The sequence below is a fragment of the Triticum aestivum genome, chromosome 2B, assembly GCF_018294505.1.
Source record: "Triticum aestivum cultivar Chinese Spring chromosome 2B, IWGSC CS RefSeq v2.1, whole genome shotgun sequence".
Taxonomy (NCBI): Eukaryota; Viridiplantae; Streptophyta; class Magnoliopsida; order Poales; family Poaceae; genus Triticum; species Triticum aestivum.
In genome coordinates, this window is record NC_057798.1 from 220,945,438 (window position 1) to 221,017,526 (window position 72,089).

At 42.6% G+C, this 72,089-nt stretch overlaps 4 protein-coding genes across 5 annotated transcripts; all 4 read right to left on the reverse strand.

Annotated features, from left to right (window-relative positions):
- Nucleotides 1-35,594: 35,594 nt before the first annotated feature.
- On the reverse strand, nucleotides 35,595-36,504 carry LOC123044467 (uncharacterized). Its single transcript, XM_044467205.1, has one exon. The coding sequence runs from the start codon at nucleotides 36,123-36,125 to the stop codon at nucleotides 35,754-35,756; it is 372 nt and encodes a 123-aa protein (XP_044323140.1). The 5' UTR covers nucleotides 36,126-36,504; the 3' UTR covers nucleotides 35,595-35,753.
- A 481-nt stretch (nucleotides 36,505-36,985) lies between these two features.
- On the reverse strand, nucleotides 36,986-41,296 carry LOC123044466 (adenylyl-sulfate kinase 3). 2 transcript variants are annotated; one of them, XM_044467204.1, is made up of 7 exons: nucleotides 40,883-41,296; nucleotides 40,241-40,387; nucleotides 39,297-39,446; nucleotides 39,026-39,144; nucleotides 38,840-38,924; nucleotides 38,164-38,210; nucleotides 36,986-37,443 (listed from the first exon to the last, which is right to left on the reverse strand). In XM_044467204.1, the coding sequence occupies exons 1-7, from the start codon at nucleotides 41,193-41,195 to the stop codon at nucleotides 37,345-37,347; spliced, it is 960 nt and encodes a 319-aa protein (XP_044323139.1). In that variant the 5' UTR covers nucleotides 41,196-41,296; the 3' UTR covers nucleotides 36,986-37,344. The 2 variants fall into 2 exon arrangements, with proteins under 2 accessions (XP_044323139.1, XP_044323138.1); XM_044467203.1 differs by having other exon boundaries at nucleotides 40,241-40,390; nucleotides 40,883-41,292.
- A 291-nt stretch (nucleotides 41,297-41,587) lies between these two features.
- On the reverse strand, nucleotides 41,588-42,477 carry LOC123044468 (uncharacterized). The gene has a single exon (XM_044467206.1). The coding sequence runs from the start codon at nucleotides 42,319-42,321 to the stop codon at nucleotides 41,980-41,982; it is 342 nt and encodes a 113-aa protein (XP_044323141.1). The 5' UTR covers nucleotides 42,322-42,477; the 3' UTR covers nucleotides 41,588-41,979.
- A 5,880-nt stretch (nucleotides 42,478-48,357) lies between these two features.
- LOC123044469 (40S ribosomal protein S13-1) lies at nucleotides 48,358-49,264 on the reverse strand. Its single transcript, XM_044467207.1, has one exon. The coding sequence runs from the start codon at nucleotides 49,148-49,150 to the stop codon at nucleotides 48,695-48,697; it is 456 nt and encodes a 151-aa protein (XP_044323142.1). The 5' UTR covers nucleotides 49,151-49,264; the 3' UTR covers nucleotides 48,358-48,694.
- Nucleotides 49,265-72,089: the final 22,825 nt, after the last annotated feature.

Consider the following 72,089-nt stretch of genomic DNA (forward strand, 5'->3'; position numbering starts at 1 on the left):
GGGGCTTATGTTTCCCGCATCATGGTGTGATAAGTCCGAACACTTTCACAAGTGCGGCACCCCGAACTTATAGCATTATATGCATCGGCTCCGAATCATGTCTTGGGTCAATAGTTGGGTTTGCCCGGCTCCCATGTTTTGGTACCTTACATTCCGTTGTATCGGCTAAGGTAGCACTGGGAGAACCACTACGATTGCACCCCAGTTGAGCTGGGCGAGCGCCTCAGTGGAGAAAGCTAAAACTGACCATCATGATGAGGTGAGAGTTGGTCGCTATTCGAGAGGTTTTTTGCGAGTCCCTAAAGACTTATGCCGCTTAGAGCGAGGAGCCGGCTTTGTCCGGCCCAGGCGTGGATAGCGCTCCAAATTCGTCCTTCCAAATACTAGGGGCTTCGTAGAAATTTAAAATTATAGAATTCTATGGCTAAGTGAGAGTATTCAAGCATTATAAGTCCAGTTGCCTTGTTTGTTGTGTTGAGCGCCTCCCTAGATGGACCCAAAAATGGGAACAAGAGTGCTCAAATTTATCCCGAACACCCCAGCACTCGTGGCATGGGGGCTGAAGCCGACGACTTGCCATCTCTCAGATTTGATAAACAGCCGCACAGAAGGTAATATTTTGAATTAACAAGCATTGCTTAGCGCATATGAACTAAGTTTTCAGCGCACAGGATAACAAAATGCGAGTCTACTCAAATATTACATCTTTGGAGCACTCACCCGCAATAATGCGGGCACCCTTCAGGACACTCTTATAATACATCTCGGGCGTGCGATGCTCCTTGCCCTGCGGTGGCGTGTCCGTCACAAGCTTCTGAGCATCCGTCTTGCCCCAGTGCACCTTTGCGCGGGCAAGGGCCCGACGGGCACCTTCAATACAGGCGGAGTGCTTGATGACTTCAACCCATGGACACGCATCCACCAGCCGCCGCACCAGGCCGAAGTAGCTCCCAGGCATGGCCTCCTTAGGCCACAGCCGAACTATGAGGCCCTTCATGGCCTGTTCGGCCACCTTGTGGAGCTCGACCAGCTGCTTCAGCTGGTCGCTAAGGGGCACCGGATGTCCGGCCTCAGCATACTGAGACCAGAAGACCTTCTCCGTCGAGCTCCCCTCCTCGGCCCTGTAGAAAGCGGCAGCATCGGACACGCTGCGGGGCAGATCTGCAAACGCTCCTGGAGAGCTCCGAATTCGGGCAAGTGATAGGTAATTCACACTCACATGCTTACTTTGCATGAAAAATGCCTTACCCGCCGCTATTTTCTTCAACGCCTCGACTTCCTGGAGGGCCTTATAGGCTTCTGCCTTAGCGGCTTTGGCACTCTCAAGAGCCGTTGCAAGCTCAGACTCTCGAGTCTTCGAGTCACGCTCCAAACTCTCGTGTTTTTCCACGAGAGCCTAGAGCTCTTGCCGTACCTCCGCCACCCGCGCCTCCTGCCTCTCTCGCTCGGTGCGCTCCGCAGCCGCATTACGTTCGGCCGCGGACACTGCCTCCTTCAGGGTCGCCACCTCGTTAGTGGCCCCTGCAATACCCACGTTATCCTTGTCATTTTTCTTGCAACCAAAATCCTTTTCTGTAAGGTACAATTTTCATAAGGTGTTACTCACCTTCCTTGTCCTCGAGCTGATTCTTGGCACGGCCGAGCTCGTTCTCGGACCGCTCGAGGCTTTGCTTCAAAGTATTGACCTCCGCAGTCAGTGCGGCAGAGGTCAGCAGCGCAGCCTGCAATCCCATATTGACATATTTTTTATGACTCCTGCGTATATCTTTTTAGATCCTCAGTCCGGCTTTTCTTTCCGAACACCGAACCGAGCATCAGGGGCTACTGTCTATGCGGTACTATTCTACATATATCAAAATTCTTACCTCAAAGCCTGTTAGAAGGCTACTGCAGGCTTCGGTTAGCCCGCTCTTGGCGAGCTGAACCTTCTGAATCACCGCACTCATAACAGTGCGGTGTTCCTCTTCGATGGAGGCTCCATTGAGCGCCTCCAGCAAGCTATCCGGCGCCTCCGGTTGGACGGAGGCTGCCGGCGTCACGGTCTTGCCCTTCTTACGAAGGGGCCGCCCGCCGGACTCCGGAGCCGCTATGGGTTCCGGGGCCGAGTCCGGTGCAAAGTCTGGGAGGTTGTTCTACGACACCTCCGGGGCCTCCTCCTCCTGGTGGGTCCCTTCCCGGGATCCCACCTCGGCATCGTCCGCATCACGGGGGGTGGAGGCAGTCGGAAGAGAATCCATATCCGACGCACCTAAGGACCCGCTCGACGAAGCGGGAAGATCATCCTTGGGCGGACTGCAGGGTTGTATGCGGCATTAGAAAGACATTATGTGGCGAAAAGAAACAACATGAAGTTATTCGGGAGTCCAGATACTTACGATCTCGCCAGGGGCTTGGCCCTTGGGGGCCAGTCCTCGTCGTCATCACTGGCGTTGGCAGAGCAGTCCGGGGAAAGAGTTTTTCCCTTCTTGGACCCTTCGGCCTCCCTCGTTGGGGAGGCCTTCCTTTTCCTCCCCCCCCCCCCCCCGCTGGGGGAGAGGCTTTCTTTTTCTCCTCCTCGCCTTTGTGAGAGGAGTCCGCCTCGGAGTCATCATCCGATGACACCTGAAAACGGGAACTCTTCCGAGTGCCCGTGGCCTTCTTCTTGGCCTTCTTCTCCGTCACCACGTGGGGTGTCGGAGCCAGCAGCCCCGTTATGCGGGCGTCCGCTGGGTCCTCTGGCAATGGCGCCGGACAGATAGTCTGTTCGGCCTTCGTCAGCCAGTCCTGTCAACGGAAAGGGAGTTTAGATCCCGCATAGAGTCAAACTATGGAAAACAAGCGTCCCGTAAAGGGAAAAATCGCTTACCTCGTCAGTTGGATGCTGCGAGCTGAATCCGCGATCTTTGGTAGCGGATGCGGGGGCCTCGGCACCCTTAAACAGCACCCTCCAGACATCTTCGTATGTAGTGTCGAAGAGCCCGCTCAAAGTCTGGTGCTGCGCCGGATCGAACTCCCACATATTGAAGCCCCGTCGTTGGCACGGGAGAATCCGGTGGATGAGCATGACCTGGACTACGTTGACAAGCTTGAGCTTCTTGTCCACTAGCTTTTGGATGCAGGCTTGGAGTCCAGTCAGCTCCTCCGAATCACCCCATGTCCGGCCGCTCTCTTTCCAGGAGGTGAGCCATGTGGGGATGCCAGATCTGAATTCGGGGGCCGCTGCCCATTCAGGGTCACGCGGCTCGGTGATGTAGAACCACCCCAATTGCCACCCCTTAATGGTTTCCACGAAAGTGCCCTCAAGCCAAGTGACGTTGGACATCCTACCCACCATGGCGCCTCCGCACTCTGCTTGGCTCCCCTTCACAACCTTCGGCTTGATACTGAAGGTCTTGAGCCACAAGCCAAAGTGGGGCTGGATGCAGAGGAAGGCCTCACACACGACGATGAACGCCGAGATGTTGAGGATGAAATTCGGGGCCACATCATGGAAATCCAGGCCGTAGTAGAACATGAGCCCCCGGACAAAGGGATGGAGTGGGAAGCCCAGTCCGCGAAGGAAATGGGTAAGAAATACTACCCTCTCATGGGGCCTGGGGGTGGGGATGAGCTCTCCCTTGTTGGGGAGCCGGTGCGCGATGTTGCTGGACAGATATCCGGCGCTACGCAGCTTCTGGATGTGCCCCTCCGTGACGGAGGAGGCCATCCACTTGCCTCCCGCTCCGGACATAGTTGGAGGAGGTTGAGGTGAGATGTGCGGACTTGGGCACTGGAGCTCGAGTTCGCGGAGATGGATAAGCCAAGGAGGAAGAAGGTGCAGGTAAAAGGGTTGAATCTTTATCCCCTTATATGGGCGGACGGAAACATGCGTCCCCACTGGCCTGATAAAACTCGCTTATCTCCCAAGCGCCGCAATCAATGGCGCGGTTGGTTTACCCACGTCCGTATTGCTGGTAATCCCGGAATATGGGGAACAGGATCTCTGCTTCAACAAGACGTGCCAAGGAAACCGCTTCGCTAAGCACGCTGAGGTGGTACAATAAAAATGATTCGAGTAAAGGCTTGGAAGTGGTGTGACATCACGCCACCAAAAATGTCAGCAGATTGAACTTGTGTAAATATTATTTTCTCTACAGTGGTATGTTGAATTTATTTTGCAGAGTCGGACACTATCCTGGTGTTCACAATCTTCTATAAATTATTCGGAGAAGGAACCCGCCTTGCAATGCCGAAGACAATATGCGTGCCGGACTCGTCGTCATTGAAGCCTGGTTCAGGGGCTACTGAGGGGGTCCTGGACTAGGGGGTGTCCGGATAGCCGAACTATCATCATCGGCCGGACTCCAAGACTATGAAGATACAAGATTGAAGACTTCGTCCCGTGTCCGGATAGGGACTTTCCTTGGCGTGGAAGGCAAGCTTGGCGATACGGATATGTAGATCTCCTACCATTGTAACCGACTCTATGTAACCCTAGCCCTCTCCGGTGTCTATATAAACCGGATGGCTTTAGTCCGTAGGACGAACAACAATCATACCATAGGCTAGCTTCTAGGGTTTAGCCTCCTTGATCTCGTGGTAGATCTACTCCTGTAACACACATCATCAATATTAATCAAGCAGGACGTAGGGTTTTACCTCCATCAAGAGGGCCCGAACCTGGGTAAAACATCGTGTCCCTTGTCTCCTGTTACCATCCGCCTAGACGCACAGTTCGGGACCCCCTACCCGAGATCCGCCGGTTTTGACACCGACAGAGGGCCCAAGATTAGGCTTTTGGTTATCCTTGAATATCTTTGGGTGCCATGGGAATCCCCAAGCATAGGCTCTTTCCACTCCTTATTCCATATTCCATCGAATCCTTACCCAAAACTTGAAAACTTCAACCACACAAAACTCAAAACAAAACTCGTAAGCTCCGTTAGTATAAGAAAATAAAACCACCACTTAGGTACTGTAATGAACTCATTCTAAATTCATATTGGTGTAATATCCACTATATTCTAACTTCTCTATGGTTCATACCCTACGATACTACTCATAGATTCATCAAAATAAGCAAACAACACATAAAAACAGAATCTGTCAAAAACAGAACAGTCTGTAGTAATCTGTATCAAATGTATACTTTTGGAACTCAAAAAATTCTGAAATAAATTGCTGGGCCTAAGGAATTTGTCTATTAATCATCTGCAAAACGAATCAACCTAAAAGCACTCTCTAGTAAAAAAAATGGCAGCTAATCTTGTGAGCACAAAAGTTTCTGTTTTTTACAGCAAGATCACATAAACTTCACCCAAGTCTTCCCAAAGGTTCTACTTGGCACTTTATTGAAATAAAAGCTATAAAACATGATTACTACAGTATAATAATCATGTGGACACACAAAAACAGTAAGGATAAATATTGGGTTGTCTCCCAACAAGCGCTTTTCTTTAATGCCTTTCTAGCTAGGCATGATGATGGCAATGATGCTCACATAAAAGATAAGAATTGAAACATAACGGGAGCATCATGAAGCATATGACTAGCACATTTAAGTCTAACCCACTTCCTATGCATAGGTATTTTGTGAGCAAACAACTTATGGGGACAATAATCAACTAGCATTGGAAGGTAAAACAAGCATAGCTTCAAAATTTTAAGCACATAGGAAGGAAACTTGATATTATTGCAATTCCTACAAGCATATATTCCTCCCTCATAATAATTTTCAGTAGCATCATGAATGAATTAAACAATATAACCAGCACCTAAAGCATTATTTTCATGATCTACAAGCATAGAGAATTTACTACTCTCCACATAAGCAAATTTCTTCTACTGAATAGTAGTGGGAGCAAACTCAACAAAATAATTATCATGTGAGGCATAATCCAATTGAAACTAAAATCATGATGACAAGTTTCATGGTTATCATTATTCTTTATAGCATACAAGTCATCACAATAATCATCATAGATAGCAACTTTGTTCTCATAATCAATTGGGACCTCTTCCGAAATAGTGGAATCATCACTAAATAAAGTTGACACTCTTCCAAATCCACTTTCATATTCATCACAATAAGATTCAACATCCTCCAAAATAGTGGGATCACTACCTCCTAAAGTTGACACTCTTCCAAACCCACTTTCATCAATATAATCATCATAAGTAGGAGGCATGCTTTCATCATAATAAATTTCCTCATCAAAACTTGGGGGACAAAATATATCATATTCATCAAACGTAGCTTCCCCAAGCTTGTGGCTTTGCATATCATTAGCATCATGGATATTCAAGGAATTCATACTAACAACATTGCAATCATACTCATCATACAAAGATATAGTACCAAACATTCTAATGCATTCTTCTTCTAGCACTTGAGCACAATTTTCCCTTCCATCATTCTCACGAAAGATATTAAAAAGATGAAGCGTATGAGACAAACTTAACTCCATTCTTTTGTAGTTTTCTTTTACAAACGAAACTAGTGATAAAACAAGAAACAAAAACATTCGATTGCAAGATCTAAAGATATACCCTCAAGCACTCACCTCCTCGGCAACAGCTCCAGAAAAGAGCTTGATGTCTACTACACAACCTTCTTCTTGTAGACGTTGTTGGGCCTGTAAGTGCACAGGTTTGTAGGACAGTAGCAAATTTCCCTCAAGTGGATGACCTAAGGTTTATCAATCCGTAGGAGGCGTAAGATGAAGATGGTCTCTCTCAAGCAACCCTGCAACCAAATAACAAAGAGTCTCTTGTGTCCCCAACACACCCAATACAATGGTAAATTGTATAGGTGCACTAGTTCGGCGAAGAGATGGTGATACAAGTGCAATATGGAAAGTAGATAAAGGTATTTGTAATATGAAATTATAAAAACAGAAAGGTAACTAATGATAAAAGTGAGCGTAAACGGTATTGCAATGGTAGGAAACAAGGCCTAAGGTTCATACTTTCACTAGTGCAAGTTCTCTCAACAATAATAATATAGATAGATCATATAACAATGCATCAACATGCAACAAAGAGTCATTCCAAAGCAACTAATAGCGGAGAACAAACGAAGAGATTATGGTAGGGTACGAAACCACCTCAAAGTTATCCTTTCTGTTCTATCTATTCAAGAGTTCATAGTAAAGTAACATAAAGCTATTCTTTCCGCTCAATCCATCATAGAGTTCATACTAGAATAACAACTTAAGACACAAATAAACCAAAACCCTAATGTCACCTAGATACTCCATTGTCACCTCAAGTATCCGTGGGCATGATTATATGATATGCATCACACAATCTCAGATTCATCCAACCAACACAAAGTACTTCAAAGAGTGCCCCAAAGTTTCTACCGGAGAGTCAAGACGAAAACGTGTGCCAACCCCTATGCATAGGTTCATGGGCGGAACCCGCAAGTTGATCACCAAAACATACATCAAGTGGCACATGATATCCCATTGTCACCACAGATAATCATGGCAAGACATACATCAAGTGTTCTCAAATAATTAAAGACTCAATCCGATAAGATAACTTCAAGAGGAAAACTCAATTCATCACAAAAGAGTAGAGGGGGAGAAACATCATAAGATCCAACTATAATAGCAAAGCTCGTGATACATCAAGATCGTGCCATAGAGAGAACACGAGAGAGAGAGAGAGAGATCAAACACATAGCTACGGGTACATACCCTCAGTCCCGAGGGTGAACTACTCCCTCCTCGTCATGGAGAGCACCGGGATGATGAAGATGGCCACCGGTGAGGGATCCCCCCCATCCGGCAGGGCGCCGGAACGGGCTCCCAAGAGGTTTTTGGTGGCTACAGAGGCTTGCGGCGGCGGAACTCCCGATCTACTGTGATATTCGATGGTTTTAGGGTACGTAGGCTTATATAGGCGAAAGAAGTCGGTCGGGAGGTGCTCGAGGGGCCCACGAGACAGGGGGGCACACCTAGTAGGGGGGGCGACCCCCTATCTCCTGGCCTCCTCGAGGATCTTCTGACGTGAACTCCAAGTCTCCAGGATGATAATCTTCCAAAAAATCACGCTACCGAAGGTTTCATTCCGTTTGGACTCCATTTGATATTCGTTTTCTTCGAAATACTGAAACAGGCAATAAAACAGCAATATGGGTTGGGCCTCCGGTTAATAGTTTAGTCCCAAAAGTAATTTAAAAGTGTATAATAAAGCCCATAATCATTCAAAACAGATAATAAAATAGCATGAATGCTTCATAAATTATAGATATGTTGGAGACGTATCACAGCTCTAGCCTCAAATTTAGACAAACGAACACCTTTCTTGAGAATGAAACACTTACACCCGAACACCCGGCAGTACTTGAGGGCTTGTTACCAGTTAGTATTTCATAAGGAGTCTTGTTCAAGCCTTTGCGGAGATAGAGTCGATTGGATGCATGGCATGCAGTGTTAATGGCTTCGGCCCAAAAGGTGTAAGGAGACTTGAACTCCGCCATCATGGTCCTTGCCGCATCCATCAACGTCCGATTCTTCCTCTCCGCGACACCATTTTGTTGTGGGGTGTATGGTGCAGAATATTGATGCTTGATCCCCTCATCACTAAGAAACTCATCCAAGGTGTAGTTCTTGAACTCGGTGCCGTTGTCACTTCTTATTGTCAAGATCTTTGCATCATGTTGACGTTGAGCTTCATTTGCAAAGTCGATGATAGTTTGTTGGGTTTCACTCTTCCTCTTGAAGAAATACACCCAAGTGTACCTTAAGTAATTGTCGACAATCACCAAGCAATACTTTCTACCCCTAAGACTATCAAAGGATGAAGACCCAAAGAGATCCATGTGAAGGAGATCCAAGGGTCTCTTCGAGTAGATGATAGTCGTGGGAGGGTGAGGCTTCTCATGTAACTTTCCTTTGATACAAGCACTGCAAGCATGATCTTTGGAAAAACTAACATTTGTTAGTCCATGGACATGGTCCCCCTTGAGAAGACTTTGCAAAGACCTCATATTGACGTGGGCTAACTGGCGATGCCAAAGCCACCCCACATCAACTTTAGCCATTAGGCATGTGATAACCCACAAGTATAGGGGATCAATTGTAGCCTCTTTTGATAAGTAAGAGTGTCGAACCCAACGAGGAGCTAAAGGTAGAACAAATATTCCCTCAAGTTCTATCGACCACCGATACAACTCTATGCACGCTTAACGTTTGCTTTACCTAAAACAAGTATGAAACTAGAAGGACTTTGTAGGTGTTGTTGGATAGGTTTGCAAGAATATAAAGAGCATGTAAATAAAAACTAGGGACTGTTTAGATAAAGACGCAATAAAGTTACTATAGTGAGTGTGGAAAATTGGTGGTAGGAGTTGCGAAATTGTCCCTAAGCAATTGACTACTTTACTAGACCGATAGCAAGTTTTATGTGGGAGAGGCCACTGCTAGCATGTCATCCTTGACTTGGAATTCTATGCACTTATGATTGGAACTATTAGCAAGCATCCGCAACTACTAACGTTCATTAAGGTAAAACCCAACCATAGCATTAAGATATATTGGTCCCCCTCCAATCCCGTATTCATCAATTTCTATGCTAGGTTGAAGCTTCTGTCACTTTTGCCCTCCAATACATAGTCCTATCAATATACAACTAACCCTATGGTGTGATCCACGCGCGCGCTCATATGATGGGCACCAAAGGACAGCAATGTAACCACAAGCAAATTAAACCAATCATAGCAATTCACCAATTACCGAAAGGACAATGAAAATCTACTCAGACATCATAGGATGGCAACACATCATATAATATGAAGCATAAAGCACCATGTTCAAGTAGAGGGTACAGCGGGTTGCGAGAGAGTGGACCGCTGAATATAGATGGGGGAAGGTGATGACGATGTTGGGGAAGATGACAGAGGTGTTGGTGTAGATCACGGTGATGATGATGGCCCCGGCGGTGTTCCGGCGCCACCGGAAGCGAGGGGGAGAGAGCCCCCCTTCTTGTTCTTCTTCCTTGACCTTCTACCTAGATGGGAGAAGGGTTTCCCCTTTGGTCCATGGTCTCTGTGGTGTGGGAGGGGCGAGAGCCCCTCTGAGATTGGATCTGTCTCTCTGTCTCTCTTTGTTTCTGCCTTCCACATTCTGGTCTTTCACCGTTTCTTATATTCCCGGAGATCCGTAACTCCGATTGGGATGAAATTTTAACACAATTTCTATCCAGATATTAGCTTTCTTGCGGTGAAAGAAGGGCACCAACTGCCTTACAGGGTGGCCACAAGGGCCCAGGGCACGCCTGACCCCCTGGGGCGTGCCCCCTGCCTCGTGGCCCCCTCGGGCATCGTCTCACGTTGATTCTTCTTCCCAAAAATCATAAATATTCCAAAAAAATCTCCGTCAATTTTTATCCCATTTGGACTCCATTTGATATGGGTTTTCTGCGAAACAAAAAACATGCAACAAACAGGAACTGGCACTGGGCACTGGATCAATATGTTAGTCCCAAAAATAGTATAAACTTTTTTCCAAAAGTATGTAGAAGTTGTAGAATATTGTCATGGAACAATCAAAAATTATAACGGAGATGTATCAGCATGTCGCGGTCTTAGTGGGTCGCTCCAAAAAGTTAATCACATAAAGACCATTCTCGACATGCCCAACAAAGGCTACTTTAAGAGTCTTGCTCCACAAGATAGCCATGGTATCAATATCAAAGAATGTGGCAAAGCCCATGATTGCAAGTTGACGAACGAAAAGTAGATTGTATGCAAGGGACTCAACAAGCATGACTTTCTCGATCGTGAGATCATGAGAAATGACAACCTTGCCAAGACCAAATACCTTAGAGGACGAGGCATCACCCCACTCGATGTTGGTGGGCATAGATGGGATCTTGTGCACGTCCACCATCAAGTCCTTGCTTCCGGTCATATGATTTGTGGCTCTACTATCGAGCAACCATGATCCCCCACCGGAAGCAAACACCTACAAGAGATCAATGCTTGGTTTTAAGTACCCATTTTGTGATGGGTCCTTTGATGTTAGTAACAAGGGTCTTAGGAACCCAAATAGACCATTCAATGTGCTCATAAGGAGAACCAACAAATTTAGCATAAACATGCCCATCACTAGCACGACACAACACATAAGAAGGGTTAAAGTCGCCAGCTTTGTTGGAAGGGGTGGCATTGCCCTTTTTGACATCACCACCCTTCACATTGTTCTTCTTCTCCTTTGGAGCACCCTATCCCTCCTTCACAAAAGTTTGCTTGAGAGGAGGAGGTCGTTTGGTCTTGTCGTTCTTCTTCTTGTTCTTGGACTTGGGTGCAAACCCAAATCCCTCCTTGGCCACAACTTCCTTTTGATTGCTCAAAAGGTCATTGAGATTCTTCTCACCTTGTATGCACGACACAAGGCCTTTCTTAAGTTGCTCCTTCAACTTGGCATTCTCCTCCACAAGATGCATATGCTCACAACACGGGTTAGTAGCATTTGCATTATCAATTAATACCATATGAGGAAAAGTGGCTTTGTCCTTGGTTAGCTTCACTTGGAGTTGATCATGAGACTCCTTGAGGCTAGCATGAGCACCCTTCAAGACCGTGTGAGCCTTGTCAAGTATATCAAACTCCTCCTTGAATCTAGCATGGTCAACCCCAAGTTGAGCCTTCTCGGAGTTTAGCACACGATATACAACAAGAGCATGATCAAAATATTTCTTTAATTTAGCATGGTCATCATTGTGTGACTCCTCAAGAGCCAAATGATGAACATGCTCTTCCTCAAGTGCATTAGAGAGATCCGATATCTCATTGGCATAGTCACGATTATGACCTTCCATCTTAGAGATGGTTTCTTCATGAGCCTCGATCATGTCATTGGCTTCACCAAGTTGTTCCAAGAGAGCAACGGAGTGCTTCTTGGATTTGCCCTTGAGCTTACTCATAAAAGACTCAAATTCATTTACTTCCTCATTAGACCCCTCACTTTCATCAATGCAATCCATCAAGGAGGGATTAGTAATGATGGTGGTTTTGATGTTGGGGGTTACCTTGTTGGTGGCTTTAGCCATGAGGCACTTGGCGGTGATGTTCTCGTTGGGTGAATCAAAGAGAGACACCCGTGGAGTAGAGGCAATGGCAACGGAGCCATGGCCATGGCTTCACTATCCTCATCGTCATCATCATCCTCGGTGTATTCTTCTTGTGCCACCAACCCCTTTGGTTGGAGTCTTCTTTGTGAAGTTGTTCTTGTTGGGGAAGGACTCGGCTTTGTCTTTTCGGATGAGCTTGCCACCATTATCTTCCCGCTTCTCGTAAGGGCACTCCACAACAAAATGGCTCACATTACCACAATTGTAGCATGTTCTCACACATTGCTTGCCCTTGAAGCCACTTGAGTTATTATTGTTGAAGTTGGGCCTTGTGTTCTTCTTGCTCCAAAATTGCCTTAAAGCAAGAGCCATGTGCTCATGGTAATCATATTGCGTATCTTCGGGGTTGCTCTTCCTCTTCACCCTCTTCTTCCACACTAACCTTGGCCTTCAAGGCATGGTTGGGCTTCTTTGCTCTTTGAGAATGCAACACCGCATTGTCGGCGGTCTTGTCCAAGATCCTCATTGCCACAAACTCATCCAACACTTCACTTAAGGACAAGGTGTGGAAGTCCGGCCTTTGACGGATGATGGAGGACATGGCCTTGTGGTAGGGCATCATGGCCTTGAGGACCTTGCGCTTGATCCAATTTTCATTTGTATCCTTGCTCCCATGATCTCAGAGTGGGACCGCGAGAGTGGTTAATCTCCGGTAGATCTCACGAGGTTCTTCATCTTCATTCATTGCAAACTCATTGGCTTCATCTTGCACCACACATAGTTGGAGCGTTGAATGCTTGCGCTTCCCTTGTAGAGGGAAACAATATGGTGCCATGCTTCCTTGGCCGCGGTGAAGGGTCGGAGATGCGCAATGTCTTCAGGTGGAATTGCATCTTGGATTATGAAGAGAGCATTCTCATTGAATTGATTATCCGCAGCTTCTCTAGGGGTGAAGTTGCTTCGATCATGCGGATAGAAACCTTCTTCAATGATTCTCCAAAGCTTAGTGTTAACATGGTTTAAATGACACTTAAAGCGATAGACCCAAGCATCAAAATCCTCATTTTTCACAATCTTAGGGGGAGAACCGGCATGATTGAAATGAGTAGATGGGATCGGCCCTCCATAAGTAAGAGGAGGTTCCACATGGGCAAAAGTGCCACTACCATTTCTACCACTAGACAAAGGAACTTTCTCACTAGTAGCTTCCCCCTTGTCGGAGTTAGCATCCATCACCTTGTTAGTGGGATCGACCACTTCCAATGGTGCGGTGGATAATTTGAGCCCATCAAGAAATTTCTTAAGCATGACTTTGACCTCGGTCGTCATGGAGGTTTTTAATGTGTCCAAAGCCACATTGAATTCCTCACGTGAGAACGAGGTTCCCCCATCGGCCGTAGATGAGGACGGAGTCACACCGGGGTGCTCCTCCTCATCGTCTACGGTGTCAACCATACTCTTCGGATGGCAAAGTCCTTAATAAAGAGACGAGGCTCTGATACCAATTGAAAGTATCGATATAGTTGACTAGAGGGGGGTGAATAGGCAACTAACAATTTTTAGCTTTTCTTTACCAAATTAAACTTTGCATCAAAGTAGGTTGTCTAGATATGCAACTAGGTGAGCAACCTATATGATGCAACAACAATAATCACACAAGCAAGCGAAGGATAGAACACAATATAACTTGCACAAGTAAAGGTAAGAGATAACCAAGAGTGGTACCGATGGAGACAAGGATGTGTTACCGAAGTTCCTTCCCTTTGAGGGGAAGTACGTCTCCGTTGGAGCGGTGTGGAGGCATAATGCTCCCCAAGAAGCCATTAGGGCCACCGTATTCTCCTCACACCCTCAAACAATGCGAGATGCCGTGATTCCACTATTGGTGCCCTTGGAGGCGGCGACCAAACCTTTACAAACAAGGTTGGGGCAATCTCCACAACTTAATTGGAGGCTCCCAATGACATCACGAAGCTTCACCACAATGGACTATGGCTCCACGATGACCTCAACCGTCTAGGGTGCTCAAACACCCAAGAGTAACAAGATCCGCAAGGGATTAGTGGGGGGTCAAATTTCTCTTGGTGGAAGTGTAGATCGAGGCCTTCTCAACCAATCCCTAGAGAATCAACAAGTTTGATTGGCTAGGGAGAGAGATCGGGCAAAAATGGAGCTTAGAGCATCAATGGAGCTTGGGGATGGAAGAGGTGGTCAACTCGAAGAAGAAGACACCCCTTTTATAGTGGAAGAACAAATCCAACTGTTATCCACCAACTCAGCCTGCGATGCGTGGTACTACCGCATCCTACAAGTGGTACTACTGCACGGGCCTGTGGTACTACCGCGGGGGGCCGCGGTACTACCGCTGGCACAACAGGGGCCAGGACTAGACCTGCTGTTCTAAGACAGGGAGCGGTAGAACCGCTGGTGCGGTACTACCGCGCCCCCTTGCGGTACTACCGCAAGGCAGGGATAGTCAAGCCAGAGAAGGCACGAACATAAAAGATTACATCCGTGACTACTTCCACTGAGTTTAGGTCTATGCAAAAATCCGACACGGTACTACCGCAAGCCTGGCGCGGTACTACCGTGTAGGGCGCGGATGTAAAAAAATTACATCCGCCCCTACTTCCAATCGTATTGTTGTGCCTGACCAGAGCTCACGGTATTATACGTCTCCAACGTATCTATAATTTATGAATTATTCATGCTATTATATTATCTGTTTTGGATATTTATGGGCTTCATTATACACTTTTATATTATTTTTGGGACTAACCTATTAACCGGAGGCCCAACCCAAACTGTTGTTTTCTTGCCTATTTCAGTGTTTCGAAGAAAAGGAATATCAAACGGAGTCCAAATGGAATGAAACATTTAGGAGAGTTATTTTTGGAATGGAAGCAATACAGGAGACTTGGAGTAGACGTCAGGGAAGCTTTGAGGTGTCCACGAGGCAGGGAGGCATGCCCTACCCCCCTGGGCGCGCCCCCACCCTCGTGGGCCCCTTGTGGCTCCCCTGACCGACTTCTTTCACCTATATACATCCATATACTCTAGAAACATCGAGGGGCACAATAGATTTGGAGTTTAGCCGCCGCAAGCCTCTGTAGCCACCAAAAACCAATCGAGACCCCGTTCCGGCACCCTGCCGGAGGGGGGATCCCTCACTGGTGGCCATCTTCATCATCCCGGTGCTCTCCATGACGAGGAGGGAGTAGTTCACCCTCGGGGATGAGGGTATGTACCAGTAGCTATGTGTTTGATCTCTCTCTCTCGTGTTCTTGATTTGGCATGATCTTGATGTATCGCGAGCTTTTCTGTTATAGTTGGATCTTATGATGTTTCTCCCCCTCTACTCTCTTGTAATGGATTGAGTTTTCCCTTTGAAGTTATCTTATCGGATTGAGTCTTTAAGGATTTGAGAACACTTGATGTATGTCTTGCATGTGCTTATCTGTGGTGACAATGGGATATCACGTGATCTACTTGATGTATGTTTTGGTGATCAACTTGCGGGTTCAGTGACCTTGTGAACTTATGCATAGGGGTTGGCACACGTTTTCGTCTTGACTCTTCGGTAGAAACTTTGGGCCACTCTTTGAAGTACTTTGTGTTGGTTGAGTAGATGAATCTGAGATTGTGTGATGCATATCGTATAATCATGCCCACGGATACTTGAGGTGACATTGGAGTATCTAGGTGACATTAGGGTTTTGGTTGATTTGTGTCTTAAGGTGTTATTCTAGTACGAACTCTATGATAGATCGAACGGAAAGAATAGCTTCGTGTTATTTTACTACAGACTCTTGAATAGATTGATCAGAAAAGATAACTTTGAGGTGGTTGCGTACCCTACAATAATCTCTTTGTTTGTTCTCCGCTATTAGTGACTTTGGAGTGACTCTCTGTTGCATGTTGAGGGATAGTTATATGATCCAATTATGTTATTATTATTGAGAGAACTTGCACTAGTGAAAGTATGAACCTTAGGCCTTGTTTCCTAGCATTGCAATACCGTTTACGCTCACTTTCATCATTAGTTACCTTGCTGTTTTTATATTTTCAGATTACAAAAACCTATATCTACCATCCATATTGCACTTGTATCACCATCTCTTCTCCGAACTAGTGCACCTATACAACTTGCCATTGTATTGGGTGTGTTGGCGACACAAGAGACTCTTTGTTATTTGGTTGCAGGGTTGCTTGAGAGAGACCATCTTCATCCTATGCCTCCCACGGATTGATAAACCTTAGGTCATCCACTTGAGGGAAATTTGCTACTGTCCTACAAACCTCTGCACTTGGAGGCCCAACAACTTCTACAAGAAGAAGGTTGTGTACTAGACATCAAGATCTTTTCTGGCGCCGTTGCCGGGGAGGTGAGTGCTTGAAGGTATATCTTTAGATCTTGCAATCGAATCTTTTAGTTTCTTGTTTTATCACTAGTTTAGTTTATAAAAGAAAACTACAAAAAATGGAATTGAGTTTGCCTCATACGCTTCATCTTTTTAATATCTATCGTGAGAATGATGGAAAGGAAAAATGTGCTCAATTGCTAGAAGAAGAATGCATTAAAATGTTTGGCACTAAATCTTTGAATGATGAGCATGATTACAATGTTGTTAGTATGAACTCTTTGAATATCCATAGTACTAATGATGATTGCACTAGTCATGATGAAAATGTCTCTTATAAGCATGTCAACTTTTGTGGGGTGCATAGAGTTTGCAAGTACACACCAGATAGGGAAGATAGATTTTGCAAGAGGCATAAGTATTTAGAAACTAAATGGTTGCAAGAGAGGCTAGATGTTGTGCTGAAAAATTAAAATTTCTTTGCCATACTTGTGAACTTTGCAATGAACGTGGTCATTTAAATCTCCGATGCAAATTGTTTAATGATCGAATCATGTCCAAAAATTGTGATGACTTGATTTCCCTCGCACATCATACTGAACTTAGTTTGCTTTTGGGTTATGAAGAAATGAAACGTATAACTAAGCATATTCCAGAATATAACCTTGAGAAATTCGTTGATATTGATCTAGAGGAAATTTATATGTATTGTGCGATGAATTGCATTGAAAATCCTTATATTGCCAATTACATAAAGAAAAGAACGCAAATAGAAGATGAAGAGAATACTAATGAAAGGGAAGAGACTTCCCAATACCCTCCTATTATTTCTTATGATGAATCGGGTAACGAGGAGGAGCTTTCTATTCAACCAATCTCATTAATAAGGAGCTAAAAAAGAGGGTTAAACCCACACATGATGTGAAGAAGAAAAAGAAAAGACGGAGAAGCAAAGGTAGAAAGGAATCCCTCTCAAATGATGTTGCTTCTATTACTCATTGTGATGATGATAATTGCTATACTATTGGTGCTACCCATACTATTAATGACGAGAGTGGTTATGCTTATGATATGAAAAGGCCCAAGCTTGGGATGCTATGTTTGATGAGAATGACATGTTTGAGAATATATTTGCTACAATTAGTGTTTGTCCCAAGCTTGGGAATGCTATGTTTAATGAAGATGATATTTTTAGCCTCCCAAGTTTTGATATACAAAGTTGTTATGATGATAGCATGCCTCCTACTTATGATGATTATATTGATGAAAGTGGGTTTGGAAGAGTGTTAACTTTAGGAAGTAATGATCCCACTATTTTGGAGAGTGTTGAATCTTATTGTGACAATTATGAAAGTGGATTTGGAGAGATCATGACTTTATTTAGTAATGATTCCACTATCTTGGAAGAGGTTTCAATTGATTATGATGAGAACAAAGTTGCTACTTATGATGATTATTGTGATGATGCTTATGCTATAAAAAGTAGTGAGGATTATATTTATAAAACTTGTCAAGATTATTATTACCCTTTTTCTGAACATTAGTCTTTTAATGTGGAAACAATTTATAGTATTCGAGTCTCTTATGATACTCCCACTATTCCGCATGAGAAGAATTTTGCTTATGTGGAGAGTAGTAAAATTTCTATGCAAGTAGATCCTGAAAAGAATGCTTTAGGTGCTGGTTATATGGTTGAATTCATTCATGATGCTACTAAAAATTATTATGAGGGAGGAACATATGCTTGTAGGAATTGCAATAATATCAAGTTTCCTCTCTATGTGTTGAAAATCTTGAAGCTATGCTTGTTTTACCTTCCTATGCTAGTTGATTATTGTTCCCATAAGTTTTTCCTCACAAAATCCCTATGTATAGGAAGTGGGTTAGACTTAAATGTTCTAGTCATATTCTTCATGATGCTCTTTTTATGTTTCAATTCTTATCTTTTATGCGAGCATCATTGAAATCATCATGCCTAGCTAGGAGCGTTAAACGTTAGCGCTTGTTGGGAGGCAACCCAATTTTATTTTTGTTCTTTGCTTTTTGCTTTTGTTTAATAATAAATAATTCATCTAGCCTCTGTTTAGATGTGGTTTTATGTTTCAATTAGTGTTTGTGCCAAGTAGGACCTTTGGGAAGACTTCGGTGAAGTCTATGCGATCTTGCTCTAAAAAACGGAAACTTTTGCGCTCACGAGATTAGCTGCCATATTTTACTGGAGAGTGGTTTTAGGTTGATTATTTTTGAAGATGATTAGTAGAAAAATTCCTCAGGTCCACCAATTTATTTAAGAATTTTTCGAGTTACAGAAGTATTAGAATGATACAGATTACTACAAATTGTTCTGTTTTTGACAGATTCTGTTTTCCATGTGTTGTTTGCTTATTTTGATGAGCCTATGAGTAGTATCGGAGGGTATGAACCATAGAGAAGTTGTAATACAGTAGTTTTAACACCAATATTAATTTAGAATGAGTTCACAACAGTACCTAAGTGGTGGTTTTATTTTCTTATACTAACGGAGCTTACGAGTTTTCTGTTAAGTTTTCTGTTGTGAAGTTTTCAAGTTTTGGGTAAAGATTCGATGGACCATGGAATAAGGAGTGGTAAGAGCCTAAGCTTGGGGATGCCCAAGGAAACCCAAGGTAATATTCAAGGACAACCAAGAGCCTAAGCTTGGGGATGCCCCGGATGGCATCCCCTCTTTCGTCTTCGTTCATCGGTAACTTTACTTGGAGCTATAGTTTTATTCACCACATGATATGTGTTTTGCTTGGAGCACCATTTTGTTTTCTTTTGTTTTGCTTGCTGTTTGAATAAAATACCAAGATCTGAAATTCTTAAATGTTAGAGAGTCTTCACATAGTTACGTAATTATTTAACTACTCATTGATCTTCACTTATATCTTTTTGGAGTAGTTTGTCATTTACTCGTGTGCTTCACTTATATCCTATGAGTAAATGGTTGAATGATTTGAATATCATAAATCTGAAATTATATATGTTTCATATGCTTATCTCATGAGGAGTAATGACTTCACATCTAAGAAGTAGAGGTGGTAAATTTATTGAAGGTTAGCAAACATTGTATTGGTCATTTGAACAATTCATGAAAGAATATTGAAGGAAGAGAGATTTCACATATAAATATACTATCTTAGACATCTTCTATGATTGTGAGCCTCATTAATTATTTTCAAACCTGAGCAAATTAGTTGAAATTGGACAAGGAAGACAACATAATGAGTTATGCTTGGGTATAATTGTATAGAAGTTATATTGTTATAGATCCTCCAACATGTGGTGCTTGCTATTTAGAATCCTTTGCTAGCGAAAATATCTGTACTAACCGGAAATATGGCTTGTGCATCCAAATTTCTTGAACCAAGTTTCTTCCATGAATGTCCACCATATCTACCTATATGCGGTATTCACCTGCCGTTCCAAGTAAATTTGCATGTGCCAAACTCTAAATCTTCAAATAACAATCTGTTTTGTATGCCCGAATCGCTCATGTAGCGACTAGAGGCTGTCAGTATCTTCTATGCTAGGTGGGTTATTCTCACGATGAGTAGACTCCTCTAATCATTCACGAGAAAAATGGCAGGTATCTGGGATGCCCAGTCCTATGATCAAAAGATCAAAAACAAATCTCAAATAATTTAAACAAAACTCCTCCAGGATTGTGGATAATTGGACGGCACCCGTCGTTTTGGACAAGCCATGGAATATGATTGTTGGTGGAGGGGGAGTAAAATCTTTACCTTTCTGTTTGGGAACCACCTATAATGTATCTAGTATGGAAGATATTGGGAACTCTTGGTTGTTATGTTGACAATGAAATCATACCTCTCAAAAAAATTCATCTCTGTTTAAAAGCTTCGAGCTCTGGCACCTCTGCAAATCCCTGCTTCCCTCTACGAAGGGCCTATCTTTTACTTTTATGCAAGGGTCAGTAGTATTCCTTCTCATTCCAACCTACTCTTTAGTTGGCAAGCATCATGTGATGGGGAAAGATCTAAGCATATTTGGCCATTCAAATATATTTGATCATGAATTATTATTGTTGACAATTATCTATATGATAAGTAAGTTGGGAGGCAAAATATTAAGCCCCTATCTTTCTCTGTGTTCGATCGATGCTATTTGTTCTAAAAATATGCTTTGAGTGGTAGCAATCATGGAAGACTATATGATAGTTGAGTATGTGGTATTTGCTAAATCAAATCTCTTACATAGACCCTTCCTGAAAATAAGATGAATTACAATTGTTTGATGACTGAGAACATAGTTTGCTAGTTTTCAAGAAATTTTATGGTCTATGCTTTAACATGTGAATAGCTTGTTACTTGATCATGAGAAGTTTTATGAGATGAGCTACTGTTATGACATATGATGATGCTAGAAAAGGTGATTGAAATTATCATTGATCAAACTGGTGCACCTGCTAGCATTCAGACTTCATAAATTATTTCTTTTATCATTTACCTACTCGAGGACGAGCAGAATTAAGCTTCGGGATGTTGATACGTCTCCAACGTATCTATAATTTATGAAGCATTCATGATATTATATTATCTGTTTTGGATGTTTATGGGATTTATTATACACTTTTATATTATTTTTGGGACTAACCATTAACCGGAGGCCCAGCCCAAACTGTTGTTTTCTTGCCTATTTCAGTGTTTCGAAGAAAAGGAATATCAAACGGAGTCCAAACTGAATGAAACCTTCGGGAGAGTTATTTTTGGAACGGAAGCAATCCAGGAGACTTGGAGTAGACGTAAGGGAAGCTTCGAGGTGGCCACGAGGCTAGGAGGTGCGCCCTACCCCTGGGCGCATCCCCACCCTCGTGGGCCCCTCGTGGCTCCCCTGACTGACTTCTTTCACCTATATATATACATATACTCTAAAAACATCGAGGGGCACAATAGATCGGGAGTTCCGCCGCCGCAAGCCTCTGTAGCCACCAAAAACCAATGGGGACCCTGTTCCGGCACCCTGCCGGAGGGGGGATCCCTCACCAGTGGCCATCTTCATCATCCCGACGCTCTCCATGACGAGGAGGGAGTAGTCCACCCTCAGGGCTGAGGGTATGTACCAGTAGCTATGTGTTTGCTCTTTCTCTCTCTCATGTTCTTGATTTGGCACGATCTTGATGTATCGCGAGCTTTGCTATTATAGTTGGATCTTATGATGTTTCTCCCCCTCTACTATCTTGTAATGGATTGAGTTTTCCCTTTGAAGTTATCTTATCGGATTGAGTCTTTAAGGATTTGAGAATACTTGATGTATGTCTTGCATGTGCTTATATGTGGTGATAATGGGATATCACGTGATCTACTTGATGTATGTTTTGGTGATCAACTTGCGGGTTCAGTGACCTTAAGAACTTATGCATAGGGGTTGGCACACGTTTTTGTCTTGACTCTTCGGTAGAAACGTTGGGGCACTCTTTGAAGTACTTTGTGTTGGTTGAATAGATGAATTTGAGATTGTGTGATGCATATCGTATAATCATGCCCACGGATAATTGAGGTGACATTGGAGTATCTAGATGACATTAGGGTTTTGGTTGATTTGTGTCTTAAGGTGTTATTCTAGTACGAACTCTATGATAGATCGAACGGAAAGATTAGCTTCGTGTTATTTCACTATGGACTCTTGAATAGATCGATTAGAAAGGATAACTTTGAGGTGGTTTCGTACCCTACAATAATCTCTTCATTTGTTCTCTGCTATTAGTGATTTTGGAGTGACTCTTTGTTGCATGTTGAGGGACAGTTATATGATCCAATTTTGTTATTATTGTTGAGAGAATTTGCACTAGTGAAAGTATGAACCTTAGGCCTTGCTTCCTAGCATTGCAATACCATTTACACTCACTTTTATCATTAGTTACCTTGCTGTTTTTATATTTTCAGATTACAAAAACCTATATCTTCCATCCATATTGCACTTGTATCACCATCTCTTCGCCGAACTAGTGCACCTATACAATTTGCCATTGTATTGGGTGTGTTGGGGAGACAAGAGACTCTTTGTTATTTGGTTGCAGGGTTGTTTGAGAGAGACCATCTTCATCCTACGCCTCCCACGGATTGATAAACCTTAGGTCATCCACTTGAGGGAAATTTGCTACTGTCCTACAAACCTCTGCACTTGAGGCCCAACAAAGTCTACAAGAAGAAGGTTGTGTAGTAGACATCACGGTACTACCGCGCCGAGGGCGCGGTATGATATGTCTCCAACGTATCTATAATTTATGAAGCATTCATGCTATATTATTATCTGTTTTGGATGTTTACGAGCTTTATTATACACTTCTATATTATTTTTGGGACTAACCTATTAACCGGAGGCCCAGCCCATATTGCTGTTTTCTTGCCTATTTTAGTGTTTCAAAGAAAAGGAATATCAAACGGAGTCCAAACAGAATGAATCCTTCGGGATAGTTATTTTTGGAACGGAAGCAATCCAGGAAACTTGGAGTGCACGTAAGGGAAGCAACGAGGAAGCCACGAGGCAGGGAGGCGCACCCCCACCCTCGTGGGCCCCTCGTGGCTCCCCTGATCGACTTCTTTCGCCTATATATGCCCATATACCCTAAAACCTTAGAGAAACACAATAGATCGGGAGTTCCGCCACCGCAAGCCTCTGTAACCACCAAAAACCAATCAGGACCCTGTTCCGGCACCCTGCCAGAGGGGGGATCCCTCACCGGTGGCCATCTTCATCATCCCGGCGCTCTCCATGTCGAGGAGGGAGTAGTCCACCCTCGGGGCTGAGGGTATGTAACGGTAGCTATGTGTTTGACCTCTCTCTCTCTCTCGTGTTCTTGAGGTGATACGATCTTGATGTATCGCGAGATTTGCTATTATAGTTGGATCTTATGATGTTTCTCCCTCTACTCTCTTGTAATGGATTGAGTTTTCCCCTTGAAGGTATCTTATCAGATTGAATCTTTAAGGATTTGAGAACACTTGATGTATGTCTTGCATGTGCTTATCTGTGGTGACAATGGGATATTCACGTGATCTACTTGATGTATGTTTTGGTGATCAACTTGCGGGTTCAGTGACCTTGTGAACTTATGCATAGGGGTTGGCACACGTTTTCGTCTTGACTCTCCGGTAGAAACTTTGGGGCACTCTTTGAAGTTCTTTGTGTTGGTTTGAATAGATGAATCTGAGATTGTGTGATGCATATCGTATAATCATACCCATGGATACTTGAGGTGACATTGGAGTATCTAGGTGACATTAGGGTTTTGGTTGATTTGTGTCTTAAGGTGTTATTCTAGTACGAACTCTATGATAGATCGAACGGAAAGAATAGCTTCGTGTTATTTTACTATGGACTCTTGAATAGATCGATCAGAAAGGATAACTTTAAGGTGGTTTCGTACCCTATCATAATCTCTTAGTTTGTTCTCCGCTATTAGTGACTTTGGAGTGACTCTTTGTTGCATGTTGAGGGATAGTTATATGATCCAGTTATGTTATTATTGTTGAGAGAACTTGCACTAGTGAAAGTATGAACCCTAGGCCTTGCTTCCTAGCATTGCAATACCGTTTGTGCTCACTTTTATCATTAGTTACCTTGCTGTTTTTATATTTTCAGATTACAAAAACCTATATCTACCATCCATATTGCACTTGTATCACCATCTCTTCGCCGAACTAGTGCACCTATAAAATTTGCCATTGTATTGGGTGTGTTGGGGACACAAGAGACTCTTTGTTATTTGGTTGCAGGGTTGTTTGAGAGAGACCATCTTCATCCTATGCCTCCCACGGATTGATAAACCTTAGGTCATCCACTTGAGGGAAATTTGCTACTGTCCTACAAACCGCTGCACTTAGAGGCCCAACAACGTCTACAAGGAGAAGGTTGTGTAGTAGACATCAAGCTCTTTTCTGGCGCCGTTTCCGGGGAGGTGAGTGCTTGAAGGTATATCTTTAGATCTTGCAATCGAATCTTTTAGTTTCTTGTTTTATCACTAGTTTAGTTTATAAAAGAAAACTACAAAAAAATGGAATTGACTTTGTCTCATACGCTTCATCTTTTTAATATCTTTCGTGAGAATGATGGAAAGGAAAAATGTGCTCAAGTGCTAGAAGAAGAAGTCTATAAAATGTTTGGTACTAAATCTTTGAATGATGAGCATGATTGCAATGTTGTTAGTATGAAGTCCTTGAATATCCATAGTACTAATGATGATTGGACTAGTCATGATGAAAATGTCTCTTATAAGCATGTCAATTTTTGTGGAGTGTATTGGGTTTGCAAGTACACACCAAATAGAGAAGATAGATATTGCAAGAAGCATAAGCATTTAGAAACTAAATGGTTGCAAGAAAGGCTTAATGTTAGTGCTGGAAATTTAAAATATCTTTACCGAACTTGTGAACTTTGCAATGAACATGGTCATTTAAATCTCCGATGCAAATTGTTTCATGATCGAATCGTGTCCAAAAATTGTGATGACTTGATTTCCCTTGCGCATCATAATGAACTTGGTTTGCTTTTGGGTTATGAAGAATTGGAACGTGCAACTAAGCATATTCCACAATTTAACCTTAAGAATTTTTTTGATATTGATCTAGAGGAAATTTATATGTATTGCGCGGTGAATTGCATTGAAAATCCTTATATTGCCAATTACATAAAGAAAAGAAAGCAAATAGAAGACGGTGAGAATACTAATGAAAGGGAAGAGACTTCCCAATATCCTCCTATTATTTCTTATGATGAATCAGGTAACGAGGAGGAGCCTTCTATTCAGCCAATCTCATTAATAAGGAGCTCAAAAAAGAGGGTTAAACCCACACAAGATGTGAAGAAAAAAACAAAAGACGGAGAAGCAAAGGTAGAAAGGTATCCCTCCCAAATGATGTTGCTCCTATTACTCATTGTGATGATGATAATTGCTATACTATTGGTGCTATCCATACTATTAATGATGAGAGTGATTATGTTTATGATATGAAAAGGCCCAAGCTTGGGGAAGCTATGTTTGATGAGGATGACATATTTGAGAATATATTTGCTGCAATTAATGGTTATCCCAAGCTTGGGCATGCTATATTTAATGAAGATGATATTTTTAGCCTCCCAGGTATTGATGAGCAAATTGATTATGATGATAGCATGCCTCCTACTTATGATGATTATATTAATGAAAGTGAGTTTGGAAGAGTGTCAACTTTAGGAAGTAATGATCCCACTATTTTGGAGGATGTTGAATCTTGTTGTGATGAATATGAAAGTGGATTTGGAGAGGTCATGACTTTCTTTAGTGATGATTCCACTATCTTGGAAGAGGTTTCAATCGATTATGATGAGAACAAAGTTGCTACTTATGATGATTATTGTGATGAAACTTATGCTATAAAAAGTAGTGATGATTATAATTGTAAAACTTGTCATGATTATGATTACCCTTTTCCTGAACATTACCCTTTTAATGTGGAAACAATTTATAGTATTCAAGTCTCTTATGATGCTCCCACTATTCCGAATAAGAAGAATTTTGCTTATGTGGAGAGTAATAAAATTTGTATGCAAGTAGATCATGAAAAGAATGCTTTAGGTGCTGGTTATATTGTTGAATTCATTCATTATGCTACTGAAAATTATTATGAGGGAGGAACATATGCTTGTAGGAATCGCAATAATATCAAGTTTCCTCTCTACGTGCTTAAAATCTTGAAGTTATGCTTGTTTTGCCTTCCTATGCTAGTTGATTATTGTTACCATAAGTTTTTTGCTCACAAAATCCCTATGCATAGGAAGTGGGTTAGGCTTAAATGTGCTAGTCATATGCTTCATGATGCTCCCGTTATGTTTCAATTCTTATCTTTTATGTGAGCATCGTTGTCATCATCATGCCTAGCTAAAAGGCATTAAAGAAAAGCGCTTGTTGGGAGATAACACAATATTTACCCTTACTATTTTTGTATGTTCACAAGATTATGCTACTGTAGTAATCATGTTTTATAGCTTTTGTTTCAATAAAGTGCCAAGTAAGACCTTTAGGATAGCTTACGGTGATAGTTGTGTTGATCCTGCTAAAAATCAGAAACTTTTGCACCCAGTAAATTAGTTTTGTAATTCACAAAAATGTGCTTTTGATCTTATTCTTTTTGCTCTGGATTGGTACACAAATGGCTCAGGTTTTCCTAATTTTGTAGGAGTTTTGGAGTTCCATAAGTATACGTTTGATACAGATTACTACAGATTGTTCTGTTTTGACAGATTCTGTTTTCTATGTGTTGTTTGCTTATTTTGATGAATCTATGAGTAGTATCGGAGGGAATGAACCATAGAAAAGTTGGAATACCGTAGATATTACACCAATATGAATTTAGAATGAGTTCACAACAGTACCTATGTGGTGATTTATTTTCTTATACCAACGGAGCTTACGAGTTTTCTATTGAGTTTTGTGTTGTGAAGTTTTCAAGTTTTGGGTAATGAATTCGATGGACTATGGAATAAGGAGTGGAAACAGCCTAAGCTTGGGGATGCCCAAGGCACCCCAAGGTAATATTCAAGGACAACTAAGAGCCTGAGCTTGGGGATGCCCCAGATGGCATCCCCTCTTTCGTCTTCGTCCATCGGTAACTTTACTTGGAGCTATATTTTTATTCACCACATGATATGTGTTTTGCTTGGAGCGTCATGTTGTTTTATTTTGTTTTGCTTGCTGTTTGAATAAAATACCAAGATCTGAAATTCTTAAATGTTAGAGAGTCTTCACATAGCTACATAATTATTTAACTACTCATTGATCTTCACTTATATCTTTTTGGAGTAGTTTGTCATTTACTCGTGTGCTTCACTTATATCCTATGAGTAAATGGTTGAATGAGTTGAATATCATAAATCTGAAATTATATATGTTTCATATGCTTACCCCATTGGGAGTAATGACTTTACATCTAAGAAATAGAGGTGGTAAATTTATTGAAGGTTAGCAAGCATTGTATTGGTCACTTGAACAATTCATGAAAGAATATTGAAGGAAGAGAGATGTCACATATAAATATACTATCTTAGACATCTTCTATGATTGTGAGCCCCATTAATTATTTTCAAACCTGAGCAAATTAGTTGAAATTGGACAAGGAAGACAACGTAATGAGTTATGCTGGGATATATTTGTATATAAGTTATATTGTTATAGATCCTCCAACATGTGGTGCTTGCTATTTAGAATCCTTTGCTAGCCAAAATATCTGTACTAAGAGGGAATAGTGCTTGTGCATCCAAATCCCTTGAACCAAGTTTCTTCCATGAGTGTCCACCATACCTACCTATATGCGGTATTTACCTGACGTTCCAAGTAAATTTGCATGTGCCAAACTCTAAATCTTCAAATAACAATCTGTTTTGTATGCCCGAATCGTTCATGTAGAGACTAGGAGTTGTTAGTATCTTCCATGCTAGGTGGGTTATTCTCACGATGAGTGGACTCCACTCATCATTCACGAGAAAAATCGCTGGTAACTGGGATGCCTAGTTCCATGATCAAAAGATCAAAATCAAATTAAAATAATTGCAAACAAAACTCCCCCAGGATTGTTGTTAGTTGGAGGCACTCGTTGTTTCGGGCAAGCCATGGATTAATGATTGTTGGTGGAGGGGGAGTAAAAACTTTACCATCCTGTTTGGGAACCGCCTATAATGTATCCAGCATGGAAGAAACTGGGAACCCTTGGTTGTTATGTTGACAATGAAAGTATACCGCTCAAAATATTATTTATTTCTATTTCAAAATCGAGCTCTGGCACCTCTGCTAATCCCTGCTTCCCTCTGCGAAGGGCCTATCTTTTACTTTTATGCAAGAGTCAGTAGTATTCCTTCTCATTCCAATCTACTCTTTAGTTGGCAAGCATCATGTGATGGGGAAAGATCTAAGCATATATGGCCATTCAAATATATTTGATCATGAATTATTATTGTTGACAATTATCTATATGATAAGTAAGTTGGGAGGTGAAACATTAAGCCCCTATCTTTCTCTGTGTTCGATCGATGCTATTTGTTCTAAAAATATGCTTTGAGTGGTAGCAATCATGGAAGACTATATGATAGTTGAGTATGTGGGATTTGCTAAATCAAAGCTCTAACATAGACCCTTCCTAAAAATAAGATGAATTGCAATTGTTTGATGACTGAGAACATAGTTTGCTAGTTTTCAAGAAAGATTATGGTCTATGCTTTAACATGTGAATAGCTTGTTACTTGATCATGAGAAGTTTTATGAGATGAGCTACTATTATGACATATAATGATGCTAAAAAAGGTGATTGAAATTATCATTGATCAAACTTGTGCACCTACTAGCATTCACACTTCATAAATTATTTCTTCTATCATTTACCTACTCGAGGATGAACAGGAATTAAGCTTGGGGATGCTGATACGTCTCCAATGTATCTATAATTTATGAAGCATTAATGCTATCTTATTATCTATTTTGGATGTTTACGGGCTTTATTATACACTTTTATATTATTTTTGGGACTAACCTATTAACCGGAGGCCCAACCCATATTGATGTTTTCTTCCCTATTTCAGTGTTTCGAAGAAAAAGAATATCAAACTGAGTCCAAACGGAATGAAACCTTCGGGAGAGTTATTTTTGGAATGGAAGCAATCCAGGAGACTTGGAGTGCATGTAAGGGAAGCAACGAGGAAGCCACGAGGCAGGGAGGCGCGCCCTACCCCCCTGGGTGCGCCCCCCACCCTCGTGGGCCCCTCGTGGCTCCCCTGACCGACTTCTTTCGCCTATATATGCCCATATACCCTAAAACCTTCGAGAAACACAATAGATCGGGAGTTTCGCCGCCGCAAGCCTCTGTAGCCACCAAAAACCAATCGGGACCCTGTTCGGGCACCCTGCCGGAGGGGGGATCCCTCACCGGTGGCCATCTTCATCATCCCGGCGCTCTCCATGATGAGGAGGGAGTAGTCCACCCTCGGGGCTGAGGGTATGTACCGGTAGCTATGTGTTTGATCTCTCTCTCTCTCTCTCATGTTCTTGAGGTGATACGATCTTGATGTATCGCGAGATTTGCTATTATAGTTGGATCTTATGATGTTTCTCCCCCTCTACTCTCTTGTAATGGATTGAGTTTTCCCCTTGAAGTTATCTTATCAGATTGAGTCTTTAAGGATTTGAGAACACTTGATGTATGTCTTGCATGTGCTTCTCTGTGGTGACAATGGGATATTCACGTGATCTACTTAATGTATGTTTTGGTGATCAACTTGCGGGTTCAGTGACCTTGTGAACTTATGCATAGGGGTTGGCACACGTTTTCGTCTTGACTCTTCGGTAGAAACTTTGGGGCACTCTTTGAAGTTCTTTGTGTTGGTTTGAATAGATGAATCTGAGATTGTGTGATGCATATCGTATAATCATACCCATGGATACTTGAGGTGACATTGGAGTATCTAGGTGACATTAGGGTTTTGGTTGATTTGTGTCTTAAGGTGTTATTCTAGTACGAACTCTATGATAGATCGAACGGAAAGAATAGCTTCGTGTTATTTTACTACGGATTCTTGAATAGATCGATCAGAAAGGATAACTTTGAGGTGGTTTCGTACCCTACCATAATCTCTTAGTTTGTTCTCCGCTATTAGTGACTTTGGAGTGACTCTTTGTTGCATGTTGAGGGATAGTTATATGATCCGGTTATGTTATTATTGTTGAGAGAACTTGCACGACTGAAAGTATGAACCCTAGGTCTTGTTTCCTAGCATTGCAATACCGTTTGTGCTCACTTTTATTATTAGTTACCTTGCTGTTTTTATATTTTCAGATTACAAAAACCTATATCTACCATCCATATTGCACTTGTATCACCATCTCTTCGCCGAACTAGTGCACCTATACAATTTATCATTGTATTGGGTGTGTTGGGAACACAAGAGACTCTTTGTTATTTGGTTGCAGGATTGTTTGAGAGAGGCCATCTTCATCCTACGCCTCCCATGGATTGATAAACCTTAGGTCATCCACTTGAGGGAAATTTGCTACTGTCCTACAAACCTATGCACTTGAAGGCCCAAACAATGTCTACAAGGAGAAGGTTGCGTAGTAGACATCACAGTACTACCACGTGGGGCGCGGATGTAAAAAATTACATCCGCCCCTACTACCGCTTGAGCAACTGAACCTGGCCTGAGGCCACGGTACTACCGTTTCAAAAGAGCGATACTACCATGCAGGAGCCCGGTACTACCGCAGGTGCGAGCGGTAGTACCGCTCTGGGGAGCAGTACTACCGTCTGTCTCAGTTCAGCAACAATAGGAGTCCTTCATTTTGCCAAGACAAGGAAAGACGGACGATGCTCCAAAGAGCCAAAGGAAAGGTGGTGCAAAAGGAACATGTGTATGTGAGATTCCACCCAAACCTTTTCAACGTGGACGCCCTCTTAATAGTACGGCTTTCCTACGACTCAAATCCATCGGAAAAAAAACGTTGAGAAACGCTGTCTTCAATAGTCTTCGAGGGGCACCAAATCATCTTGTGTTTAGACATGATATATCTGAAATGCTCAATGCACATGATTAGTCCGCAAAAGCATTATCATCAATCACCAAAACTATTAAGGGATAAATATGCCCTTACAGTTGTTCTTTCGCCAGAGGCATGGCCGTGCCTCCTCAGAAACAAAAAAAACGTGTTTTCTCTTCTTCTTTTTTCTTTCGCGAGAGGCATGGTTTTGCTTTTGCGAGAGACACGGGCGTGCCTCTTTCGGAAAGGGAAAAACCCATGCTCCTGGTTCGGTTTTTTCGTCCAGTTTTTATCGTGAAAAAGAAGTTCGTCAAAACCTATCAACATGGGATCTAATTTTGAAGATCTCGACGTAAGGAATCCAACGGTGAAAACGGTTCGAGATTTGGACGCACGGTTTAAGATATATAATGTTTTGAATAAACGAAACTACGAAAAAAGAAAAAACTCCCAGGTTGCGACAAGTGGCGCACTTTGTCGCAACCTGAAAAGGTGGGAGTGATCTTTGCAACGAGTACTCCTTAATTAGTGATTTCGTTTAATTAGTGAGGGTAGATTTTCCCAAAAGAAAAATAATGGGGCAGTTAATTGTGGTTCCCTAACAAATATTTCTTGAATTCACTTTATTTTTGTTTGCTATAAATATAAAGAGCCACCAACCATGTAACAACAGCTGCACATTCACTACCATACACTAATGCGTCTGGTATTGTATTTATTGTCACTACCTCCACGGTTGCACATCTGCTAACTACATGCAACTATATTTATGTATTTTTAAAAAAAAGTGAAGAAAACTAGACAAAAAGGGGAAAAGGTAAAATAAGAAAAAAGAATAGTCAACGACCGATTGTGAGGCAGCAACAACACATGTAGTCCAGGCACACCATTGTTTTTTGGGGAAGAAGATGACGTGGTAGAGTCGGGCGATGGCATTTCTTACCACCGACAAGGTCTCAGCAATGAGTTTTGAAAGTCGTGGTCACGAGACGACGAATAACAACGAAGTTTTGGCCTTCCAATTTTTTTCCTTCTCTTTGTAAGGTATGTCGCTTGAGAGAATGTTGCATAAGCTTTATCCTTTTGCGGGTTGAGAGCCAGAATAATGTGTTCTCTACCTTACCTCCATTCCAGTGGAGGTGGAGGATACGTGGGGTATGTCTACAGCGGATTTTACTTGGGTCCTGCCAGCTTTAGTCTTGAATCTGTTTTGATCCATTCAGCATTCTTCTTCGATAATTCCACTTGGATTTGGTGTCCAACAAATCTGTTTTGGGTCTGGCAGATGTTGATCTCAGTAGATCTGCTTGGATTTGGCTGACACTCGTGGTTGTTGGTGTGTTTGAAGGTACGGGTTTTTTGAATTTCGATCTGCATTTTCTTCGATGTTGACGGTGCTTCTCTTGTTCTCTAGCTCATCGGATCTTAGCATGATGATTTTCGACTGTCAACTATAGTAAGTTTTGCCCGGCTTCAATGAGGAGGGGCGATGATGGCATCATCATTCGTCTCATCTCAATGCTTGTGTACATCTTTGTTAGGTGGCACATGGATCAGGTCACTTCATTTACTTTTGTGTATCTATGCACATCTTATTCATAGATTGAAATAATCACATCTTTTGTGTGTTAAATACCTAGGTGCGCCTTGCCATTGGGAAAAGAAGTCTAGATGCATCTTGCACCTAGCTAATTTTTTTAAGTAATACATTTATTTTATTAATCTTCAGAAATATTACGCCGATTTTTTTTTTCAAAAATAATACATAGTCAGCCATCTGGTGGCCGATTAGTACCCCGTCGGCTAACAGCATGCCGATTGGGCTCCTGCCCACTCCTGTCGGCTAACTATTGACCAACTGAAACTAATTGGCTTACAGTAGGCCGGCTGGAACTAATTGGCTTACAGTAGGCCGACTAGAACTAATTGGCTTACTGTAAGCTGGTAGGTGCATGCCCCATTTTCTCAGCCCTAAGTTTTTTGCTTCTCAACACTAAGGTGGGTAAACATTGTAGTGTAGTCTCGTACTCTCGCCAAGACATGTCCAAATCCGGATATCCTTTTAAGTTGTATGTTTTCTCTCGTAATCTCGTACTCTCGATGGAGGAAACATACAACTTAAAAGGATATCAGGATTTGGACATATCTTGGCGAGAATACGAAACTCCACTACACTGCTTACCCACCTTAGTGCCCAGAAGCGGGAAACTTAGGCCTGAGAAAATGAGACATTCACCTATCAGCTTATAGGAAGTCAATTAGTTCCAGATGGCTGATAGAAGTGGGCAGGAGCCCAATCAGCCTGCTGTTATCCGACAGGCTATTAGTCGGCCTACTCTTGGCCAACTGGACCCAGACGGACATCAGATGATTGACTATATATTATTTCCATGTAATATTTTCTAAAAATTAATAAAATAAATGTATTATTTTAAAAAAATAGCTTGCACCTACACGTACCTTTTCATGGAGAGGGGGCCATCCAGATGACCAAAACCCTAGTCGTCATCCCATCTACACGTACCTCTTACCGCCGCTAGGGCGCGTCGCCAGGCAAATCCCATGCAGTGCCAGTGCCAGAGTCGGCAGGGAGGTCCAGATCGGGGGCGGCATGTTTGTGAAGTGTTGTTGCCGAATGGCAAAGGAGATGTGTGCTCGAGTGACAATCTTCGTCAAGCAGTGCTCGACGACGGCGTTGGTGATCCAGCGCGGCAATCGTCAACGGCGGCCCGACCTGGCTAGGTCACTGGAGAAGAGGGAATCGGTGCATGGTCCTGGACGGCAACAATCTCAACATCAGACCCTGTCCTGTCATGCAATGACATGTGTGGTTTTTTCCCATGCTTTCTTTAGGGAGTCTTCGAGTTTGGGTTTAGGTTTCTAATGCCCTGCCGGTTTCATATGGATCCATCTGGATTCGACCAGCTTTCGTTGTATTCGGAGTTTCGACAAGTATTTATCAACGTTATCTTCTTCGGGGCGGTGATTTGCTTCATTGTATCGGTATGCAATGATGACTTCTCGAGTGCTGCTTCTACAAGTTCATGGGTTCAAAAATAAAATTGCTCCGCCGAGGTGAAGCTATCCTCACAATGCGCCGCCAGTGGATGCAAAAGGAAAAAGACTTCGACACCCAAAGATTTAAATGTAGTTTTTTTTTTCTGCATGGGTGTGTTGTAAGGACATGTAGTGCTGGGTCCCACTCGTTGCCTCTAAGTTTTAGGAAAAGCATGTAATGTATAGAGGTTGTAGTCATCTCTTAGATTGCAGGTTTAGAAAACAAGTTTCTCAATATATTTATTCTACCATAGCCATTCCATAGAACTGACATATGAGGCCACTCAATTTTTATATTCTTTAGATGCCATGCACTTTTGGGTCAGAGGTTGAGGTTTGCAATGTCTGGAGGTTGCCTCTAAGAGAGGAGAGAAGGCTTAGAGCCAGCAAAAACCATACATTGTCGATGCTCTTAGGTCCTTTCGCAGTAAAAAAAACATGATGAACAATAGTCTCCGTCACCACCAACAATTGGTCCATTTCACCTAATAAACAATTGGACCAATTGTTTATTAAGTGCATTTCACCTAATAAACAATTACTGCTAAAAAAACCAAGTTCTCTCCTATTAGTAGCACGACAGCTAAAAAAAGTAGCACTATTTTTTGATAAAACAACACTAGCGCCCACACGTGTGGTGAGAGCAAAATCCGCCCACACGCCATATAAACACAAACTGCTTCACGTCACCGCATGCATGCATATGAGAATCTTTTTGAATTTTCATTTTTTTAAATGTTTTATCTCTTAAATGAAAAATCCAATTGAAGATCCGTTTTCACCATTAAATCTCTCGTGACGAGATCTTCGAACTAGATCTCATATCAATATATTTCGACGAATTATTTTGGGTTAAAAGTTGCCATGTCTATTGCACATGAATTGCCATGGTGTTAACACTGAAATTGTCATGATATGTTTCAGCTATTTTCTTCTACATTTAAAAGTAAATTTTGACATATTATAAAACGGGAATTAAGAAATTAGACTTGCCATGAACCATAAACTAAAATTGCCATGATACATGCACTTAAAATTGTCATGGTTCATACAAAAATTAATTTTCATGGTCAAAGTACTGGAATTGTCATCATCAAACTACTAAAATTGTCATGCTCTACAAACTAAAATTGCCACATGGCAACTTTAGTTTAAGCACTATGACAAACATCATGGCAACTTTTGGGCAAAAAAAATTCATCGAAACATATCAACATGGGGTTTAATTTTGAAGATCTCGTCGAGATGGGTTTAATGGTGAAACGGATTTTTAATTGAATTTTTTAGTTAGGAGATAAAACATTTTTAAGCCGAAAATCAAAGAGATTCTTGTTGATGTCATCTGTTAACACGTGGCAAAATGAGTGATCATAAAGACGTGTGGGCGATGTGCAAGATGTCACATGGTCTGGGAGTTAGTTTTTTTCCTTTTGATATACCATGACAAGGACAGGAGAAGAAGCTTTTTTTCTTTTTCACAGGAGGAGAAGAAGTATTCTTCGTTTAGAACCTTGTTTCCTTTCTGCACCAACTGGCATAATTTCTACTCTGTTATACAGTCTTTCAACTTCGGACCAAATAATCGAAAAAGAAACCAAATGTGAAAAACCGTCTTGATTTCTCGCTGGAGCCAACCAACCAAGCCAATATGTACAGCGTTTATAGAGTTACTACAAAGAATGGAACGGACAAAACGGCAGCACCGCCTAGCTAACACAAGCCCGACACGACGATCGCTACACATGCACATCACGGCTTTCCTAGTCGTCCGAGTAATACAGCCCCTCCTCGTCGGAGCCGCCCATCCACGTGGACGACGACGAGCCGCCGTCGGAGGAGAGCGAGAGGGACCTCCGGTAGCTGTACAGCACGGCGCCGGGCGGCCGGCGCGCCATCCAGCCCCCGCGCCCGGACGCCGGCACGTAGTACTGGTCCGGCTCCGGCAGCGGCAGGCAGAAGAAGACGTAGAGGCACTCGGCCAGGCGCTCCAGCTCCCGCGCGGGCGGCGTGAGCAGCGCGCGCAGCACCTCGTCGGCCCGCAGCCGCCGCCGCTGGCCCGGCCGCGGCGGCCCCTGGCACAGCTCCGCCGGCACCCGCGCCGCCGCCACCAGCCACGCGCCGCTGAACACCATCCGATTCCAATCCCTCTGCTGCTGCTGCCTCCTCGCGGCCCTCGCTGATCGTCGCGTGCCGTTTTGTTTGGCGCCGTTGATCGGTTGCGTGCGCGTGCTCTGGCTTGCGTGGAGTGCGGGGGGAGGGGAGGGGAGAGGTGAGGCGAGAAGTCGGGCGCGCGAAGTGGTGGCGTGGAAGGGAGCGCGCGCGGGGGGAGTTTATAAATGTCTCCGGGAGGTCATTTCGTTGGGAGGGCGTCAGGGGCGGGGAAGGCGCGGGTGGCCGGCGGGGCGGGTTTGTGAGTACGTGCCGGCGCGGTCGTCGTCGACTCGTCGCTTCCGCCGGCGGGCGCGCGGCCTGCTCCGAGGATGTTTCGTTGGTTTTTCCGCGTTCTGGGTCTGTGTTTTGATTTTTGAATGGTTGTGGTTTGTGTCGCAGTCGCACCCGCACGGGTACAGAACGCGTGCGCCGGATCCAGAGACGGTGTATGGTCCGGTGCCTCCGGTCGGTCGTCTCTTCGTACGATGGAGAATACAGTCGCCAAGTGCCGTAGCCATCGTGAATGGTTCATGTATCGCCGACGGAGACGGAGACGGAGAAGGATTGACCCGGTAAAGAAGACACACGTCGTGGCCCGCTCAGCCATAACCATCTGCCGTAGCCGGCGTTCCAATGTCACGAGTTAAGAGTTGGCTGCAGATCAGTTTACCATTCCAGGATATGCGCTTCCTATCACTTTATTTATTATCTCGAGTTAGCATTGGCTTAGGATAATGCAAGAACGTACTACTGATACAATTGTTTCCTTTTTTCAATTTGAAAGGATACTACAATTGTTTTGGTATGTGCTGCAAGCAACAAGGCAGACGACTCTCAATAATTGGAAATTCAAATGGTCAGCATAACTGCTCTTGTACCTCATCGCAACAACCAGGAAACAGCACAAGTTGTAGGGCAAATAAATTAGCAACAAACTCCTACTACCCTGCTCTGGATGCCATTGCAATTTGCACACTACATTTTCCTGGCGAAGCTAACAGAAGTTAACACGACAGAAACTACGAGTAGACAGATCAACGCACACAACCAATCTGAACAAGCACACACACACACACACACACACACAAAAAAAAAAAAAAAAACTGCCAGCGCTTGACTTATTCTGCCGCGCCGCTAATCTGGTGGAAATACCCTCTAGCAACTATAGCATGACAACAGGCTCATGGCTTCCATCACGGTCTACTCGTGCAGAAAGCCTTTGTCCTCGAGATAAGTAATCACTTGTGCCGCCATGTCGGATGGTGAAGGGCACACGCCATCCACTTCCTTGATCTCAATCTGCAATCAAAGCAAAGTCTTCATGCTTCTAGGTGAAGGACAAAACTGGCAACTGCTTGTCAGCGGTAGGAAAGAGCATCCCAAGACATCATGACAAGTTCTTACAAGCGGCTTAGCTGTATTAAATATTATTGTTAAACATAACAACTACTACGAATTATATGAATTTTAAGTGTCTCCTGCGGGGTGTGTTAGGGCGTAGAGCGGCGTTGTACTTGGTTCTTCCTATGTTCTTTTTCGGATGCGTTGTGCGTGATCCGGTTATATTTCAGGATTGGTGTTGTATGGGTCACCACACCACCATGTACCTTGTTCTGATGTTGCTTTATATATAAAACAGGGCGAAAGCCTGTTTCGAGTGTCTCCTGCGGCTGTAAATTCAACGTTTATGATGGAGTATTCACAGTAAAGATCAACCTATGCATTTAACCACTGTACTTGGTAATTAACCATATCAAACATGTACCCGCTAGTACCGTCCTCAAGTATCGAGCGTATTGACGATTCCCTTTAGCATGTTAAGCATGCGCTCTTGATTATGTTCAAAAGATGATGAAGCGTGCTCTATTTTCCGAATTCAATCATTTTAGGCTAGAATATCAGTGAGCCAACTACTAAATACATGACGGCAGAAGCAATCACATTAACACCTTAAATAATGCACACTTGACCATGCGAAAATGATAGCACTTAGCATGTACGTATGATAAGATGATGTACCTCGCAATTTAGTGGCGCTTCATATGGGTCATCAATACCAGTAAACCCTGCAGAAAGACAAAATTAGAGCTTGAAGGCCTTGAAGGATGAGTGCACCGCACAAGGTTTAACAAGACAGGCCAAAAAAATTATTGCAAGATTATTTGCGAAGAATGGTCAAACAGAGGCAACAAAGTTCAACTGTTCTTGTCTTAAGCATTAGACAAAAAGAACTTGAATGCGATGGAGCTCCTAGAAACTCACAACACATATATCAATTAAAATACGAGAAAATCAGATAGTTTGAGGCAACTTTGATGTTCCGATGGAAATGGCTAGTTGTGCAGTTAGAGACAGAACCTTGCCTACAAACGGTGATCGCACGATGATCATACGTAACACCATTACACAATGGAAATATTAATCTACATAGTATGTGCACCAACACATCTAAGCATGGCTGCGAGCTTGCAATTACCAATCACAATCCTCACAGAATTGACGATTTCAAGACTTGGAGAATGACTGAGTGTGATATTTTTCCTATCCGGTTTTGCTTTCCCGAAATATGCATAGTTTGGTTAGTGTAATTACAAATTTGATTATAAAAAAAACAGGATTTTTTTAGCAAACTGAAGAGTGAAGCACTAATCGATTATTTTTAGCTTGGACATCAAAGATTATATGATAATCTCACCCTTTATTTTTCCTGCACGAGCAAGCTTATAAAGGCCCTTTGGATCCCTTGCTTCACACAATTCCAAGGACATGTTCAAGAAAACCTACAAAAAAAGTTCACGAGAGTTTGTTCAGCAGTCATGACAAAAACCCAGTAGGAAGCTAATTTCAATAGAGATGAAGGTAAAATAAGAAGATCCCTTACTTCAATAAAACTACCGTCTGACAACAGTGCACGACAAGACTCTCGGTCTCTCCTATACGGAGATATAAAACTAGCAATGCACACTAGGCCTGCATCTGCAAATAGCTTTGCAACTTCACCTGCTCAAAAATAGTTGAAACAAAACGTAAGTGCAAATGGGTGGACAGTAAAAGATATTAACACAAGCATGGTTTTTCTGTTTACAATTTTTTATCTTCATGAGAACTTTGTTAGATCTACAAATACAATTCTGTGTTCAGGAGATACTTACCAACTCTACGTATATTTTCAGCACGATCTTCAGCTGCGAAGCCAAGATCCTTGTTAAGACCATGTCTTAAGTTATCGCCATCAAGAACATACGCAAGCTTCCCTCTTGTATGGAGCTCTCGACCTAATGTGCATGCCAAGGTACTTTTACCTTGACAAGGTGAAGTATAACAATATAAAATTAGATAAAGGAACTAATAAAGTACTCCCTCCGTCCCAAATTACTCGTCGCAGAAATGGATGTATCTAGAACTAAAATACATCTAGATACCTCCATACCTGCGACAAGTAATTCGTGACGGAGGGAGTATCAGTAAAATAAAAGAAGTTTACATCGAGAATAAATGCTACTCCCTCCGTTCCTAAATATAAGTCTTTGTAGAGATTCCACTATGGACTACATACGGAGCAAAACGAGTGAATTTATACTCTAAATGCATCTATATACATCCGTATGTGGTTCATAGTGAAATCCCTACAAAGACTTATATTTAGGAACGGAGGGAGTACATTATTATAAATTTTTAGTTGGCGAATTTTCTCTGCAAATAACAGAGTGCTGATTTACTGAAATGTTAGACACTGGTGAAGAACAAACGAAACACTAGCAAGCACAATGAACATCAGCCACATAGCACAATATATTAATATTCTCTTATTGTACTCTTGACAATTTTAAGAGTTGTCCTTTCACCACTTGGAAATTATTTTGTGATGAATTTAATACTTGAATGTGATGTAACCTATAAAGATGGAGTGAACAATAACAATATGAAAATTTTGACAGCTAAATTATGAAGAGTCGTAGAATTGACCCCTTTTTGGCCTTAATTAATTGTGTCAAGCTGAAATGATTAATGTAAAGATATACCAGTCTGTACTCAAAAAATGTACTCGCATTTCATGAAGCACACATCACAATAAATCCAGGCAATCTTTAATTACCTGAACCGCTAAGGCCTGTAATCCAAACAACACACCCTTTCTGCTTCAGTAGATTTTGCCGGTCAGTCTTGCCCACTGGGCAATCATGCCAGAAGATATTTGATGACTTGGGCACAGTTGAAGACATCTCCAAAGCTCTGTTCTCGCCTTCTACACAATTACAGTCATTAACACGATAATAAGAAAAGGCACAGTAATGATATAAACGGCCTTACAGATAAAAGAAAGGTAAACAGAAATATTCATTGCCAATGCCATCAAGTAGCAGCAACTCTTCCCTGAGCTCCATTAGAAGTCAGCTACCAGTCAGCGATGTAACAAGGGGAGAGGATTGAGCATTCTAAGCCCAGGTCAAGATTTCAATAGAAAACAATTCCACTAGGTGCTAGTATATGCCGGCAACCCACCCCGATCCAAGGGCCGAACCGGAATTTTAAGCATGGAAAATAAACATTTCCGGCGGCTGCTGCGACGGCCCCGCTGATCTAGAATTCCCGCGAAGCCCCGGCCAAAACGCGACTGAGATTTCACGCGGCCACGCTCCCCGATCACCAGGCATCAACCGCATTGGACCAGATAATCAAATTACCCCAAGGAGCGGAAACGAGAGAAAGGAAAAGGAGAGGAAGGTCAGGTACGTGCCTAGGCTGACCCCGATGTGCTCCGCACTCGACCGGCCGCCCGCGCATTCGGCGCGGGAGTCCCGGGCTCGGACCGGCGGAGCCCCGCCCGCTATCCTCCCCGCGGAGGAGGGCGAGACGCGGCGGCGCGGGAGCAACCCTAGATCCGCTGGGCTTCCGCCGCTTGAAGAGGAGGAGGAGGAGGAGGAGGAAGAAGTGGCGGCGCGCGGTTGGCGAGGGCACCAGCGGCTCGCGCGCTGCGGGGCTGCGGTGGAGGCGGTGAGGCAGCCAGTGGCGCGCGGGCGTGGCGCTGCTGCTGCTGCCGCTGCCTCCATCGGCGAAGAGTGATGGTTACGCCGCGCCTTTTTGTTTTCTGGAAATGCTTTGGACCAGGAATCGGATTACTTCTATTTTTGGCGGCGAATTCGGAGGAACTGGTACCGCTGCAAAGCGTATTAGCAAGTGAACCTGGTATGTGAGTGCGTCTTGGTGCATCATGCAACGGGGCCATCGTGTTTGACCGGTCAACGAAGGTTTCCATCCAACTCCGAAAGACGGCATCAATTCCTCCTCGCGGTTGCATGCGTTTCCCGCAAAAACAATTCTTGAGTGTACTATGCGGCGGCCGACCATAATTTACACTTTCCATGCGGAAAATTCAGTGATCACAAGCATTCTGTTTTCCCGTCTCCTCTACCACGCGTCCACGGCATGGATCAGGCGAGCATTTATACCGGTGAAACAACCATTGTACTACTCCCTCTGTACCGAGTCCAGCGACAACTATTTCGGTACAGAGGGAGTAGTACGTAACGCAGTGAATTTATACTTCCAAACATGTAGCAGGTCGTCTTATTACAGCACATGAATATACGTATGCCAGGACGCATCAGCCAACTCCCGTCAGTGCATGCACACACCATCTCAATTCTCAACCAAGAATAACAACCAACCAAAGAACACAAGAAAGATCCGGCACCAAAACTAGACCTCCACAACGCCACGGCCGCCCCGTTCCCCCGCCGGCACGGTCGCCGGCCGGCTGGCCGTAGCTCCAGCCACGCACGCTAGGCGCTAGCTGCATCTCGATCGCCAGCGATCTGATCGCTCGCTCGCTAGCTACTCGGCGGCGGCGCCTTGGTCGAAGTTGAGCGCGTAGCTCTTGGAGTCGTAGCTGAACCCGGCCTTCCTCCTCCGCGCCGCGCCTCCGCCGAGGCCCCTCCTCCTCGCCATGATCTCCTGCGCCACCGCCTTCCACCGCAGCTTCGCCCTGGCCGACCGCTCCTCCTGCGCGATGCGCCTGATCTCCTCCCCGCCCTCGCCGCTCAGCGCCCTGTACTCCAGCCGCCGGGCCGACGACGCCCGAGACAGCGACCGCCCGAAGCACCCGAAGCTCTGCGGCATGAAGTCGTCGTCGCTGCACGCCATCGGCGCCGCCGTCTGGTGCACCAGGCTGGCCATGGGAACGCGCGAAGCTAGCTAGCGATCACAGTACAGGGAGAGGTGAGTAGCCAAGTGTGGAGACGGGACGCGATCAATGCGGGGCTGTGATCTGCTAGATCCAGAGACGGATATATAATGCCCCGGGCGCGGCGATGAACTGTCCGATCTCGAACGGCGCCATGGCAGCATGGCCCAAGATTAGGTGCGTTGTTTATTGGCCGCGGCCCATAAAGAAATGGCAAGGTGCAGGATAGCAACTGTACCCGAACGTCCTTGTTTTTATCCTACATTTGGCGCCATCAGGGAATTCCTGCCGGGCTTTGACTGCTCACAACGTGAGCCCATGTGTTTCTAATGAATGTTTTAAGAGTACTCTGTCTGTACTTTTAACTTTGTTGAAAAGTCAAAAAGAAATAAGGTAATATCATTGGAAGTCATAGAACTTGTGCTTGATGTTCAGTTTGGTGCTAAAACTTTAAAAATACGGATTTCTAGTCATCTAACTTGCGTTCTCGTGCAAATACGGTCACTTTGCTCATATTCAGACGTATCATGCGCTTATGTGGCACGCCAGCGTGGCTATGGCCGACTGTTAGAGACCGAAACAGCTCGCCGCGTTTTTTCTTTGCAGAAGCACCCTTGCTCGGTATTTAATTAATTTAATTGAGCATAATCCCCTCTGTGTGTCCCACTTGTCAGCATGAGGAGGTGTGAAAAAATAAAAATAAAAAGTACACACGCAGGGATTTGAACTCCATATACCTCGGGTACATCCATGCACAAGCAAACCACTGCACCCACTACAAATTCCTTCCTATAAGTGCACCTGATTTTATATTAGACGCAGTTCTTCTTCCTAGATTCTCTTTTTGTCCCAGGTTCGCCTAGTAAAAACTGGACACTGAAAAATCTCACCTTTTTCACACACAAAATCAATTAAAAAAACCATTTCAAAATGTAAAATGTTTAACCCATACTGTACACAACTTTGTCATGAGCGAGAATTTTAGTTCGGGTGATAACATTTTTTTCCGGGGATTGCCAAATTTTTTGGGGACCGATCGGTTGTCGAATTTCTATCTAGGAGTAAAAGAACCTGGATACGAGTAGTGGTCGTGGACAATATATAAAATCCGGCTTTTCTCTTTATAGACAGTGGCTGGTGCTTAGTGTAGCATTTAGCTCCCGTGTGTCCACGCTTGAGGTTGAGAAATTGAATCTGTTGGGCCACCCTTTTTGGTCACTCAGTTTGCGCTGGAGCTTCTGTTTGTGATTAAACGAATTTTAGTTCTTCATGTTGAACGTTAATCGGCACTGGTGGGATGATGTATGGCGGACTATTTTGTTAACATGTCCGTGTTTGAACTGCGCCATCTTTTTTTATTATATTTGAGGGTTGTGTGCGTGATTAAATAAATTGAGCGAGTTTTCTGTAAAAAATCCAGCGTGCTATGGTTACCAAGCGCTTTGTGCATTCCCAACCACTGACAGGTGGGCCTCCACCAGGCTGGCACGCCATGTGGACAGGCCATGTGGCTGGATACGAGAGGAAGCACCGTATATGCACGCGAGGACAAGTTATATGACCACAAATCCGTATTTTCAAAGTTTTAGCACCAAACTGAACATCAAATGCAAGTTTTATAACTGCCGGTGATATTACCTCAAAAGAAATTATGTTTGACCGCATTTATACAATAAAAGACCAACATTATGCGATCAAATTAGTAGTATTAGATTCATGATAAAATATATTTTCGTCGTATACCCATTTGGTTTCACAAGCATTGACATACTCCCTCCGTTCCCAAATATAAGTCTTTCTAGAGATTCCAATAAGTGACTACATACGGAGCAAAATGAGTGAATCTACACTCTAAAATATGTCTACATACATCTGTATGCTTTAGTCCATATGAAACGTCTAAAAAGACTTATATTTAGGAACGGAGGGAGTATTTTGCATAAACTCAGTCAAACTTTAAAATAGTTTGATCCTCCAACAAAGTTGAAAGTACACTTTTTCAAAAACAGAGGGAGTACATTCACAAAAATAAAATGACAGTGGTGATAGCTAGTAGGTGTGCAGTAAACGCCCAGCTGCCTTATGGCAACTCAGTGCACCAGCTGAACTGGCCTAGGAGTACAAATTAAGGAGAGTGCGTAGTGAGAGAAAAATCCAAGCTTTCTAACAACCGGGAAAAGTGTATCACTATGTCAGCAACTGCATCTAAGGGCAATGTACAATGGTGACATGACAAAAAGTAATTTGAGGCATCTACATTTATTTTTTCTCCCCAATGCAAGCTACCACTAGTGGGCCTCATTAAGAAATAGAAAATAAAAACTTTAGTACACATGCATCTCTACTTTTCACTTCAACCTCTTCAGCTTTTGTCACCGGACCACACTTTCTCTCTTCAAGCACCGGCTCCTGGAGAGGATCCCGCTTCCCTATCCGAACTTACTTTACGTCATATCTGATCCTACGTGGCATGTGAGGCATTACCTTGAGGCTATGCATTGTACAACCCTAAGAAAAACGCGTAGTACTGTAGCAAGCAGAACATCCCGAGAGTATGTTTGAAAGTTGCCTAGATGTTGAAGCCAAAATTGTTAAGTACAGGCTTATAGAGTAAGCATGGTGGCATCATTATATCAGCAAAGCCAGTTGTGAAAGTGGTCCAAAACCTAGAATATCACTAACATCAACAGACAACGGCATCTCCCATAAACAAATGCGCACACCGAGCACGATATCAGCAGTACAGTACGACAGCCGAACGAACCAAACCTCCCGACTTGATTAAACCACCAGCTCATGCATCTTGGTTGGGATCAATCCAAACAGAGATCTTGAATCCCTTAAAAACCTACAAGTCCTCATTTTACTCCTCTAACAGTACCTAGTCGAACCCTCAAATATTCGGAGGACTAAAATTTGAAGGACTCAAGTTTACTTCAACGCTCAACTCTCCTATTTTTACTCCTCTGCGATGCCGCTCCTTGACCGGGAAAATGCCCTCGCAACTCCGGCGACCCTCGCCGGCAGCATGGAACTTCATAAAATCGTGCTTGTGCGGATATGCATACGCCGTCGGTTGTGTGTGCTTGCCTATGTGGCATCCTACAATGGCCGCGCCATGTCCTGGAGCTCTGGTGGCGTCCTGCAACGCCTGCGCTGCCGCCGACCGAGGCCTTCTAGCTGGTTGTGCACGCACACCACACACGCACCTGGTATGTAGCTGTCGTTTTTTATGGCAAGCACGGCCAAACCTTCAGCTAGGCAGCATGGTCGCAGGCGCGTTGGACCTCGCCGTGGTGGTGAAGACCGGTCGCGAGGCGGCGGTATTAAGGTTGGGTGACATGCGGTGGTATCAAGGCTGGGGGACCTCGTGGTGGTGGCAAAGAACTGTGAGTGCCGGAAGGAAGAAGGTAGAAGATGAACAAATACTTTCATGTGGGGTCGGTTCATTTGAGGAGTCAAATTTAAGGGTTCGGCTAGGTCCGGCCATTGTTAGAGGAGTTAAATCTACCCCATCTTTTGCTCCTCTAAATTATAAGGAATTCCATTAGAGATGCACTAATAACCCATACCGCTGCAACCAACTTAAACAAGCAGTGGTCAAGTCCCCGAAACAAGGTACTTGGAAATGTATGCAAGTTGAGGGGCAGTATATGCTGCCGATTAGTTTGAGATTCAGCCAGCAAACAAATCCACAGGGCAAGTGCGTACGATATCTCCAATCTATTCAGATCAAGCATCCAACAACTTGGTTGAGATCATGCACGCACCATTATTCAAGCCAGCGGCGCGGATACCTGCTTCCTTTTGATCAATCAATCATTGCAAAGGGTTTAGCGTTCGTGTTACAAAACATGCCTGATTGCTTCATGTGCGGCACGCCATCTGAGTGCTGGACTAAATGGACAGGATAGCAGATTGGCAGATCACACGTATTTGGCTTATGGTCGCAGCTGATGCTTGCTTTCAGTTAAGTTACTACTGGCCAAAAGAAATTAGAAAGAAAATATCCCCCCTTGGTAACAAGTTTGGATTGTCCGAAGTAATATTTCGAACACCTAAAAGCAAAACAATGGTAGGGTTGCACCACATATTCACGAGAAGGTCACCAAGTCTAAACGACACAATCAAGAACAAGATAATGGTCTATCGCCAACCGAAAAGTTTGAGCACAGAAACATAGTAGTACGTGAAAAGACCCTTGGATGCTATGATAGGTCACCTAGACAAACAAATGTCAAACAAAATCTTCAACACCTGTTAGTGCTACAATTAAAGAGACCCTTGTTTGCAATCATGTTAATGCTGCAATTGAAATGTGAATGCCTGCTGCACATAGGCATCTGATGAAAGGAAAATAACATCATTCAGCTCCACTGCTAAACTAGATTATATAACTCGAACTCCAAGACCTAAGATTAACAGCATAGGCAACAAAAGGCCCGAGATTAACAGCATAGACAGCAAAGCAGCTGCAGCTGCAAAGCTCATCATAGACAGCTGCGGCTGCAGCATAGACAGAACCACCATTTGGAACTTCATACGGATGTATATAAACATAGTTTAGAGTGTAGATTCACTCCATATTGCAATCTCTAAAAAGACTTATATTTAGAAACGGAGGGAATATTTTTTTTCAAGCAGATATTACTCTACTCCGAGCTTTAGTACACGCACAGTAAGCATCACAACCGAGAAGAATACATGGTATGAATCACATGTTTGATCACATGTTTGGTGTATGTAGTCGCAACTCACAACCCCATGACCACTGTCTTCAGTCAAGTCAGGGCCAAGGGATTTAAAAGGAAAAAAAATCCCACTGAAACAAGTTTGGATTGTCTGAAGAAACATTTGGAACGCTAATAACCAACCATGATACAATAGCACCACATATTCACAAGATCGTCACCAAGTAAAGTAAACATAAACAACACAATCAATAACAACAAATGGTTTGAGCACTTGATATATCATCTAAACAATAATGCCAACAAAATATTCTGATGCAATAATGTTAGTGCTACAAATGTCTGTTGCACACAGGCATCTGAAATGTAAGTAACATCATTCGAGTTCACTACTAAATTAGATTATAGAGCTCCAACCTCCAAGGCCTAAGATTATCAGCATAGAGAAAAGAAAAGCTACAGCTGCAAAGCTCATTCTCAATGTAAAGAACCACCATTTGGAAGCTAACTGATAATTTAAACATTTGTTGGTAATTTTATTGTATCATTATGGGCAGAGAGGGGACTGATCTGCCATAGGAAATGCTATAGGCCAGGGTTCTGATTCCAGGCCAAATAATAGTTCCAAGGAAAAAGAAAACACAAGTAAAATCTCCGACCAAATACTGGTAGAGGTGCAAACTAATGAATTAATGATGTGATTTTGGCAAATTAGTTCATTTGATCAAGGTATTTATTGCAGGTTACATCATTACTCCCTACACAGGAAGTATCACAACAAAGAACTACCTGGTATGTATCCTACATGGCATGAACAACTGATTTACTACTGACCAAACATAGGGAATGTATAACTTAACAGGACATGGATTCCAGTCCAATAGTCCAAGGAACAAAGAAACGCAAGTAAAACCTCCAGACCAATAGTCCAAGTTGCAAAGAAACAAAAGTAAAATCTCAGACCAATACTAGTAAAGGTGCAAATTATTGACCTAAGGTTACCCTCCACTCTTCTTCAGTTCAAAAGAACTGGTTTTGCAAAAGCGGTGTGATTTTGGCAAATTAAATCATTTGATTAAGATCTTTATAGCAGGTTGATCATTACCTGATGAAGATTTCATCACTCAAGTTGTTAACGGCACATGTTTCATGTTTGTATACTCTTATTGGGTTATATGCTTAATGTTTAAGCTACAAATTATGCACATTACACAAGCACATGGATAGTAGCTCATTAGAAAGCCTAAACAAGAACGGAAACATTCCAAAAAAGACCTTTCTCCGTTAATTTGTTGATAGCCAGGCTATATAGAAAGTAAATCTAGCCTGCATCAACTGTGAGTTCGCAACAACAATAAAACAGGATAAAACATGAAGAGTGCATTAGCAAGTTTCATACTCCACTGCAGGATTTGCGACAGCAATACACCTACGAAGAGCATTACCAGCCTACTCGAAGTTAGGAAACCAACACATTGTAAATAGTCTCAACTTCCAAGGATCAAAACCTGATCCAGTCCCACTAAACTCTGAAATACTTCTGTGCAGGCACACGAGCGGTAGCTGATAGGTTTAACAGCTTACATCCCAAAAAGCATTGCTTACTGGAGTACTTAACAAAAAACCGAAGTCCAAGCTGCAGAGAATTACGTCAAAGAACCGAAGCTTAACCGAATCAGGCGACGAGAGTGCTCGCGGTGGTGGACTCGTACTTCCAGGCGGCGGGCATCTTCTTGGTGAGGCGGTAGTAGCGGGTGAGGCGGTGGACCCTGCTCTCGACGAGGATGAGGCGGAACTTGGCGTCCACGTCCGACCTGTTCCTCTCCAGGTGCTTCCGGATCGCAACGGCCTTCTTGATGAGGAAGTAGAGGTCCTCGGGCATCTCCGGCGCCAGCCCGCGCGCCTTGAGCAGGCGCACGATCTTGGCGCCGGTGACGGCCTTGGACAGCGGGATGCCGTAGCCGTCGCGGAGCAGGGCGCCGATCTGCGACGGCAGCTGGCCCTTCTTGGCGGCGCGGACGATGATCTCCTCCACGTCCGGCGCGGACGTCTTGACCCAGGTCGGGGCCTCCCGCTTGTAGGGGATCACCGAGGACGACATGCCCTTCCCGTTGCTGTGCATGCGTCCCATGGCGGCGAGCGGCGAGCGGAGGGCGGCGGCGAGGAGGGAGATGGGGAGAAGCTGCTGTGGCGGCGGAGAGGGAAACCTAGCAAAAATGGGGCGGTACCCTTCCCTGCCAGAGTCAGTCTGTTATATCTGCTCGCGTTGCAAACTGGGCTTAGCCCATAATGTTTTGGACGCGAATACCGCGATCGCGACCCAATATCCCCCTCGCTGACCCATCAAGCCTTTGAAAATTGTTAAAGATGCATTCGAAAAAATGTTAGCAAGCATTTCGAAAAATGTTGAATGTGTATAAAGGAAATGTTTCTCATGTATACGAAAAATATATACAATGTGTATGAAAAAATGTTGATCCTGTATTTAAAAAGTATTTAAAACATATTAAAAATGTTTATAGTATATACGAAAAATGTACAATATACATTAAATAAAAGTATAAACAAAGGTTCCGGGTGTATAAAACATACATTTGAAAAGGCTAATTCTATATATAAAAAATGTTAAACATGTATATAAAAATGTTCTTGATATATACGAAAAATACATTGTATCTGAAGAAATGTTTATTTCCAGTAGAAAATGTCGTGGTGTAGTAGAAAATGTTGACCATGTATTAGAAAGTGTTGATATTATATTTGAAATTTTTTTAAATATGTATTAAAAGATATTAAATATATAAAATTAATGTACAATGTGTATGGAAAAAGTTGACATAAAAAGTATACAAGGTTCAAGAAATGATAATCATGTATTTAAAAAATACGAAGACAGCTAATAAAAACCAAAAGATAATTTGGAAACCCCAAAAAACCAATGCAAAAGAGTGGAAACAGAAAAACCAGAAAGCAACATAGAAAATTAAGAATGTCGATGAAATCCAAGGAAGAAACAAATAAAAAGAACAGAAACAAAGAAAGAAAAACAAAAAACCAAGAAAGAAATAAGAAATTGAATAAAAAAGATAACCCAATGAAAACCATGAAAGAAATGAAGAAAACAGGTGAAAATGAAGAAAAACTCAAAATAAAGAAACCTATTAATAAACAGAAAAACAAAAATAAAAAATAAAGGAAAAAAGAAAAAGGAAAATAATGGCAAAATGGGTCAGCCCACTACTGTGCATCCAAGAAAAAGCTTGAGGTGAGACGAGAGCTACTCTTGCATTAAGCGAGGTATACCTTTCGCGTCAAGCGGGGGCACGACTATACCTCGCCTAACACGAGTTGGAGCAACCGCTCGTGTTAGGCGGTACCTGCAGAAAACAGGGTAGTGTAGCACTTCGCAGAAGTATCCCAACGAGTAATCGTCCAAACAAAGAGCAAGAGAGTATTTATGGAGGCGTTTCTGTCACACACAAGGTGTCACAACTCTTGTGTGAAATACTGCTTGACGTTCTGCAAATACTATAACTGTCCATGGTAAACGATAAACTAAAAAGGCTAGTAAAAAGATAATTTAAATATGTCTACTAAATAACTAAATAAAATAAATAATAAGAGCTTAAAATGTAAATGGTGTTTTCTGCAATGAAGAGATTATGTGCGGAGAGATTTCAGTTCATGGTAAGAATATATGAATTGTCCCAGTGGGACGGTAAACCAGTTATCTTGTATTGTACTCATAGTATTTGATCTAAACCTTCTATAGGCGGTTCTCCCTAGAGTTATGAAACTCCTCCTCTAGGGGCTCGTTTGGTTGTCAGGTATCCCTCCGGGAGCCCCGTCGAAACCCAGGGCGCGTAATCCATGGGGCAAGTCAGCCCGGGGAAAACCCACGGTGTTTTGGTCACTCGCCCACCACGGGCTTTCCTCCCCGATCCCCGTCATTTCCACGGAGAAACAATCCACGCATCAAGGGGTCGGGTAAAAAAACCTCCAGGCGACGGCGCTAGCGGCAAAGAACAACGCATCCACCTTCCTCCGGCGACGGATTCCAAAGCGATGGCCGCGGCGGCGATGACGACGGCCCAGCGATCGTCCTTCTCCGGTCCCCAAGACCCCGCTTCAAAGCTCTCCCATGGACAGCGAGGACCCGACGGTCGTCATCCTCCTCCTTCGAGATAGGTTAGCTCTCTCCTCCACCCCCACCACCAGTCCACCACCACCACCTCTTCTTGTTTCTCCCATTCATGCCCAATGAATTGTGGCTGCATATCTAACGTGAGCACTGATGAGTAATGGCTGCAGATCTAACTCACTTGTTCCTCTTCTTTCACCTGCAAACCAGTAATGGTTGCAGATCTAACTCACTAGCTAGTGCACTGATGAATGAGCTCTTTTTTATTTGGGGTTAATAAAGTTGTGATCTCTAATTTAATGCCTTCATATGACTAAGTTTAGATCAGAATCACTACTACTAAGTTCATATCAAAAGCACTACATTGGTAGCATATCTAGTGGTTGAATTGTATGGAGCCAACCTATATAGTAAAAATCTCAATTCTTGATTAGAGTGTGCAGTTTGATGCTATTCTTCACATATCTTACTATGGTTACTGCCCTTTTTTATATCTATATATGCATGTTTGATTATTGCTCATGTAGCTATGGGATGTATCTATGGATGTTGCCTGTACTTGCTTTGTAGTATGACAAATCTCAGTTCTTTGGATGTTGGTCATACCTATTCTTTTATGGAGGTGTAGTAGCAGCTTTCTTTTGTAAATGGTTAGCACAATACAACATTTAATTTCACCCTAAATGAGCAGTTAATATGGTTAGAAGCAGATATGTTCACTTTTATCTTGCTGCAATTTTTGTTATCTGTTCTTTAGGTCGCTGCTGACGAAAAGTATAGTAACTTAGTGATGATAAAAAAGGAAATACAATAGCTTGTCAGATAACTAAGAATGCTACTTTTTGTTTGATCGAGATAGTTATTTGAGATAATATATGCTAGTTTGCTGTTTGGTCGAGATAATTATTTGAGATAATCTTCGGTGCAATCAAATAGCCCCATTAGCTGGCTGATCCAGTCTTCTAGTTTGATTTCTTTGATTTTGTTCAGTTCATCAAAGGTGATTGGTTCCTAGTCCAGTGAAGGAGTTAGGAGTACAACATAGGTGACTCCAGATATGCAGAAGTGTATGTCTTCTCATCTTAATTATGACCCATTAGACATTGATAAGCAATTGAAGAAGCTCACCCTGCTTCTTGTTCATTAATATGTGTGCTAGCATTCTCAGGTTTGTGCCAATTAAGTCGCTCTTGTTTAGTTAGTTTTGTTAGTGAAGCTCAACCAAACATCCTTTTGCAACGGGCTTAAAGACTTGATCCCCACACAGACTTTAGACTTGATTATTAACCTAATATATTTTGCTTTAATAAATACATGATCCAAAGGCGAAAGGACAATGCAGTTTGGCCTGGAGATTGAGACAAACAAAGTTACTACTTCATGCAAGATAGGTGAGGTATGTTTCTTAAGAAATGACTGAAAATACCTATATAAAATATTCGGAGGCATCGGCGGCGGTGAGGTGCTATTAAGGACCTCTTCCAACTTATGCAAAAGTTATCTACGGAACTTCTTCAAAATAATAATACTTCTCATGTTAATCTTATAATATTTCTGTGATGTGTATATATGCTCCTCGTGATCATTGTCACGTAGTAGCAGTAGTAATAATAAAGCTTGATCATGTTAATCTTACAATATGTTTGTTCTGCTCTGCTAACCAAATGCCTCCCTCTCTTTTTCTTCCTTGACTGCTTCAGTTCATCCCAGATTGTATTATTTTCTTAAACCAAACGTGTGTAGCGACCACGATCCAAATTGACCGAAGTCTCTGTGCATCAGTGTCATCCCTGGATCAGTAATGCTGACACACACAATACTCGAGGAATTATAATAGAGTTCAACCACACACTTATTACATCGAGTCCTTATAAAGAGTATGATTACACAAAAATATCATGGTTGAAGACCATCTAAACTAAATAACTGCGGAAGCTTCGATGGTAAATGTGTTCATCAACTCCAACGGCATAACTGAGTGCAAAACAATGACCTATCGCACCTTATTCGTCGTCTGAGTAGTCTGCAACATGAGACGTTGCAGCCATGTAGGTCGGCACATTGAATATGTTGGCAGAGTTACACTACAAAGCAATGAAATGCAAGAACTATATGTACATGCAATATTTGGCTGGTGGAGGCTCTAAGTTTATAATTTTGCATAAAGCTAGTTTTTCCCTACAACAAAGGAATAAATTTATTTAACTACTCCCAAGTTGCCCAATATTTGAGAAGGTAACCCCAACTCAAATCCCAATTAAAAGTATCATCATTAAACCCAATTCAATTCATTAAAGAGTGATGAGATCAAATCAATAATTCAAGTACCATATACTCAAGATGTCCATAATCGGGGACACGGCTGACCATGATTAGTTTATACACTCTACAGAGGTTGCGCACTTTTCCCCATAAGACTCGACCGCATCCATGATCGGATGATCGAGACATAGTCTTTCTGAAGCACTTACCCTCTACTCCGGGCGGACCGGTACACCTACTTTCCCCTACATCTGCTAGTCCACCTCTTCAAGAGCTCACGCAGCTTACTCAACTATGCTAGAGCCCATAATGGCTTGTGGGTGCACACGGAAGTTTCTACCATGAATAATCTTATGATCCCTTTGAGCCTGGGTGGCGAACCGAAGGAAAAATCACACGGGTACTCCAGGATTTCCTTAAATAGACAACACTGGGTTCCCCAGGTGCCTCAACTAATCCACCCAGATGTATATTAAAGTTGCCACCTTAATGTTATCCATGATTAATAACTCTCAAACTTCCATGTGTAAATCACGATCCAATCCCCGTCTACGAGCATGGCTAAGGAATAAATAAGCATAACGTATATTCCCAGGGTGATCAAAAGGTATTAGGTTCCTACCTCAAGTACTACAACCAAACCACATGTTCCCAATCCTACTCATGCAATTGTTTGCGGGGTAATACTAATGCATAGTAAAAATTGGGTATAGAAGCGTATGATCAAAGTGTAACTTGCCTTGCTAATAATCTGCAAACTCTAGAGATTCATAGTAACAAGCTTCGCACTCCGGGTAATCTAGCATAGACAAACAATAGCATACATAAGCAATCACTCATACAAAACAACGAGAAAACCGAGAAAAGATCCAAATCAAACACGAAACAAGCAAACGGCTTAAACTAACAAAAGTCAAACCTAACAACATTATTATGATGTGGATTAGATCTTAACAGTAGGTACAAGTGATTATCTACAGTTTGCAAAAAGAAACAACTCAAACAAAGAAACGAAATTCAAAATACAAACGAAACAAGATCGTTTATTAATCTGAACTAAACTCAAATTTTACAGTGTCAAAATCATGTTCAAGTTGGTTAACTGGAAAGAACAGAATGATACGAAGATTTAGGCATTGGTTTCATCTAATTTGAATAAACGAGTAAAAAGTTACGCTAGTTTTAAGTTCAGGGGCTAAATTGCGAGAAATATTCGCGGATAGATCCCTGGCCAAAAATAAACTAAAAAGAAAAAGACTACGGCACGAATGTTTGTTAACAGAACTAATCCGACGAAAACCGTCCATTGAAACAAACGAACGAACGTTCGTTAATTAGTAAACCTAAAAAAATAAACCGATCTAATCTACCGAACCAACTAAACCAAAAAAACGGAAATAAACCGAAGAACCGACGGTTCTTACCGGTTCGACGACGGTGGTCAACGGCGGCGGCGCGGGCGGCGGCGAGGCTACGGCGGTGACGACGGGCGGCGGCGGTGGTGCAACGGTAGCAGCAGCAGCGCGGGGCGGTGGCGTGCGACGGCGCGGTGGCGGAGGCGAGATGCGGCGGCGGCGCTCGGGATCGGCGGCGGTGGCTGCGGGGCAGGTGCGGAGAGACAGCGGGGCGACGACGGTATATAAAGGGCCTTGGGGGGGGGGGCTCGGCTCCCGACTTGGACTCTAAGTCGGACCGGCGGCGGCGGCACGAACTCCTCGGAGTCCGGCGCGGCTACGCGTCGCGACGGGGAAGGCGACGCTCGGCCTGCTAGCTGCTGGGCCGGCTAGGCTTCGGCCCAGTCGGTCCGAACTCTTTTTTTAAACAATTTCGATGCGAAGGAAAAAATCCTAAAAAAATATTAAAAAAATTCAGAAACAATTTTCACCGTCCAAACCTAATATTTAGGACAAGGTGAACATTTTCCTGGACTAAGATGCAATTTTCAAAAATGCAATATTTTTCTAATTCAAATAAAATAGCAAATAAAATATCAAAAAATAAATAATTTGATTTTAAAATTCTTTCTCCAATATTTCTCTTAGGTTGAAGAAGTCATATTATCTTCTCTCATTTATTTTTAATATTGGAAATAATTGGAGGAAAAATTATAAAATCAAATTGATCCTATCTTCAAATTTGAAAAGAATTCAAATATGAATTTTGTGAAACCTCCAACTCTCTCCTTGGGTCCTTGAGTTGCTTAAGATTTCTAGGATCACAACAAAATGCAAGAATAAATATGATATGCATATGATGATCTATGTATAACATCCAAATTGAAAATTGGGATGTTACAATGTGTTGCTTGAGTGCTTGACTAATTTGGAACCAATCAGTTTTCTTATAGCCGGTTGTCGGAAAGTTCAGGCAGCCGAGAGGTACAATATCATGTCTGCTTCCTGTTAATTCCTTTAGTGGAACGCATGCTGATGCAGGTTTTGTTACTTAGATTAGGATCAGTCGAACTAGATTAGCGATGTCCATAACAAATTGCATCTTTTCATGCTCAGTTTACCTTGTGCAGCTAGTATGTGTGCCCTTTTTTATCCAGTAGAGAGGTTTCTGATTTGTTTAACCACTTGGACAGAAAAATCCATGCTTATATTTGATAATGTAATATCGTACAATGATTGTTGTTTTTAAGAAGTAAAAAACATACTTAAAATCACTACCTTTTCTCTGCAGGTTTCTTGCCGAAAGTTGATGGAAATCTTCAAGAAGTTGATGATGGAAGTTACTCCGAGCTTAGTATGGACAGTTCACATAACTGCAATTTAATAAGTGGAACAAAATATTGTATACTTTTGGACTTGTAACCACAAGTACCATTTTCCTTGCTGATGATGCATAATTTGTTTGACTTGACATGTAATTAAGACTGGTATGCATGTGTGGATGTGAGTTGAATATATTCTAAATTTGTGTATTTTGATATTCCTGAATTTCCCTTCAAAATTATATTTCAGTTTTTATTCTCAATTGTTTTCAACCTCTGTGAAACGAGACAATATATATACTGGAATTGTTATGACGTTTTTGTGGAAAATATTGTATTCATTTGTGGCCAGTTTTGATTAAAATGGCTGAATTCGATTTTTGCATGTCCCCTCCCTTTTCCCATGGTGTCCAAACAGTAAAGGGGTATTTCCCGTGGTGGTCCTGGGATACCAGGTGAGCAGGGAAATCTCCCCTTGGGGGTTTATTGCCCAGGGTTTGCCATCCCCAACAACCAAATTAGTCCTAGGGGTTACATTTCATCCTATGGTCCTGCTTCTCTGCTGCCACAGAGTGGTCATTTCCACAATTAAGGTCATAAGACCGGAACCAAGCATTAAGTTCAACGGATCATCGTTATTTCATATTGTATTTGGTTCTCATAGATATCTTCGCCTGTCACGTCGGAGGTCACAAAGTTCCTAAACAATATGTGTTACATGTATAGGTCTTGAGATCATGTTGCATGGGCCCTTAATTTGGGCAACACGCATAGAGTTCACCACAATATAACAACATACTAAATAGATCATGCTACTACAAATTCAAATGATGACATATGGGATAGGCACATATCAATCTTACCATTCACCTACATCTCCCACACCTAAGGGAATTACTCACACGTCTTAAGAGGGGAATCAATCACAACAGAGAGAAAACCCACGGAAACCATATCGATAATATTGAGGGGATCCACAATGAAATGAAATGGTGCTCAAATAGTCTTGATCTCAATTGAGATGGAATAGAGACTACAAGTTCCGATCCCTCTTATAATACTGAAGGAGGTGATGATGAGATGGAGATGAAAGGACCAAAAACTACAATGATTTTCTTGAGTTCTCCCGATCCTCTCTTCTCCTGTTCTGGATGGTGCGGCGGCGGGTAGGGTTCCCTTCTCCATGTGGTCCCTTCATGAAAGTTGCTTGTATAGACGAGGAGGGGCCATGGGCACCCCAAACGACCGCTCAAACGATCGCGTGCGGTCGTATGAAACACCGTCGTTCACTCCGGTGCGCCTGTTAACAGTGCTCTCTTCAGGAAAATTGCTCAAATTGACTTGATTTGCCCCAATCTCCTTTGGTTTCCTTCCAAATGTGACATTTCCTGCCATCCAAAGGACAAAGTAGATTCTCCTCTCTTTTGTTGGATTAGCATTAGAAATATCCGAAGAATAATAAAAATCCAACAAAAACAAACAGAAATCATTATGAAAAACATCGCAAATTCTCGAGTCATCAACTCCCCCAAGGTTAAGATTGCTCGTCCCCGAGCAAGCAAGAAATCAAGAGAGTGAAAAGGAGCTCGGTTGAATAGAAAGAACTTTACCAGCTCAAGAAAATACATCATATCCATCTTCTCTTATCATGCAAGATCATTCAAGAAAGTATTTGCTATTGAATAGTTGCACCTAAACTCGTTGCCTAACCATGTACAGTTTCATACCAATAGTTATAACTTCTCAAAGCAAATCTTCTTTCCTAACCAAGTGTTTAGGCAAATGAAGGTGTTCATTAGATGGATATTCAACTCGAGCTCAATCATCAAAATGTATTTAGAAGGTCCGGAGATCAAAAATAGTGAAGTACTCAAGTTTTCATTAACACCCACTAATGTCTCCTAGTCATGGCTCTCAAACACTTCTCTCAGTTATTTTTCTTTGGGATTTCGATTCTCGGTGAAGGGTTTATGCCAAAATTCACTATATGCAATTGGGTTCCAGCGTGGCTTAATTTCATGCAGTATGGATCAAGAATAGTTGTCTCTTTCGAGCTCAGTGGTCAGTGCTTTTATTTACCACTTACACACTCCGCTGGGAAAGGTCGATCATTTACCACACAATCCCCAAGTTTGTGATGGAGTTGCAGTTATGCAAATTATCTCAACATATAGCAATGAGACGTAAAGCCAACCTAGGGCTGGAGCTCCACGATTTAGGTATAAGTTTTGGCATAACCTCAACCGCTGCAAGTATTCATTCCTCTAAACAATTACATCAATAGGTGTCATCAAGTCAATAAAAATCAGCATGTGGAGTTGAATTGCTGAAGTACTCGTTCTCTTTGAAAGCTCCTATCCTCTAAAATTTTCAGATTTTCATTAAGACAAAAACATGTTTTCTCACAAGGTTTGACTAGCAAAATCTGAATTTGGGACTTATGACTAGATGATATTCAACTAATGCGGTGAACTAATTCAAGTGCAGCCAGCCAATGAAAATTCCTTCTCAAATAATATTGCAAGACAAGGGATTATGTATATGTCATAGCTTCTTGCGCTGGCTCGTTCTTCCCCTTCATCAAGTCCCAGTTCATTTTCTTCATTTCCTCTCGCTAGGTGAGAACAAACCTGTAGGATCAAAGAAAATAAACGAAGAGAATTACAACAAGGCAAGGCCAGAATGTGCTTCATTTTATTATGCAAACTTAAAATAAACATGCAAAATATGAAAACAAATAAAAGAAAAATAAATATGCGTGCATGGATAACTAGGGTATGAGCTCCCCCAAGCTTAGGCTCTTGGCCTACTCTCTAGTGCATGTCCTCATCATCGTTGTCCCCTTGGCCAAAGTGTGGGGAAAGGATCGAGAAGAGGTGTCTAGAGGGGGGTTATTAGACACTCAACAAGCAAAAGTAGCATTTTTATGTTCTTTAAGTTGAGGTGGAGAAATAGCACAATTTCAAGCATTCCCAATACATTTCAAGCAAGCATGGCAAGAGTATAAGCAGCGGAAAGAGTAAAGCATGCTAGTTGCAAGAAAGTAAAGGGATGGGATTGGAGTGTGCAAACGCAATGAAGACACAAAGATTTTTGGCGTGGTTCCGATAGGTGGTGCTATTGTATATCCACTTTGATGGAGACTTCGGCCCACGAAGGGTAACGGTTGCACGAGTCCACAGAGGGCTCCACCCATGAAGGGTCCACGAACAAGCAACCTTGTCTATCCCACCATGGCCATCGCCCATGAAGGACTTGCCTCACTCGGGTAGATCTTCACGAAGTAGGCGATCTCCTTGCCCTTACAAACTCCTTGGTTCAACTCCACAATCTTGTTGGAGGCTCCCAAGTGACACCTAACCAATCTAGGAGACACCACTCTCCGAAAGGTAATAGATGGTGTGTTGATGATGAACTCCTTGCTCTTGTGCTTCAAATGATAGTCTCCCCAATACTCAACTCCCTCTCACTGATTTGGCTATGGTGGAAAGAAGATTTGAGTGGAAAGCAACTTGGGGAAGGCTAGAGATCAAGATTCTTGTGGTTGGATTGGAATGTCTTGGTCTCAACACATGAGTAGGTGGTTCTCTCTCAAAAAATAAGTAGTGGAAGTGTAGGCACATTCTGATGGCTCTCTCTCAAATGGAGAAGGGGGTGGAGGGGTATATATAGCCTCCACACAAAATCCAACCATTACACACATTTGACCCAACTCGGCCAGACCGAATAGAAGAACTCGGTGAGACTGATTCAATTCAAAATGTGAACATTAGGAATCTCGATGGGACCGATGTGAACAACTCGGCGGGACCGATGTGATAGGGCTAGGGCAAAACCTCATCTCGGTGAGACCGATTGCATGAACTCAGTGAGACCGATTTCAGCAATGATCAAATAGAGAGTTGGTCAGGCGAACTTGGTTGGACCGATTGCACATTTGGTGAGACCGAAATAATTGCAACAAGCAACAGAGAGTTTGCAAGGGCATCTCGGTGAGACCGAGATATGTATCGGTGAGACCGAATTGTCTAGGGTTTCTAGCAGTGGCTATGTCAAATGAACTCGGTGGCGCCAGATAGATAAAATCCATGGGGCCGAGTTTGACTTTAGGTTTTGGACATATGTGGAAATGAGAAAGTGGCTGAGGGTTTTGGAGCAATATCACTAAGCACTTTGAGCAAGTAGACCATTAAGCAACACCTCATCCCCTTTTAATAGTATTGGTTTTCCTATGGACTCAATGTGATATTGGATCACTAAAATAAAAATGAAGAGTATCGAGCCTTTGCCAATCTCTGTCCTTAGCATTTGGAAGGGGTTCCACATCCTCTTATCCTTGCCACGCCATTGTTGAACTCATCTGAAATGTACTCGATAAAAGTATTAGTCCAACAAGAGATATGTTGTCATTAATTACCAAAATCACCCAGAGAGCACTTGTGCTCTCAATCTTCCCCTTTTGGTAATTAATGACAACATACATCAAAGCTTTAGATAAAGATATGAATAGTAACAAGTAAAGCTTTGGAAGGACATGTAACATGCATAGGCTCCCCCTACATGTAATGAGTGAGTGCTTTGTACTCTATTTGGATATGGACATGTCCCCGAGGATTAAAGATATGCAATGAATTCCAAAGATTTTATTCCCTTAGATATGAACTCTTTCTCCCCCGGAATCTGATATTGGATAATGGGAGAAGGTAGGGTAAGAGAGAATCAGAGCAAGAAACATTAAAGCAAGAAATGGTACAATCAACTATATTAACATGTCTTTCCCCTCTTAAAGACATGTGACTTCTCTCCTCTGTTGTTTAACAAGCATCCAGAGAAGCTAAGATGTGCTTTCTCTCCCATGTGATAAGCTTTGATGTGCTCTCTATCCCCCTTTGACAACAATTTCCAAGAAGGGAACTTCTGGAGTATGAGTCAATTGAGTTTGGTCCTTGAGAGACATTACAAGCAGCATGTAGTTTATGATGCGGGTAGAGGATAAGAATCATTGAGTGAAGCTTGAAAATATGTGCAAAATGCAATGGCAAAATGTTTTCTTCAGCAATGAAATCGGTGACACCGAGTGGTTTTCATCGGCAACTCCGAGATATTAGAGCCACTGAGAGTGCGCATCGGTTAGACCGAGCTAGTCCTTTTCGGTTGAACCGATGAACTATATACAAGGAACACTTGTAATTCAATCTAGCCGATTTGCTGGACTCGGTGTGCCCGAGTTCAATGTAGAGGGAAAAACTTGTCAACTCAGCTCACTAGGCAATCGAAATTTCACAAAGATTTGCAAGGAATTTACTAAAGGATTTGCAATGAATTAGATAAGGAAACACATAAAATAAAATAGATCTAGATGAAGTTTTTTTATGATAAAAGGAAACACAAAGATAAGAACAAAGAAAAATAGGGAACATAGAAACGCTAGAGAACTTCATCTAGAAGGGGTCGGTGACAAAGTCACCTATGTTAGAGTATATTGACTTAGGAGTCAAGTGAGGTCACTTGATCATAGGCCATCCTCATCTTTTAAGCTCAAAATGGGGTTACTATTTTTTCGTTTAAGCACTTTGATGTATTCATTCTCATTGAGTTGCTGTGATTCATGACTTGGGTCAAAGCTTCTCTAAGATGAATAACATACCTTGGGTTGTGTTGATCTTGGTCATGTAGTTGAACTTGTGTTGGATGCTCAAGGTTGATGTAGTCCATCAAAAGTTGAGAGCACCACTTGTAGTTTGAGTTCATATTCCAACATGGGTTAGTCTTGCAAGGAAGAGCACTTGTGTATCCAAAATTACAATCATGAAACTTGATACCAAATAAATTTGATAAATAGAAATTGTCAAAGGATATGTCGAGTGAGCTCATCCTTCCTTGTATTCCACAACCATATAGTAGAAACTTGGTGATGTAGAGATTGCTTAAGATGTGAGTAACTTGCAATCTAATGGATTTGGGCTCATCCAAGTACCTACAAGGGTTAGATTGTTGGGTTTCGTAGTAATTTCAAAAAATTTCCTACGCACACGCAAGATCATGTGATGCATAGCAACGAGGGAAGAGTATCGTCTACGTACCCAACGCAGACCGACTGCGGAAGCGATGACACGACGTAGAGGAAGTAGTCGTACGTCTTCTCGATCCAACCGAACAAGCACCGAAACTATGGCACCTCCGAGTTCGAGCACACGTTCAGCTCGATGACGATCCCCGGACTCCGATCCAGCAAAGTGTCGGGGAAGAGTTCCGTCAGCACGACGGCGTGGTGACGATCTTGATGAACTACAGCAGCAGGGCTTCGCCTAAACTCCGCTACAGTATTATCGAGGAATATGGTGGCTGGGGGCGCCGCACACGGCTAAGGAATAGATCACGTGGATCAACTTGTTGTCTCTTTGGTGCTAGCCCTGCCCCTCTATTTATATGTTGAGCCCCGGGGTCGAAACTTGGAGCAAAAGCCTCCTCAAAGTCGGTTTTGCCCGAAAGGCAAGAGTCCCACTCGGACTCCAGGACCAAACGCCACAATCCTTGGCGTCTGGCCCAGACGCCATGGGCCTCGGCGTCTGGCCCAGGGCCAGACGCCAGGGTCTCCGGCGTTTGGCCCCCTGGCCTCCGCAAAACTCCTTTTGCACCGACCTAAAGCCTCATGGGCTTGACCCCTTGGCCTAACCATATCATCCAATATATGAATCTTTACGTCTCGACCATTTCGAGACTCCTCGTCATGTCCCCGATCTCATCCGGGACTCCGAACTCCTTCGGTACATCAAAACATGTAAACTCATAATATAACTGTCATCGTAACCTTAAGCGTGCGGACCCTACGGGTTCGAGAACAATGTAGACATGACCGAGACACGTCTCCGGTCAATAACCAATAGCGGGACCTGGATGCCCATATTGGCTCCTACATATTCTACGAAGATCTTTATCGGTCAGACCGCATAACAACATACGTTGTTCCCTTTGTCATCGGTATGTTACTTGCCCGAGATTCGATCGTCGGTATCCAATACCTAGTTCAATCTCGTTACCGGCAAGTCTCTTTACTCGTTCCGTAATACATCATCTCACAACTAACATATTAGTTGTAATGCTTGCAAGGCTTATGTGATGTGTATTACCGAGAGGGCCCAGAGATACCTCTCCGACAATCGGAGTGACAAATCCTAATCTCGAAATACGCCAACCCAACATCGACCATTGGAGACACCTGTAGTACTCCTTTATAATCACCCAGTTACGTTGTGACGTTTGGTAGTACCCAAAGTGTTCCTCCGGTAAACGGGAGTTGCATAATCTCATAGTCATAGGAACATGTATAAGTCATGAAGAAAGCAATAGCAACATACTAAACGATCGGGTGCTAAGCTAATGGAATGGGTCATGTCAATCAGATCATTCTACTAATGATGTGACCTCGTTAATCAAATAACAACTCATTGTTCATGGTTAGGAAACATAACCATCTTTGATTAACGAGCTAGTCAAGTAGAGGCATACTAGTGACACTTTGTTTGTCTATGTATTCACACATGTATTATGTTTCCGGTAAATACAATTCTAGCATGAATAATAAACATTTATCATGATTATAAGGAAATAAATAATAACTTTATTATTGCCTCTAGGGCATATTTCCTTCAGTCTCCCACTTGCACTAGAGTCAATAATCTAGTTCACATCGTCATGTGATTTAACACCAATATTCATATCTGTATATGATTAACACCCATAGTTCACATCATCATGTGACCAACACCCAAAGGGTTTACTAGAGTCAATAATCTAGTTCACATCGCTATGTGATTAACATCCAAAGAGTACTAAGGTGTGATCATGTTTTGCTCGTGAGAGAAGCTTAGTCAACGGGTCTGTCACATTCAGAGCCGTATGTATTTTGCAAATATTCTATGTCTACAATGCTCTGTACGGAGCTACTCTAGCTAATCGCTCCCACTTTCAATATGTATCCAGATTGAGACTTAGAGTCATCTGGATCAGTGTAAAAGTTTGCACTGATGTAACTTTTACAACAAACTCTTTTATCACCTCCATAATCGAGAAACATCTCCTTAGTCCTTACTAAGGATATTCTTGACCAATGTCCAGTGATCTACTCCTAGATCACTATTGTACTCCCTTGCCAAATACAGAGCAAGGTATACAATAGGTCTGGTACAAAGCATAGCATACTTTATAGAACCTATGACTGAGGCATAGGGAATGACTTTTCATTCTCTTTCTATTTTCTGCTGTGGTCGGGATTTGAGTCTTACTCAATTTCATACCTTTGCAACACAGGCAAGAACTCTTTCTTTAACTGTTCCATTTTGAACTATTTCAAAATCTTGCCAAGGTATGTACTCATTGAAAATCTTATCAAGCGTCTTGATCTATCTCAATAGATCTTGATGCTCAATATATAAGTAGCTTTTTACTGAGGTCTTTTCTTTTTAAAGAACTCCTTTAAAACACTCCTTTATGCTTTGCAGAAAAATTCTACATCATTTCTGATCAACAATATGTCACTCACATATACTAATCAGAAAGGCTGTAGTGCTCCCACTCACTTTATTGTAAATACAGGCTTCATCGTAAGTCCATATAAAACTATATGCTTTGATCAACTTATCAAAGCGTATATTCCAACTCCGAGATGCTTGCACCAGTCCATAGATGGATCGCTGGAGCTTGCACATTTTGTTAGCACCTTTAGGATTGACAAAACCTTCTGGTTGCATCATATACAACTCTTCTTTAATAAATCCATTAAGGAATGCAGTTTTGACATCCATTTGCCAGATTTCATAAAATGTGGCAATTGCTAACATGATTCAGATAGACTTAAGCATCGATACGAGTGAGAAAACCTCATCGTATTCAACACCTTGAACTTGTTGAAAAACTTTTGCAACAAGTCGAGCTTGGTAGATAGTAACACTACTATCAGTGTCCGTCTTCCTCTTGAAGATCCATTTATTTAACATGGCTTTGCTGATCATCGAGCAAGTCAATCAAAGTCCATACTTTGTTGTCATACATGGATCATATCTCAGATTTTATGGCCTCAAGCCATCTCGCGGAATCTGGGCTCATCATCGCTTCCTCATAGTTCGTAGGTTCATCATGGTCTAGTAACATGACTTCCAGAACATGATTACTACACCACTCTGGTGCAGATCTTACTCTGGAAGACCTACGAGGTTCTGTAGTAACTTGATCTGAAGTTTTATGATCAATATCATTAGCTTCCTCACTAATTGGTGTATTTGTCACAGGAACTGATTTCTGTGATGAACTACTTTCCAATAAGGGAGCAGGTACAGTTACCTCATCAAGTTCTACTTTCCTCCCACTCACTTCTTTCGAGAGAAACTCCTTCTCCAGAAAGGATCCATTTTTAGCAACGAATATCTTGCCTCCGGATCTGTGATAGAAGGTGTACCCAACAATTTCCTTTGGGTATTCTATGAAGACGCACTTCTCCGATTTGGGTTCGAGCTTATCAGGATGAAACTTTTCCACATAAGCATCGCAGCCCCAAACTTTAAGAAACGACAACTTGGGTTTCTTGCTAAACCACAGTTCATATAGTGTCGTCTCAACGGATTTAGATGGTGCCCTTTTAACGTGAATGCAGCTGTCTCTAATGCATAACCCCAAAACGACAATGGTAAATCAATAAGAGACATCATAGATCGCACCATATCCAATAAAGCGCGGTTACGACGTTCGGACACACCATAACATTGTGGTGTTCCAGGTGGCGTGAGCTATGAAACTATTCCACATTGTTTTAATTGAAGACCAAACTCGTAACTCAAATATTCGTCTCCGTGATCAGATCGCAGAAACTTTATTTTTCTTGTTACGATGATTTTTCCACTTCACTCTGAAATTCTTTGAACCTTTCAATTATTTCAGACTTATGTTTCATCAAGTAGATATCCCCATATCTGCTCAAATCATCTTGTGAAGGTCAGAAAATAATGATACCTGCTGTAAGCCTTTCATCGGACCACATACATCGGTATGTATGATTTCCAACAAATCTGTTGCTTGCTTCATTGTTCCGGAGAACGGCGTTTTAGTCATCTTGCCCATAAGGCATGGTTCGCAAGCATCAAGTGATTCATAATCAAGTGATTCCAAAATCCCATCAGCATGGAGTTTCTTCATGCGCTTTACACCAATATGACCTAAACGGCAGTGCCATAAATAAGTTGCACTATCATTATTAACTTTACATCTTTTGGTTTCAATATTATGAATATGTGTATCACTAAGATCGAGATCCAATGAACTATTTTCATTGGGTGTGTAACCATATAAAGTTTTATTCATGTAAACAGAACAACAATTTATTCTTTTACTTAAATGAATAACCGTATTACAATAAACATGATCAAATCATATTCATGCTCAACGCAAACACCAAATAACACTTATTTAGTTTCAACACTAATCCCGAAATTATAGGGAGTGTGCGATGATGATCATATCAATCTTGGAACCACTTCCAACACACATCGTCACTTCACCCTTAACTAGTCTCTGTTTATTCTGCAACTCCCGTTTCGAGTTACTAATCTTAGCAACTGAACTAGTATCAAATACTTAGGGTTTGCTATAAACACTAGTAAAGTACACATCAATAACATGTATATCAAATATACTTATGTTCACTTTGCCATCCTTCTTATCCGCCAATCACTTGGGGTGATTCCGTTTCCGGTGACCAGTCCCTTTGCAGTAGAAGCACTTAGTCTCAGGCTTAGGACCAGACTTGGGCTTCTTCACTTGAGCAGCAACTTGCTTGCCGTTCTTCTTGAAGTTCCCCTTCTTCCCTTTGCCCTTTTCTTGAAACTAGTGGTCTTATCAACCATCAACACTTGATGTTTTTCTTGATTTCTACCTTCATTGATTTCATCATCACGAAGAGCTTGGGAGTTGTTTCCGTTATCCCTTGCATATTATAGTTCATCACGAAGTTCTACTAACTTGGTGATGGTGACTAGAGAATTCTGTCAATCACTATCTTATCTGGAAGATTAACTCCCACTTGATTCAAGCGATTGTAGTACCCAGACAATCTGAGCACATGCTCACTAGTTGAGCGATTCTCCTCCATCTTTTAGCTATAGAACTTGTTGGAGACTTCATATCTCACAACTCGGGTATTTGCTTGAAATATTAACTTCAACTCCTGGAACATCTCATATGGTCCATGACGTTCAAAACGTCTTTGAAGTCCCGATTCTAAGCCGTTAAGCATGGTGCACTTAAACTATCAAGTAGTCATCATATTGAGCTAGCTAAACGTTCATAACGTTTGCATCTGCTCCTGCAATAGGTCTGTCACCTAGCGGTGCATCAAGGACATAATTCTTCTGTGCAGCAATGAGGATAATCCTCAGATCACGGATCCAATCCGCATCATTGCTACTAACATCTTTCAACACAATTTTCTCTAGGAACATATCAAAATAAACACAGGGAAGCAACAACGCGAGCTATTGATCTATAATTTGCAAAATACTACCAGGACTAAGTTCATGATAAATTTAAGTTCAATTAATCATATTACTTAAGAACTCCCACTTAGACAGACATCCCTCTAATCCTCTAAGTGATCACGTGATCCAAATCAACTAAACCATGTCCGATCATCACGTGAGATGGAGTAGTTTCAATGGTGAACATCACTATGTTGATCATATCTACTATATGATTCACGCTCGACCTTTCGGTCTCCGTGTTCCGAGGCCATATCTGTATATGCTAGGCTCGTCAAGTATAACCTGAGTATTCTGCGTGCGCAACTGTTTTGCACCCGTTGTATTTGAACGTAGAGCCTATCACACCCGATCATCACGTGGTGTCTCAGCACGAAGAACTTTCGCAACGGTGCATACTCAGGGAGAACACTTCTTGATAATTTAGTGAGAGATCATCTTATAATGCTACCGTCAATCAAAGCAAGATAAGATGCATAAAAAGATAAACATCACATGCAATCAATATAAGTGATATGATATGGCCATCATCATCTTGTGCTTGTGATCTCCATCTCCGAAGCACCGTCATGATCACCATCGTCACCGGCGCGACACCTTGATCTCCATCGTAGCATCGTTGTCGTCTCGCCAATCTTATGCTTCCACGACTATCACTACCGTTTAGTAATAAAGTAAAGCATTACATCGCGATTGCATTGCATACAATAAAGCGACAACCATATGGCTCCTGCCAGTTGCCGATAACTCGGTTACAAAACATGATCATCTCATACAATAAAATTCAGCATCATGCCTTGACCATATCACATCACAACATGCCCTGCAAAAACAAGTTAGACGTCCTCTACTTTGTTGTTGCATGTTTTACGTGGCTGCTACGGGCTTAAGTAAGAACCAATCTCACCTACGCATCAAAACCACAACGATAGTTTGTCAAATAGACTCCGTTTTAACCTTCGCAAGGACCGGGCGTAGCCATACTTGGTTCAACTAAAGTTGGAGAGGCAGTCGCCCGCAAGCCATCTCTGTGCAAAGCACGTCGAGGGAACCGGTCTCGCGTAAGCGTACGCGTAAGGTTGGTCCGGGTCGTCTCGTCCAACAATACCGCCGAACCAAAGTATGACATGCTGGTAGGCAGTATGACTTGTATCGTCCACAACTCACTTGTGTTCTACTCGTGCATATAACATCAACATAAATAACCTAGGCTCGGATGCCACTGTTGGGTTTCGTAGTAATTTCAAAAAATTTCCTACGCACACGCAAGATCATGTGATGCATAGCAACGAGGGAAGAGTATTGTCTACGTACCCAACGCAGACCGACTGCGGAAGCGATGACACGACGTAGAGGAAGTAGTCGTACGTCTTCTCGATCCAACCGATCAAGCACCGAAACTACGGCACCTCCGAGTTCGAGCACACGTTCAGCTCGATGACGATCCCCGGACTCCGATCCAGCAAAGTGTCGGGGAAGAGTTCCGTCAGCACGACGGCGTGGTGACGATCTTGATGAACTACAGCAGCAGGGCTTCGCCTAAACTCCGCTACAGTATTATCGAGGAATATGGTGGCTGGGGGCGCCGCACACGGCTAAGGAATAGATCACGTGGATCAACTTGTTGTCTCTTTGGTGCTAGCCCTGCCCCTCTATTTATATGTTGAGCCCCGGGGTCGAAACTTGGAGCAAAAGCCTCCTCAAAGTCGGTTTTGCCCGAAAGGCAAGAGTCCCACTCGGACTCCAGGACCAAACGCCACAATCCTTGGCGTCTGGCCCAGACGCCATGGGCCTCGGCGTCTGGCCCAGGGCCAGACGCCAGGGTCTCCGGCGTTTGGCCCCCTGGCCTCCGCAAAACTCCTTTTGCACCGACCTAAAGCCTCATGGGCTTGACCCCTTGGCCTAACCATATCATCCAATATATGAATCTTTACGTCTCGACCATTTCGAGACTCCTCGTCATGTCCCCGATCTCATCCGGGACTCCGAACTCCTTCGGTACATCAAAACATGTAAACTCATAATATAACTGTCATCGTAACCTTAAGCGTGCGGACCCTACGGGTTCGAGAACAATGTAGACATGACCGAGACACGTCTCCGGTCAATAACCAATAGCGGGACCTGGATGCCCATATTGGCTCCTACATATTCTACGAAGATCTTTATCGGTCAGACCGCATAACAACATACGTTGTTCCCTTTGTCATCGGTATGTTACTTGCCCGAGATTCGATCGTCGGTATCCAATACCTAGTTCAATCTCGTTACCGGCAAGTCTCTTTACTCGTTCCGTAATACATCATCTCACAACTAACATATTAGTTGTAATGCTTGCAAGGCTTATGTGATGTGTATTACCGAGAGGGCCCAGAGATACCTCTCCGACAATCGGAGTGACAAATCCTAATCTCGAAATACGCCAACCAACATCGACCATTGGAGACACCTGTAGTACTCCTTTATAATCACCCAGTTACGTTGTGACGTTTGGTAGTACCCAAAGTGTTCCTCCGGTAAACGGGAGTTGCATAATCTCATAGTCATAGGAACATGTATAAGTTATGAAGAAAGCAATAGCAACATACTAAACGATCGTGTGCTAAGCTAATGGAATGGGTCATGTCAATCAGATCATTCTACTAATGATGTGACCTTGTTAATCAAATAACAACTCATTGTTCATGGTTAGGAAACATAACCATCTTTGATTAACGAGCTAGTCAAGTAGAGGCATACTAGTGACACTTTGTTTGTCTATGTATTCACACATGTATTATGTTTCCGGTAAATACAATTCTAGCATGAATAATAAACATTTATCATGATTATAAGGAAATAAATAATAACTTTATTATTGCCTCTAGGGCATATTTCCTTCATAGATAACATGAAAGGGTACAAGTAGATCCAAGGCATATGATCATCATGTTAAGAGAAATATCAAGGATTAGCCATAGAAAGGCTCACGCCTTGCATGCATCTAGATGGAGTCCTACTCCAAATTTGAGGCATCAATGATGTTCAATTCACCTCTCAAATGGCAAAACACTTTTTCATCAAGCGGTTTGGTGAATATATCCGCCAATTACTTATCGGTACGAACATGCTTAAGATTGATGTCTCCTTTAGCAACATGATCCCGAATGAATGATGACGAACTTCAATATGCTTTGTCCGAGAATGTTGCACGGGATTGTGAGCAATTTTAATAGCACTTTCATTATCACAAAGCAATGGAACATGTTTCACATGTATCCCATAATCCTTAAGGGTTTGGGTCATCCAAAGCAATTGACCACAACATGATTCGGCGGCAATGTGTTCCGCTTCGGCGGTGGATAAGGATACCGAGTTTTGTTTCTTGGAGGACAAAGATACAAGAGATCTACCAAGAAATTGACAAGTACCCAAAGTGGACTTTCTATCAACCTTGTCTCTGGCATAGTCCGAGTCGGAGTAGCCAACAAGATCGAAAGAAGACCTCTTAGGATACCAAATGCCAAAGTTTGGTGTATGAATTAAGTATCTCACTATCCTTTTCACAACCTTAAGATGACATTCTTTAGGGGCCGTTTGATATCGTGCACACATGCACACACTTAGCATAATATCTGGATGAGAGGCTCATAGATATAATAATGAACCAATCATATAGCGGTAAACCTTTTGGTCAACCGGTTTGCCATCCTTATTCAAGCTAGGGTGTCCGCTAGTAGGCATGGGTGTTTTCATACCTTTTCTTTCTTGCATATTGAACTTTTTGAATAAGTCCTTGGTATACTTTGTTTAGGAAACAAAGGTACCCTCCTTAGTTTGCTTGATTTGTAAACCAAGAAAGAATTTGAGTTCACTCATCATAGACATCTCGAAATTCTCCAACATTAGCCTTCCAAACTTTTCACTAAAATGAGGGTTAGTTGAACCAAATATGATATTGTCCACATAAATTTGGCACACAAATAATTCACCATTAACCCTTTTAGTAAAAAGTGTAGAATCAATTTTCCCAATTTCAAACCCTTTTTCAATAAGAAACTTAGTCAAGCATTTATACCATGCTCTAGGAGCTTGTTTAAGACCATAAAGGGCTTTGTGAAGTTTGTAAACATGATCGAGTTTCTTAGGATTAACAAAGCCGAGAGGTTGTTTAACATAAACTTCCTCCTCAATTTCACCATTTAGAAAATCACCTTTTTATGTCCATTTGATATAAAGTAATGCCATGATGATTGGCATAAGCAAGTAAGATGCGTATGGACTCAGGTCTAGCAACAGGGGCATATGTCTCATCATAGTCCATACCTTCAACTTGAGTGTAGCCTTGAGAGACGAGACGAGCCTTGTTGCGTACAACTTGTCCATCTTCATCTTGCTTACATTAAACACCCATTTGGTTCCAATGACATTGTGCTTCTCATCGGGC

Excerpts from the sequence above, each read along its gene's own strand:
- LOC123044467 (XM_044467205.1), bottom strand. The coding sequence starts at position 36,125 with ATGGTGTTCAGCGGCGCGTGGCTGGTGGCGGCGGCGCGGGTGCCGGCG.
- LOC123044468 (XM_044467206.1), bottom strand. The coding sequence starts at position 42,321 with ATGGCCAGCCTGGTGCACCAGACGGCGGCGCCGATGGCGTGCAGCGAC.
- LOC123044469 (XM_044467207.1), bottom strand. The coding sequence starts at position 49,150 with ATGGGACGCATGCACAGCAACGGGAAGGGCATGTCGTCCTCGGTGATC.
- LOC123044466 (XM_044467203.1), bottom strand. The coding sequence starts at position 41,195 with ATGGAGGCAGCGGCAGCAGCAGCAGCGCCACGCCCGCGCGCCACTGGC. Across the intron at positions 38,925-39,025 it reads CAGACGGTAGTTTTATTGAA|GTTTTCTTGAACATGTCCTT; the intron begins GTAAGGGATCTT and ends CTTTTTTTGTAG. Across the intron at positions 38,211-38,839 it reads TCGTGCAGGAAAAATAAAGG|GGTTTACTGGTATTGATGAC; the intron begins GTGAGATTATCA and ends GTCTTTCTGCAG.